Source organism: Lolium rigidum, unplaced genomic scaffold (assembly GCF_022539505.1).
Source record: "Lolium rigidum isolate FL_2022 unplaced genomic scaffold, APGP_CSIRO_Lrig_0.1 contig_43958_1, whole genome shotgun sequence".
NCBI classification, from domain to species: domain Eukaryota; kingdom Viridiplantae; phylum Streptophyta; class Magnoliopsida; order Poales; family Poaceae; genus Lolium; species Lolium rigidum.
In genome coordinates this window covers 15,437-87,525 of record NW_025900581.1, presented here as the reverse complement: position 1 = coordinate 87,525, position 72,089 = coordinate 15,437, and the positions used below count along the sequence as shown (strand labels likewise).

Below are 72,089 nucleotides of genomic sequence, written 5' to 3'. Positions count from 1 at the left end.
AAAAGCTTTCCGGCTAGGATTTTACTGGTTAATAGCTAAAGAAGATGCTGATAAAACCATGAAAACCTGCCGAGGTTGCCAATACTATGCTACTCAACCAAATGCTCCGGCTCAGGAGCTGAAGACCATCCCTATCACTTGGCCATTCGCGGTCCGGGGGCTCGATATGGTCGGAAAATTAAAGAAATCATCTCCTAGCGGTTTTGAGTACCTCTTGGTCGCTATTGACAAGTTCAGTAAGTGGATCGAGGCAAAGCCAATGAGAAAATCCGATGGTGCTACGGCACTGAAATTTGTTTGCAGCCTCGTGACGAGATTCGGCATCCCACACAGCATAATCACAGATAATGGCACAAACTTTGCACAAGGAGAACTGAAGGATTATTGCAATGACGTAGGGATCCGGCTTGACCTTGCATCTGTGGCTCATCCACAATCCAATGGTCAGGTCGAACGAGCCAATGGCCTCATACTAGCCGGAATCAAACCTCGCCTCGAAGAACCGCTGCGACGCGCAGCTGGAGCTCGGGCTGAGGAGTAAGATTCTGTTCTGTGGAGTTTACGAACTACCCCTAACAGATCAACTGGATTTACTCTGTTTTTCCTGGTATATAAATCCGAAGCTATGCTCCCCTCCGACATCATCCATGATTCACCGCGAGTTTCCGCCTACAGTGAAGAAACTGCTGACGAGGCTCGATAGCTATCTGTGGACCTGATCGAAGAAGCTCGGAACTTAGCCGATCAACGTTCCGCCATTTACCAGCAGAAGCTCCGACGCTATCGTAGTCGTCGAGTTCGGAATCGCTCGTTTATGACTGGAGACTTGGTCCTCCGCCTTCGACAGGTGAAAGACCATAAGTTGCAATCTCCAAGGGAAGGACCTTTCGTTATCAGCAAAGTGCTTCACAACTGATCTTACTACCTCGTCGATTTCCGGGAATTAAAGGATAGATCTGCCAATTGGCACCGGAAACGCAAGCGAGAGGATTCGGATGACATATATGATGAAACAGATCATCCCTGGAATATAGCACAGCTACGTCCTTTCCACACTTAGCAATTTCTGCATTACATATCTTGTAATATCTATGATACATGATCAATGAAATAAAGCATATGGTTCACTCTTTGAGTCTTTTACCTCCTTTAGTTTTATCATTTTTGGATTGTGTATGTTTTCCGACTAAAACCGCAGAGCTGGATGTTTCCGCCTAAGTGTGTATTAAAGTTGTGATTTTTAAAATCGTCCGTTAGGACGTAAGCTTAAGTTTTCTGGTGGATGAGCTTTTTGTTGCGAACTTATGGATTCCTGGTAGCGACTTCCAGCACCTTGGCTGGGGGCTTGTTTCCGCGGTTATTGACGGATCGCCATTGGGCTTCGTCGCCGCAGGCGAGCGTTTCCGGCCAAAGGTCTTCCGGCTCGTGGAAGGTCAAATAAGCAAGCCGGAAAACTTAGAAACTAACACTTGCTTTTCTAACAAACAAAACATGCATATATAAAGTTGAACGGATAGCAGGATAAGTTTTTTCCGCTCATGCAATTGTTTCGTCCTAGCTACTACAGAATATTTAAGTTATTACAAACCCTCAATGGGGCCAAAATGATGCATTGTTTTTCCGCAGGACTAAGTTTTTTACTTCTCCTTGGTCGGAGAAGAGTGCGCTTCACCTTCGGCTTGTGCTTGCTCATCCTCCGCTTCCTTAGCTGGAGAAGAGACAACATCTTCATCATCATCAGCTTCAGTATCTTCTGTCGGAGAAGTGGCGCCACCCTTGGTTGTCCTTAGAACTGGTCCAGGTATATTGGTCCTCGTCGCCGGATCCGGCAGGGTGTGCTTCCGCTTCCCGCTCCTTGTCGTATTCAGCTTCAATAGCTTCGTCAGCTGGAAGCACCACCTTGTCGAAAAATTCGTTGTGGCGAATGTGGCGCGCGATACGGGTGTCATAACCACTGCATGCATCTAGAAGTGTGTCTACATTTGTATTCGGAGGAACTCCGGCAGTGGTAAGGTCCATATCCAAACCCGGAGCACGTGCCAAGCACATGGCTAGAGACATTTGGGCGGAGCCCCTAGCAGACGAGGTTTGAAGATCAACAACCAGCTCCGGGAGAAGATCCATCCTTTTGATCAGGTCGTGGACGTCGCAAGTTCTGCTCTCCTTAATGTTCAGATTGTGGTAGATTTTCCGGCTCACGGAGATCAGATCTTTATAATCGTCTCCGGCAAGCCGGATAAGATCTTCACGAGGGAACTGGTTGCGCCGGTCTTCATCATAACCAAGAGGCTCTGCACATAAATGGTCGAAGCCAAATTTTAGTTTGAGTTTAGCGGATTAGTTTGACTTTTGAGTTCCGGATTCTTACCCATGACATCGCCATTGATAAGGTCCCAGCATTGCTCCGCAGTAGTCATATAATTCCGGAACCCATGGACTTCCTTTTGGAGCTGCTGCAGTGTGTCGCTGTCAACCTTGCGCTTTGTCAAAAAATCCGCCTCTTTCTGAAGAAGCTCAGAGTTTTTCTCCGCCAGTTGCTTCTCTGCATTTTCTCGTTTCTTCTCCGCCTCCACGAATCTGGTCTCTAGATTTTGGTACGAGGAGCGCAGGGTCTCGAGCTCAGAGGAGGCAGTGGCGAGAGAGGAAGTTGCACCTGTCAAAGATAAGTTACAATAAATGCAAAGCCGGAATATGGGATTAAATAGCAAGCTTGGCCGGAAACATATCTTGGGCGTCCGCTAGCTGCTGTTCCAGATCCGCAATTTTTTCTTTATGCCTAGCGATATCTTTCGCCTAGCTCAAGGTGACACGGCGTTGCAGGGAGATGTTCTTGTGCAGTTCATAGTGCAGTGCCTGTTGCTCCTGTAAAAGTCAGAGTTCGGATCAGTTTTCGAAGGCATTCATATTTTGTGTGTAGATTCTTTCGAAGCATCATTGCCGAAAAGTTTCCGCCATGACGCTTGGGGGCTACCACGACACTTTAAAAAAATTCAGTTGATATTACTCTAAGTATCAAAGCGCTAACTATTGCTAGTTTCCGCCTAGATACTTGGGGGCTACTGGGAATATCGGATTACCTTGCGCTTGACGAGAAGCTGGTCGAAGAAATCTCCGATCTCCTTCTTGTGGAGTTGAATCTCGGAGGATTCAACATCAACCTTGCCCCAGGCATTACTCATCATGGAGTTCAGCAGGTCCTGCTCCTACTCCCATTTCTCCGCCTCCGTTAGCTTGTGGAAGAACTTATATGAATAAGCCTTCGGAGTGGAGTACAGGTTTGTTGGGTCACCGAAGTTGGCCGGAAAAGTTATGGCATCATTAGCCGGAGCTTCAGCCTTATCTTGGGAGTTCACTTCTGCCTCCTCCGGGATCTTGTCATGTGGCCCCTCCGGAGCTGCATGTTTAGTAGCAGATGAGCTTCCGCCTCCCTTCTCGCTACTCACATGAATGATTTCCGGTGGAGCTTGGGCAGCAGGGTCAGGGGAGTGATGGGCTTCAGGCGGAGGCGAGTGAGGAGTGGGGTGTGAGGTGTTGGGTGGTGTTGGCGGGATCAGAGGTACGACCGGAGACGCCCTCATATACTTTGTGATTGGATTCTGGGTGTCAACCCATAAAGCCGGAACTTTTTGGCTCCTGCGGCAAGCAAAGGAAAAACATAAGTAACAGATTTACACAGTTAAAAGTAAGATGTGTTCTCGGATACTTACGAGGCGCCGAGGATCAGTGGGCGCGATCCTTTCCCTGCTGTTGCCAGCAGTTTGAGGCGGTCACGCTCCGCCTTCTTCGAGTCGAGCGGAGGTGGCTTGATCTTGGCCTTTTTGGCGGAGGTCTCGCCGCTGGCACCAGCTTCAGAGCCGGAAACCTTAGCTCGGGGACGCTTGGCGATTCGGGGAGCAGCTTTCTTGGGAGCTTGCTCCTCCTCTTCGTCGTCATCCTCTGGATCCTCCTCCGCCCCTTCGGCACTCGAAGGTACTCGGAGCACAGTTCTAAAATCCTCCTCCGCCAAAGAATTGAGCTGGAGAGGAAAATATGAAGAAGTTAAAACACTCCAAAGATGAGAAGTTAAAATGTTGAGGTACGAATACGTACCGGAGGACACTGGTTGTTGGTCTTGATGTCTTTTACAATCTCCGGGACCGGTTGGCCCCGGGTAATCTTCACAAGCGTCTTGATTCTCCTTTTTAGAGAATCCGCAGGCAGATTGTCGCGGGTGACTCGAAGTTGATCTTCCACCCCGGTGTACTCGCAGATCAATCGCGGGTTATACTTCAGTGGTTGGATCCGGTGAGAAAATCAATTGAGAGTAAGGTCAGTTCCGGTTAGCCCATCGTGGACTAGCCAGGAAATCCTCCGCGCTGCTTTGTCCAGATCCGGATATTGAGCGAGGGCAGGGACGAAGCTCCAGCTGGCTAGCTCCTCCGGGGGCTTGTTGATGAACTTGGGTAGCCCCTCGTGGACGTCCGGAACTTGGATGTTCTTCACATAGAACCATCCGGCGTTCCAGTACCGGACGGACTCGTGAGATGAGTGAGGCGGATGCATCCTTCCAGGGCGGAGCATGAAAGTCATACTTCCGCAGTTTACCATCACCTTGTCCTTCGTCTCCTTCTTGACGCGGAAAAATAATTGCCACAGATGGATGTCGGGGCGAATTCCGAGATTCCCTTCGCAGAGCGTCACGAAGTTTGAGAGGAGAAGGTAGGAGTTGGGACATATGTTATGTGGCTGGAGGCCGTATGTGGTGAGGACGGAGAGAAAGAATTCGGCACATGGGAGCGACAGGCCGCGCTCCACCCAGACCTTCGTAAGGACGCGTTCGTCCGAATCCGGCTTGGGGGTGAAGGAGTCTTTCATGAAACTCCATTGCGGAGAAATAAAGCCCTCGTTCTGGAGCTCTCTAAGCTCTTAGTCTTTGACTTCGCATGGGCACCACTGCCCCTTTTCACCTTCACGGTTCCGGGCCTTGGAACCCTTCTTCTGCTCCACTTCCTGCACTTTTGTGGCCATTCTTGCTTGTCCTTCGAGCTCTTCTCGGATTTCTTGGAGAGTTGGGATCCGGCCTAGTGCGTTGCTGGAAGATGCGGAGAAAGGTTGAGCCAACCTGGTGTCGGAAATATGTGGTGGTAGGAAAGCTAATAGTTCTGGAAAATTTGGTTCCGACAAGCTTGGTTCTGGACTATTCGGAGAACTACCAGTACACTTAGGTGAATTAGTGGACATGCTTCCAGCTGCATGCATGTGGTGAAATGGTTTGAGTAGCCGGAACTAAACTAAGCTAAGCTAAGCTAGTTCTTCTTCTACGGGTCCGGTGAACTTACCGTTAATGGTGTGGCGGTTCACCGTCGCTCCGGCGAGGTTGAGGTCGTCGGACTTGGCGTGCGAAGCTCCGGATGACCACGAATCGGCGGTGGGTGAGATTTCCTGTTCAACCGTGCGCAGCTCGGGTCAAAAGCGGCACTAGAGCGGCGGTGGGCGAAGCTTTCTGCGGAGGAGCTTGCCGGAGATGAGATTTACGGGGCGGCGCTATCGTGAGGAAGAAGATGAAGTGGGAATGCGGTGAAAATAATGAAAGTTACCGGACGCGAGGGGTATTTATAGACCCCGCGCGGAGATTCCTGAGCCGGATCCAATGGTGGGAACGGAACGGTCGCGCCGTTGGATGACCGCCACGTGTCTTAGGTCAAAGCGGTATCACGACGCAGTGGTGACCTAACTGTGCACCGCCAAAATTTCTGGCTGAAGATTCGCAGGAAAAGAGGAAGTTGTGCGCAACGTGGGCGAAAAATATGCTAAGTTACCGTTATAAAAGAGCAAATGATTTTCGGTTGAATGAAGTCGGAAACAAAAGAAGTTTTGGAAGCTCTTCAAGATTCTCTTCGGATCCGAGTTGAATGAAGTCGGAGGAATGATGAATCTCGGAGAACTTTGGTGGCTACTGTTGTGGGTATATCAACGGCATGGCCTGGATCCGGCAAGCCCGTGTGGCCCACAGATGGTGATGTGGCGTGCGGCCCAGGAGCTGTAGATCATAAAGGATGAAGTCCATCCCAGGAGCAAGGAAGCTTCCGTGGACTACCTCACCACCCAGGTCGCTGCACTCAAGGGTAGGCCACATCTGACGGTTTGTTTTTTCTCTTATTATCTTTTGTATTAAACCCACTTATTCCGGATTTCAGCTGCCAAGGAGGAGCTTGCCGCCAAGCACTAGCGCGAGCTCAAGGCCCAGCAGGATGAAACCGCTAAACTGAAGGATCAGCTGATCCAGGCTGGGTTGGAGCATGCCAAGGCGCTTAAGGAGGCCATTAGTGCCGGCAACGCCCAGGTGGAGGAGGCCAAGAAGCAGTTCACTGAGGCTGAAGAGCAGCTGCGCCGGGAGTTGGAGGACGAGCGGAAGCGGCAGCAGGAGCAGAAGGAGCAGAGCGAGGCGGTCGAGGTGTACTTGGCCGGTATCGAGGACATGGTCAAAGATACCGATGACAAGGCGTTGAGTAAGTTTTCCCTCCCTTTGCTTTGCTTATAAGCTTTTCTATTTTCACCAGCTTATTCCTATAGCGGCTTGTTCTTATAACTACTTCTTTCAATCTTTGTACAAAGCTCTTCCCGGACTCCCAGATCCGCGCCGAGGATGCTGTTGCCAAAAGCCGGGTCGAGGAAGTGGTTGATAAGGGGTGTCCCGATCTTCTTAGTAAGCAACGGAGGTGATGATGATCACGAGGTGAACACATCGGAGATAACTTAATGCAGAGTGGATGATAAATTGTATGACGCAACTAGATCTCTCGATTAGTCCCTGTCGCCAATGCAACAGCTCTCAACCCTGCAAGATATTCGCAACTCCACACACTTGCGCACGTAGCCGCCGACCACGAAGCGGTAAGTTACAACGTCTAATTCCCAATGGAACAGCAGATCACACAAGATTTTTCAGGGTATACACCAATATCAATGCAATATGGTGTAGGGATTCAATAGAGTTGCAAAGCAATCAACTATGAACTAGGGTTTATCTTAAACATGGTCTAAACCTAATTTGGGGGCGTCTGATACGTCTCCGACGTATCGATAATTTCTTATGTTCCATGCCACATTATTGATGATATCTACATGTTTTATGCATACTTTATGTCATATTTATGCATTTTCCGGCACTAACCTATTAACGAGATGCCGAAGAGCCACTTGTCGTTTTCTGCTGTTTTTGGTTTCGTAAATCCTAGTAAGGAAATATTCTCGAATTGGACGAAATCAACGCCCGTGGGCCTATTTTTACACGAAGCTTCCAGAAGACCGGAGGGGAGACGAAGTGGGGCCACGGGGCGCCGCCACACTAGGGCGGCGCGGCCTAGAGGGGGCCCGCGCGGCCCTAACGTGTGGGGCCCCCGTGACTCTCCCGACTCCGCCCTTCCGCCTACTTAAAGCCTCCGTCGCGAAACCCCCAGTACCGAGAGGCACGATACGGAAAACCTTCCAAAGACGCCGCCGCCAATCCCATCTCGGGGGATTCAGGAGATCGCCTCCGGCACCCTGCCGGAGAGGGGAATCATCTCCCGGAGGACTCTTCACCGCCATGGTCGCCTCCGGAGTGATGAGTGAGTAGTTCACCCCTGGACTATGGGTCCATAGCAGTAGCTAGATGGTCGTCTTCTCCTTATGTGCTTCATTGTCGGATCTTGTGAGCTGCCTAACATGATCAAGATCATCTATCTGTAATGCTATATGTTGTGTTTGTCGGGATCCGATGGATAGAGAATACTATGTTATGTTGATTATCAATCTATTACCTATGTGTTGTTTATGATATTGCATGCTCTCCGTTATTAGTAGAGGCTCTGGCCAAGTTTTTACTCTTAACTCCAAGAGGGAGTATTTATGCTCGATAGTGGGTTCATGCCTCCATTAAACTGCAGGACAGTGATGTAAAGTTCTAAGGTTGTGGATGTGCTCGTTGCCACTAGGGATAAAACATTGATGCTATGTCCGAGGATGTAGTTATTGATTACATTACGCACCATACTTAATGCAATTGTCTGTTGTTTACAACTTAATACCGGAAGGGGTTCGGATGATAACCTCGAAGGTGGACTTTTTAGGCATAGATGCATGCTGGATAGCGGTCTATGTACTTTGTCGTAATGCCCAACTAAATCTCACTATACTTATCATATCATGTATGTGCATGGTCATGCCCTCTCTATTTGTCAATTGCCCAACTGTTATCACCAGAATTTGACCGGATCAGAGGTGGGCCGCGATTGGAGATGGGCTTGGAGAATATACATAGAAGAAATACATGAATCGGCCTTACATACCAAGTTTGGGCTAGTTTGCCCGTGTATCTGTAACATACTAGGATACGTGTCGTTTAGAAGTTAGAGTTTAACCCGTGCACGGTTAGGTGCACGCCTGGATTAGAAAGTCCCCCGGACTATAAATATGTATCTAGGATTTATGAAATAGACAACAATCACGTTCACCACAAACCAATATCGGCGCATCGCCAACTCCCCCGTCTCGAGGGTTTCTTCCGGATAAGCACCATGCTGCCTAGATCGCATCTTGCGATCTAGGCAGCACACGTTTATTCGTCTCCCATGCGTTGCTCGTGCTGAAGCCTTTTTGATGGCGAGCAACGTAGTTATCATAGATGTTTTAGGGTTAGCATTGTTCATCATATCATATGCTATCGTCGTGCAACCCTTAGGCATCTAGCCGCCCTTACGCCTATCTTGGGTGTAAGGGCGGCACCCCGCTTGATCATTGTTTAGTAGATCCGATCCGTTATGATTGCTCCTTGTTCTTCAAGGATTAGTTTAATATCTGCATCGTTAGCCTTACAAACGGGTCGAAGGATCCAGTGGCGCGTAGGGTGTAGTTTGCTAGCCCTAGACAGGATGTTCCGAGGATCAACTTCATGTTGGTTTTTAGGCCTTGTCTAGGGTCGGTTTACGATCACCGTGCGTGGCCGCCAGGCTCGATCACGAGTAGGATGTTCCGATTCTGCGGTGAAAACCCCAAATCATAGTAGGTCGCTTTAGCTTTATCTTGATCAAGCAGGACCACCATCTGATCGTACACCTCGTACGTATCATGGGTGGATCGGCTCTTTGAGCCGATTCACGAGATAACCCGAGAGCCGATCGAGGCTCGTATTTAACGTTTACGTGTATGCCATGCAGGAAACTAAGCGAGGCATCATCCAACACCTTCCCGACCAGGTATAGGTCAGGTGGCACGCCCTTGCATCAGCATCGGACATGCGTGCCGAAGGCTTTGCGGGCCGTCGCTCGGAGGGACCAGGGCCAGCCGCAGTCCTGGGAGATTCCCGGCTCTACGGTGTTGCCCGTCGCTGCCCGCCGGTGGGTTTCTGACCGCAACACATTCTGGCACGCCCGATGGGACCATCTTCGACATCAACCGCGTCGCCATCTACATCTGAGATGGTGGAAGGCACTCCGGTCAAGTACGAGGATCTGACTGAGGAGCTCAAGAAGAAGCATGACGAGATCAAAGCAGTCCTCGAAGCCGACCTCATCGGCTCTTTTCACAGAACCCGCTCACATGGCATCAGGTGGAAAGGGTTCTCACCTGAAGGCGCGCTCGATGGAGTGGACCTGTCCACCCCGTCAGAAGAACGCACCAGGTCGCTGCGTCGGGAGATCGACTTCATGGTGGCTCATTCACCGCACCGCCATTCCGAGAGCCCGGTGAACACTTTGGAGCGTGTCGCTCGCGAGTGATCCAGAAATCATGAGCCATCGCATTCTCCGCCAGGACCAGCTCGGGGACTTACCAAGGAGAGATGCCACTCCGGGCCCCGTCCACCGCTGCCGTTCGCGTTGGTAGCACCGTAAGTGCCGAATTCACCGGCATCCGCCGTTAACATGGTGGGGCTCGCTTACCCTGGAGGGTGCCCGCCAAGATTCTCGTTCAACATCAACATGATAGGGCTCGGGCACCGCCCTGGCAAGGACAGTGACGAGGGTAGCTGCTCTCACAGCGAAGACAAGGAGGAAGCTGTTCCACGTGATCGGCCCCGACACCTCCAAAAAATCCTGGTTACAATCAAGATGAAGGCCGATGCCAGCGATCGGCCCGCATTATCCGTACCACATGCTTTCCCTGTATGTGGTGTCGACCTCACAGGTGACGGAAAGCTAGGATATGGGTTTACATCGGCTGACGAACTAGAGGAAGTCGACATCGGTCCTGGGGATAAGCCGCGACCAACCTTTATCAGCAAGAAGCTAGATCCACATCTTAGGGGTCAGATGATAGCTCTGCTAAAAGAATACCCAGATTGCTTCGCGTGGGATTACACAGAGATGCCTGGGTTGGACAGGAGCATCATTGAACATCGGCTTCCCCTTAAAGAAAGGGTTTCGGCCGTTCCAACAACGAGCACGTCAGATGAAGGCCGAAATTCTGGAAGAAGTCAAGAAAGAGATCGAGAAGATGTTGGCCGCCGGGTTCATCAGGCCATGCAGGTACGCTGAATGGATCTCCAGTATCGTTCCTGTAGAAAAGAAAGACGGCCGATGGCGTGTGGCCATCGACTTCCGAGATCTCAACAGAGCCACTCCAAAAGATGAATATCCGATGCCTGTGGCAGAAACGTTGATCAACGCAGCTGCTGGCCATAAGGTGTTGAGCTTCATGGATGGCAACGCCGGCTACAACCAAATTTTCATGGCTCCAGAAGATATACACAAGACCTCATTCAGAGTGCCAGGAGCAGTAGGCTTGTTTGAATATGTAGTCATGACCTTCGGGTTGAAGAATGCTGGTGCAACGTACCAAAGAGCCATGAATTATATATTTCACGATCTGATCGGCAAGTTGGTGGAAATCTACATCGATGACGTGGTGGTCAAGTCTCGTCTCCATGGAGGGACACTTGGATGATTTGCGACGCATCCTAGACCGAACTCGGAAGTTCGGACTGAGAATGAACCCGAAGAAGTGTGCCTTTGGTGTGACGGCCGGTCAGTTCCTAGGTTTTTTGGTTCATGAACGGGTAATTGAGATCGGCCTGAAAAGCCAGGAGGCAGTGCGTACCATGCAGCCGCCCACCACGAAGAAAGAGCTCCAACGTCTTATCGGCAAGATCAACTTCGTCCGACGATTCATCTCTAACCTGTCGGGACGAATCGAGCCGTTCATGGCGCCGGTAAAGATTAAATCTGATGACGAGTTTCACCGGGGGCAGAACAGCGAAGCGGCGTTTGACGAGATTAAGCGGTATCTGACGACGCCGCCTGTGCTAGTTCCACCCCAACAAGACAGGCCGTTCTATATCTACTTGTCATTAGCTGACACGTCCATCGCTTCGGTGGTGGTGCAACTTTATGAGGGTGTTGAAAAGGTCGTTTTCTACCTCAGCAGAAGGATGTTGGACGCAGAGACAAGGTATCCTGAGGTCGAGAAGCTTTGCCTTTGCCTGTTCTTCACCTGCACCAAACTCCATCACATCCTTTTGACGGCAGAGATCATCGTCATCTGCAAGTCGGACGTTGTCAAGCACATGCTGTCGGCCCCTGTTTTGAAAGGCCGGCTTGGTAAGTGGATGTTTGCGCTGACAGAGTTCGACCTTCGATATCAGCCTGCGAAAGCAGTCAAGGGACAAGCGTTGGCCGATCTTATAGCTGAGCGGATTAATACTAATATAGTGGCACTATCCGTACGTGCGTGGGCTATGTTCTTCGATGGATCGGCTCGTGACGATGGTTGTGGCATCGGCATTCTGCTCGTGTCGCCTCGGGGGGCAATGTATTCTTTCGCCATCAGGCTATCTGCCCCTTGCACCAACAATGTTGCTGAGTATGAGGCAGTGCGCAAGGGGATGGAGTTGCTTTTGGAAGCGGGGGCGGAGGCAGTAGAGCTTTTTGGAGACTCGAAGTTGGTGATCTCTCAACTCACGGACGAATACAAGTGCGAGAGTGAATCACTTTTTCCATATTGGGTGGAGTGTCGTGAGCTGATGACACATTTTCGGTACATCAATTTCACTTGGGTCCCAAGGTCTCAGAATACCGACGCCAATGATCTCGCACAAATGGCATCAGGATACAAGGACATACCCGACGGGTCAGAAGTTCAGGTGCAGTTCCTGGAACAGGATGATTGGAGAACCGATATCTTCAATTATTTGAAGGATTCGGCTCGGGGGCACCCAAAAGGATAAGATACAAGGCTATGAAATATGTCCTTATAGGAGATGACATGTTCTACAGGACGTTGGAAGGGTTACTACTTAAATGCCTGGGACCAACTGAGTCTAATCGGGTCTTACATGAGCTGCATGAAGGCGCCTGTGGAACTCACCAATCGGCCCATAAGATGAAGTGGTTAATTAGGCGATCAGGGTTTTATTGGCCTACCATGCTGGAAGACTGCTTCAACTACTACAAGGGATGCCAAGCGTGTCAACTGTTCGGAAAAATCCAGATTGTACCCGCGTCAGTAATGAACCCCATCATCAAACCTTGGCCATTTCGAGGTTGGGGCATGGATATGATCGGCAAGATACATCCTCCGTAAAGCAAAAACCACGAGTGGATTCTGGCCATTACAGATTATTTCACCAAATGGGTGGAGGCCGTTCCCATGAAGAAAGTAAAATCGGAAGATGTTATCCAATTTGTCAAAGAACATGTCATTCATAGGTTCGGGATTCCCCAAACCATCACGACCGATGGAGGTTCGGTTTTTGTCTCTAAAGAATTCAGAAAGTTTTGCGATGACATGGGGATTAAGCTAATCCGATCGTCTCCATACTACGCTCAAGCCAACGGGCAAGCCGAAGCATCCAATCAAAGCCTGATCAAGCTGATTAAGAGGAAGATCGAGGAGAACCCCAGGGTGTGGCATGAGACGTTGTCGAGGCTTTGTGGGCCTATCGCATGTCATGCCATGGAGCTATAAAGACTTCGCCGTACCAGCTTGTCTATGGGCAGGAGGCCGTATTACCTTGGGAAATTACGGCTGGGTCGAGACGTGTCACGTTTCAGGATGATCTGACACCTGAGGAATATGCAACCCTGATGAGTGACACTATTGAGGATGCAACGGAACTTAGACTTTGGTCGTTAGAGAAGATTAAAGAGAACAAAGCCAGGGTAGCTCGGGCGTACAATAAAAAGGTAAGACCAAAGGAGTTTCAAGTTGGTGATCTAGTATGGGAAGCCGTGTTGCCACTAGGAACTAGGGATAAAGCATATGCAAATGGTCTCCTAATTGGCACGGTCCTTACAAAGTCATCCAGGTTCTGAAGGGCAATGCCTACATGCTTGAACAGTTGGATGGTGTGAAGTTCCCAGTGGCCGTCAATGGCCAACATCTCAAGAAGTGTTTCCCAAGCATGTGGGAGGATGGGAAGTGAGATATGGAGGCCGATTTTGAATCGGCCAGTAAAAAAAAATCACAGCCGATGTACAGACATCGACTTCAGTATACAAACATGTGGAGACAACAGTATGCGTGTAGCCGATGCACGGGCATCGACTTCAGAATAATAAAAGCCGATGCATTGCCATCGACTCTAGAGGAGCAAGCTCAATCATAATATTTGGGATAAGTCATCCTAGTGGTTTGTTGAGGAGTTCAATCTGCACGTTTGAGATGGTTTGGACGGAAACTAGACCTGTTGGATCGTGTGGATAGGCAACGGCTTGGCCTCGAATCGCGTTTATAGTGTAAGCCGATGCCCTGTCATCGGCTCTTTGTACAGCGACTTCGTTCGACGATCGGCAAAGTTGACAAGAGAGTAAGACTAATTGGGGAATATTCTCTTCATTAATAGTGGAATTTCTTACAAAGAAAGAGCCGATTGCTCAGGGAAGAAAGAACAAAAGCCGACTACTACTACTAGTCCCTAATCTAAGGGCCGTTGCTGCCCTCGTCGTCGTCGTCGCTGCCGCCGGCGCAGCTGCTGGTGGGCTCCTCATCGCTGCTCCCGTAGCCTTCTACGGGAGCCTCGTCTTCCTCATCGTCGTCATCGCTGTCGTCGTCCCACCAAGCACGGAGGCGCTTCGCCGGTGGGTAACCTTCGAGGGAGTCATCGTCGTCATCCTCCACCTCTTCCTCGGAGGAGGTGAAGTCGTCCCAGGAGAAGCGGTCGTCCTTGCTCTCCGCCTCCTCCTCCCCGTCAACGAGGAATCGAAGGTCGTCCTCTCCGTCGGTCAAGGATTTGTCATCCTCGGACCAGATGGAGGAATCGTGCTCCTCCTTGTCCCACGTCGTTGGGGCGAGGATGTCGTGCGCCGCCAACGAGCCCCACTCTGGCGTCGGCTCACGGAAGGGAGATGATACATCGGAGAGGTTTGAGGAGGCAGAGGAGGAGGAGGAGGAAGAAGACATGGCTACGGAGGGATGGGGGTTTTTTGCCGATGGCTAGTACGGAGCAGGAGGGTGAAAGGGCGAACTGCTCGACACGGTTAAATAGGGGATATAGTGGAGATTCAATGCCACAGCAGTTTCCGAGGAAGTGGTGCCCAACAGAAAAAAAAAATTGTCAGGCCACGCGGAGAAGTGGAGGAGGCAAGGCATCATGGTGAAGGATACTGCGGCGGTTTCTGCTCTGCCACGACATGACCCGATGAAGGAAAAGCGTAATGATTTTGGAAATGTCATTTCCAAAACCAGGGGCATGTGTTATCACCAGAATTTGACCGGATCAGAGGTGGGCCACGATTGGAGATGGGCTTGGAGAATATACATAGAAGAAATACATGAATCGGCCTTACATACCAAGTTTGGGCTAGTTTGCCCGTGTATCTGTAACATACTAGGATACGTGTCGTTTAGAAGTTAGAGTTTAACCCGTGCACGGTTAGGTGCACGCCTGGATTAGAAAGTCCCCCGGACTATAAATATGTATCTAGGGTTTATGAAATAGACAACAATCACGTTCACCACAAACCAATCTCGGCGCATCGCCAACTCCCCCGTCTCGTGGGTTTCTTCCGGGTAAGCACCATGCTGCCTAGATCGCATCTTGCGATCTAGGCAGCACACGTTTATTCGTCTCCCATGCGTTGCTCGTGCTGAAGCCTTTTTGATGGCGAGCAACGTAGTTATCATAGATGTTTTAGGGTTAGCATTGTTCATCATATCATATGCTATCGTCGTGCAACCCTTAGGCATCTTGCCGCCCTTACGCCTATCTTGGGTGTAAGGGCGGCACCCCGCTTGATCATTGTTTAGTAGATCCGATCCGTTATGATTGCTCCTTGTTCTTCAAGGATTAGTTTAATATCTCGCATCGTTAGCCTTACAAACGGGTCGAAGGATCCAAGTGGCGCGTAGGGTGTAGTTTGCTAGCCCTAGACAGGATGTTCCGAGGATCAACTTCATGTTGGTTTTTAGGCCTTGTCTAGGGTCGGTTTACGATCACCGTGCGTGGCTGCCGTGCTCGATCACGAGTAGGATGTTCCGATTCTCGCGGTGAAAACCCCAAATCATAGTAGGTCGCTTTAGCTTTATCTTGATCAAGCAGGACCACCATCCGATCGTACACCTCGTACGTATCATGGGTGGATCGGCTCTTTGAGCCGATTCACGAGATAACCCGAGAGCCGATCGAGGCTCGTATTTAACGTTTACGTGTATGCCATGCAGGAAACTAAGCGAGGCATCATCCAACACCTTCCTGACCAGGTATAGGTCAGGTGGCACGCCCTTGCATCAGCATCGGACGTGCGTGCCGAAGGCTTTGCGGGGCGTCGCTCGGAGGGACCAGGGCCAGCCGCAGTCCTGGGAGATTCCCGGCTCTACGGTGTTGCCCGTCGCTACCCGCCGGTGGGTTTCTGACCGCAACACCAACTGTAATTTGTTCACCCAACATGCTATTTATGTTATGGGAGAGACACCTCTAGTGAACTGTGGACCCCAGTCCTATTCTTTACATCTGAAATACAATCTACTGCAATACTTGTTCTACTGTTTTCTGCAAACAATCATCATCCACACTATACATCTAATCCTTTGTTACAGCAAGCCGGTGAGATTGACAACCTCACCGTTTCATTGGGGCAAAGTACTTTGGTTGTGTTGTGCAGGTTCCACGTTGGCGCCGGAATCCCTGGTGTTGCGCCGCACTACATCCCGCCGCCATCAACCTTCAACGTGCTTCTTGACTCCTACTCGGTTCGATAAACCTTGGTTTCTTATCGAGGGAAAACTTACTGCTGTGCGCATCACACCTTCCTCTTGGGGTTCCCAACGAACGTGTGTATTACACGCCATCAAGCATATTTTCTGGCGCCGTTGCCGGGGAGATCAAGACACGCTGCAAGGGGAGTCTCCGCTTCCAATCTCTTTACTTTGTTTTTGTCTTGCTTTATTTTATTTACTACTTTGTTTGCTGCACTATATCAAAAACACAAAAAAAATTAGTTGCTAGTTTTACTTTATTTACTGTCTTGTTCTCTATATCAAAAACACAAAAAAATTAGTTACTTGCATTTACTTTATTTAGTTTGCTTTATTTACTACTGCTAAAATGAATACTCCTGAGAACACTAAGTTGTGTGATTTCACTAGTTAGGCTTAATGGAAAACAACAAAAATATTAGAGATCTTTATAGTATTTATCTTGAGTTAGGACATGATGTGTTTGAAGAGAAAATTAAAAAACCCATGGAACTTTGTTTGCAAAATAGTTGTAGCAATGTTATTAGCATGAACTCTTTGAACACTATTATTGCTAATGCTATGGAAGAATTTAAGCTTGGGGAAGCTGGTTTTGATGAGCATGATATTTTTAGTCCCCCAAGCAAGGAGGAGAGAATTTACTTTGATGACACTTTTCCTCCCATTTATGATGATAGTGGTATTTTGGTGCCACCTACTATTGAGGATAAAGTTTATTATGATTATACTATGCCTCCTACATTTGATGATTATGGTGATGAGAATAATAATGATAGCTACTTTGTTGAATTTGCTCCCACTACAATTAATAAGAATGACTATGCTTATGTTGGGAGTAGTAATAATTTTATGCATGAGACTCAGAATAAGAATGCTTTATGTGATAGTTATATTGTTGAATTTGTTCATGATGCCACTGAAAGTTATTATGAGAGAGGAAAATATGGTTGTAGAATTTTTCATGTTACTAAAACATCTCTCTATATGCTGAAATTTTTGAAGTTACACTTGTTTTATCTTTCTATGCTTGTTGCATCATGCTTCATGAATTTGTTTATTTACAATATTCCTATGCATAGGAATCATGTTAGGCTTAAATTTGTTTTGAATTTGCTTCTTGATTCTCTCTTTTGCTTCAACTCTTATTTCTTGCGAGTGCATCATTAAAACTGCTGAGCCCATCTTAATGGCTATAAAGAAAGCACTTCTTGGGAGATAACCCATGCTTTTATTTTGCTACTGTTTTGTTGAGTCTTGGAATTTGTTTACTACTGTAGCAACCTCTCCTTATCTTTATTTTATTGCATTGTTGTGCCAAGTAAAGTCTTTGATAGTAAAGCCAATACTAGATTTGGATTACTGCGCAGAAACAGATTTCTTTGCTGTCACGAATTTCGACCTGCCTCTCTGTAGGTAGCTCAGAAAAATATGCCAATTTACGTGCGTGATCCTCAGATATGTACGCAACTTTCATTCAATTTGGGCATTTTCATTTGAGCAAGTCTGGTGCCTCAATAAAATCTGTCTTTACGGACTGTTCTGTTTTGACAGATTCTGCCTTTTATTTCGCATTGCCTGTTTTGCTATGTTGGATGAATTTCTTTGTTCCATTAATGTCCAGTAGCTTTGTGAAATGTCCAGAAGTGTTAAGAATGATTATGTCACCTCTGAACATGTGAATTTTTATTATGCACTAACCCTCTAATGAGTTGTTTCGAGTTTGGTGTGGAGGAAGTTTTCAAGGATCAAGAGTGGGAGATGATACAATATGATCAAGGAGAGTGAAAGCTCTAAGCTTGGGGATGCCCCGGTGGTTCACCCCTGCATATTTTAAGAAGACTCAAGCGTCTAAGCTTGGAGATGCCCAAGGCATCCCCTTCTTCATCGACAACATTATCGGGTTCCTCCCCCGAAACTATATTTTTATTCCATCACATCTTATGTGCTTTGCTTGGAGCGTCGGTTTGTTTTTGTTTTTGTTTTTGTTTGAATAAAATGGATCCTAGCATTCATTGTGTGGGAGAGAGACACGCTCCGCTGTTGCATATGGACAAATATGTCCTTAGGCTTTACTCATAATATTCATGGCGAAGGTTGAATCTTCTTCGTTAAATTGTTATATGGTTGGAATCGGGAAATGCTATATGTAGTAATTCTAAAATGTCTTGAATAATTTTATACTTGGCAATTGTTGTGCTCATGTTTAAGCTCTTGCATCATATACTTTGCACCTATTAATGAAGAAATACATAGAGCTTGCTAAAATTTGGTTTGCATAATTGGTCTCTCTAAAGTCTAGATAATTTCTAGTATTGAGTTTGAACAACAAGGAAGACGGTGTAGAGTCTTATAATGTTTACAATATGTCTTTTATGTGAGTTTTGCTGCACCGGTTCATCCTTGTGTTTGTTTCAAATAACCTTGCTAGCCTAAACCTTGTATCGAGAGGGAATACTTCTCATGCATCCAAAATCCTTGAGTCAACCACTATGCCATTTGTGTCCACCATACCTACCTACTACATGGTATTTCTCCGCCATTCCAAAGTAAATTGCTTGAGTGCTACCTTTAAAATTTCCATTCTTTACCTTTGCAATATATAGCTCATGGGACAAATAGCTTAAAAACTATTGTGGTATTGAATATGTACTTATGCACTTTATCTCTTATTAAGTTGTTTGTTGTGCGATAACCATGTTCCCGGGGACGCCATCAACTACTCTTTGTTGAATATCATGTGAGTTGCTATGCATGTCCGTCTTGTACTGAAGTAAGGGAGATTTACCACTCATTTAATGGTTAGAGCATGCATAATGTTAGAGAAGAACATTGGGCCGCTAACTAAAGCCATGATCCATGGTGGAAGTTTCAGTTTTGGACATATATCCTCAATCTCATATAAGAACATTAATTGTTGCTACATGCTTATGCATTAAAGAGGAGTCCATTATCTGTTGTCTATGTTGTCCCGGTATGGATGTCTAAGTTGAGAATAATCAAAAGCGAGAAATCCAAATGCGAGCTTTCTCCTTAGACCTTTGTACAGGCGGCATAGAGGTACCCCTTTGTGACACTTGGTTAAAACATGTGTATTGTGATGACAATCCCGGTAATCCGAGCTAATTAGGACAAGGTGCGGGCACTATTAGTACACTATGCATGAGGCTTGCAACTTGTAAGATATAATTTACATGATACATATGCTTTATTACTACCGTTGACAAAATTGTTTCTTGTTTTCAAAACCAAAGCTCTAGCACAAATATAGCAATCAATGCTTCCCTCTCGCGAAGGGCCTTTCTTTTACTTTTATGTTGAGTCAGTTCACCTATCTCTCTCCACCTCAATAAGCAAACACTTGTGTGAACTGTGCATTGATTCCTACATACTTGCATATTGCACTTGTTATACTACTTTACATTGGCAATATCCATGAGATATACATGTTATAAGTTGAAAGCAACCGCTGAAACTCAATCTTCCTTTGTGTTGCTTCAATACCTTTACTTTGATTTATTACTTTATGAGTTAACTCTTATGCAAGACTTATTGATGCTTGTCTTGAAAGTACTATTCATGAAAAGTCTTTACTTTATGATTCATTTGTTTACTCATGTCATTACCATTGTTTTGATCGCTGCATTCATTACATATGCTTACAATAGTATGATCAAGGTTATGATGGCATGTCACTCCGGAAATTATCTTTGTTATCGTTTACCTGCTCGGGACGAGCAGGAACTAAGCTTGGGGATGTTGATACGTCTCCGACGTATCGATAATTTCTTATGTTCCATGCCACATTATTGATGATATCTACATGTTTTATGCATACTTTATGTCATATATATGCATTTTCCGGCACTAACCTATTAACGAGATGCCGAAGAGCCAGTTGCTGTTTTCTGCTGTTTTTGGTTTCAGAAATCCTAGTAAGGAAATTGTAATATCCCAGGTATTGGGGTTACAAAATAGAGGAACACAGATGTGTGCATTGCATTCATGCATCGAAAATCTGGGAAAATTTCGCGCTTTCATTTAAAACACAAAGAGATCGAGGTTTCTCTTACGTCGGTGGAATTGAATTAGGTCATCGATGTGAGTGCGAGAAATTTCGACATGACCTCTGTGAAGGCATGTGATTTGGGGGGAATGATTTGAATTCAAATTCAAATATGAAAGATAGAAACTCAAATAAGAATTTCAATTGGAATTTGAATTCTAAACCTTTATGCCACATAATATAATCAAAACAAAATTATAAACCCTAAAATAGATACTTAACACTTGAATACATTTATAGTCATGCAATATTTACAAGACAAGCAACTCAGTAATAAAGTTATCATACGAGAAAGCAAAACAGTTCTTTATTGATATTAACACAATTATACAATGTCTTTACATGATTGAGGAATTAAAAGAATATTACAAAAGAATGGAAATAAAAACCCTAAAGTAATTCCTAACTATTTCTTCATCTTCTATTTTCTTCTTCTTCTTCTGTTCTTAACTTGTATTCCTGCAAAAATAAAATAACTAAAAAAGGGATTTTGGTTAGTGATTACTCTCAGGTTTTGGCATAGTGTTGCTATGCTGAACTCATCATTGAGTAGTTAATTTAGAGGCCAAATCTGTAGTATTTGTTCTTATCAACAAATCTTGGCCTCAGGCTCATGCATCATGGGCAGGGTCAAGTTAACACTTGGCATTGTCAAAAATAAAGTACATCAAAGGATAATATCAAGCCAACGGAGCTGATCCACAACTAGAAATATCTTCACAGGGAAACTTGAACCAGGAGGGTCCCACATGTAAGCAGCTGCAAGCAGCTCACACACACATGCAACCTGGTGTGTTGTCAACACCGCAACAGCAGCAAAAAGGTAGATGAAATAAGCCAACCAGCCGCAGCTGAGCTGCTAACCAACTCTTCACACGGATCTCCACAACAAACCACACCGTATCCATCCAAGAACATCAATTTCAGTTCAACAGCCAAAACCACAAATCCTTCCCAGGCAACCATCTAGGAAATCAATATCAAGATCATAACCGAAGTTACAGGGAGAACCATGGTGACAATATGAGCCAGGAGGAGCAGGCACAACCCATGGGGGAGGTGGACGCCAAGATCAGCAACAAAGCCAGATCAACATCAAGCAAGATAAAGCAACCCTCCAACAGCAGGTATTAGGCAACAAGTTAAGCATGGCATCTGTTCTTAGATTTGCATAATCACATGAGAGGAAATCTAGAGAAAACACCCAAACCAGCAGATCCATCTACCCTTCAACCAGGTTTTCACCTAGGAGGATTAGAGGGAGCTATTTCTCTCAGTCTTGCATAGTGGTGCTATGCTAAGTCATCACAGAGAATTAAAAATCAAGTCATAGTATCTCGTTCTTCTCCAATATAGGCCTCAGTCTTTGCATCATTGGCAAGACTACAAAACTCAAGCAAGATCTGTCCTTATCAGTTTATATCTAGAAATAGGGGACATCAAGATCCAACTATAAAATCCAACAATTGGAAAAAATCATCTCTTGGCTACTAATCAGCAACCAGATCATATTCAAGAATCTACAACAGCATCACCTTGTGCACTACAACACAATATTGTCCAGAATCATATATGCATATGCTTTAGTCATCATCGTAAGCAAACCAGTAAAGCCATCATTGCTTAATCAACATACTACATGCATCAACTTGGGGTCCAGAAAATAGATTCCAGGCCAACCAAGTACAACTTAAGTAGTAGTAGTATTTAATACATCAAGTAAATCATGCATCTGCAAGAAAGGATAGTTTTATCTTGCAGTGTCCGAGCCCATAATGATAATATACGGAGGGATAACTAGAGTATTTCGGTTGACTGAACTTTCCTGGTTCGATCAGGTAGCCACTGGACCATCGAGGTCATGAATGAGCAAATTATCTGAATGGAGGCATCACCCATAGCACATGGCAGTAACAAAACAATACTAGATCAGGCCACAATTCACAGGGAATAATAATTCTTGCCTCCACTACATGGGCATAATTTATTTAGCCTCACTACACACGCATGTATACCACCAGTAGCACAAATGGATCATTTGTAAGGATGCAGCCAAACACTATAACCATGAACAGAGATGAGATAGGTTTAGCTCACAGTGCCGTGGCGGAGAAGTGTTAATCGACGCCGAGGTTGCGTTTGAAGCGCCGTCCATCGGAGTCGAGCACAACAGCTCACAGCCCCATCACCAACACGCCACCAGTACATCCACCACGTCAAACCCAGCAGTGAAACACCACCAGTTCATCAGCAACACAGGCAGCAGCAGCCGTAAGGCACCACCACAGCACCTGGGGCAGACCATGTCGAGCCAGGAGGGGCGCCAGGGTTGCAGCCACAGCTGCCGTCCAACTTGCGCCAGAAAGGGGAGTAGAAGGAGCTCGTACATGAGGCGCAGGTGGGGGAGCGTCGGAGGACAACCACGGCTCGGCTGCTAGGCGTAGCCGTGGACGAGGGTCGCACGAGAGCGCCGGACGGTGTCGAAGCGGCGGGCACCGGTGGTGGATACCGTGGAGGCGTCACGCCTGTGGGAGACGACGCCAGAATCGGCCGGCGACTGCCGGGATAGGAGGCGGCTAGAGTTGGTCTGAGGGGCGCGAAACTCGGTGTAAGAGGAGTCTCAGCGAGGGGAATTTGGTGGAGGAGAAGGACGAGATGGTGGCGGCACAGCTCCAGCGAGCGGCGGCGTCGGATGCGGCCAACATCGGCCGGAGCGGCGCCGGGCAGCAGCTTGGGTTTATGGTTGGGGGCGAATGGGGGAAACCTCAGGAATCAAATCGGGGAGGTGGAGATGTAGATCACCTCAAGGCGGAGCAAATCCATACCACGCCGGCGCCAGAGGTGGTCAAGAGCGGCCGGGGGCGAGCGGCGCCGCCGCATGGGCGTGGTGGTCGCAAGAGAGGAGAAAGGGAGGACGGTGACCGTGTTCGTATATGTGAGGAGGGTGAGCGTGAGAGTGGGGGTCGGTTTGGGTTAGACCCAACCGACTCGGGCCTTTTGGGCCAGGCCTGGTTGGCCAGGCTATTGGGCCAACCCAATAGATCATTTGATCTATTTTATTTTTTTAATTTTTTTTTAAACATTTAAAGAAAATAAAAAGAAATCAATAAATAGAAATAAGTATCAGAAAATGACATCTATGATATTTTCAAATTAAAAGGACAATAATATAAACTTTCCTCTAAATTTTAGAAGACCAATTTTAATCTTAAGCCATTAAGACCTAAATACTAAAAATAGAATTTTCTTGTTTCTATGTTTCACCTCAAGAAAATAGTAAATATTACTTGTATTAAAATACCACAATTGTTCCATATGGTTATGTTTAATCATATAAGAATCCTAATTGATCATTACTTCAATTATTAATTCAAAACCCTAAACCATAACAGTATTATCATATTTCTATTAAGTCTTTTGGCATAATATAATGTTAAATCTATTATCATTTTATTTCAAAGTAATTAATCACTTTAACTCCGTTACCAATTATTGTTTTAGGCACTATATCACAAATAGGAAAACTTAGTTCCATTATGAAATCACAACTTCATAATTTCATGAGAATCATAAACCCTAAGTCCTATTTAAAACCCTAACTCTATTATCTTATGTGAAACCTAATTTACTTCTAAACCTAAACCCTAGCTTGGAACATGAGATCATGATACTTTCCTTTTCAAACATAAAACCATAATAGAAACTAAATAATTGCCATGATCACATAAAATGTAAGAACCTTAACACTAGTTAATTGCTATGCTATGCTTTCATCTATATAAAACTTGTTGATCTAGTAGGATCAACCAAGTGCAAAACCCTAGTTCCTATTCCCAAGACCACCATCCTTAACTATCCATGATTAGCATCACAACATTGTGATGAATCCTAATAGTAACCATGATTGATGAGTACCTTACATTCCATACTCCACTAAACCCTACTAGTGTGAGATATTTATGAACCATCCTATTTAGGAACCAAACATTCTTTACTTAGTGAATGCAAAGGTAAACCTTAGGCAACCACAACCTTAATTGTAATACTTCTTATTACTTAAGAAGTATGTTCTTCAAAAGTTATTCTTTTAAAGAATATAACAAGTAATCATCAACCCTACACTATAGGACTTAAACTTGACAACTGCTCTTTACTTATTATACAGCTACTATTCCTGGTTGTGTATGATTGTTACTATTCATTTTGTCATCAGCTTATAATTCTAAAACAACACAACCCTGAATAAGAACCTTGTTTGTGAATCACTCTAAAAGTGTAACACACCCTGAACCAATCATTACAACTCACTGATCCTAAATCATTGGGGTTAGATCACGCTTAGAGCGATTGCATCTCATACTTATGCATTATTGCATCCTTGCCAATCTTTTAAACATCGTCCTTACCGGACGATGATGCTATTTCAGAATTTGGAGTTATTACGCATCGAAGACCTTGTCTGCATAATCTTGCAGTCAAGAAAGGCAAGTTCATCACTTGCTCATGTCATTTGAGTATCTTTATCAAATTACTTGCCAAGTACTATGATTATCACTATTGCATAAAAACCAAAACCACTACTTTCATAATTATGAATATGACTATGTGGTGGGCAATGGAACCATGGATTGTGTTGATATGGTGGAGGTTCCATTGCAAGGGTTTATATCCATCTAGGATTAAACAACAAATGTCGCCAATGATTCTTGTGCCGTAATACCCGTGTTAACCATAAGATCCGGAGTGGGACGGAATAGTCAATTGTATTTCCACCTCTTGTACATCAACGGATGCGCTTTACCGTAGACCCTTGATCCAAGAGAGGACAAGTGGTACCCTTGATCCAAGAGAGGACAAGTGGTAGGGTGGGGGTCCCGATGAAGTCCCCACGGTAATTGCGGTCTATGATGGGTTGCAGCTGCCGGCGAAGGAGTTCATGGTAGAGACCTGAACTGTTGTCGTGGTCGGGGGCCGTCCTTAATTGGTATAAGAGCACCGGCGAGGACCCATGGTCGGAGTTTGCATCAACGGGTGGGTGTATGAGGTAGCGGAGGAATATGATTGGCTATGACCTTATACCGGGCCTCACACCAAAGGAAGTGTGGACGAGAACTATAGACTCGGTTGGCACCAAGGTTAAGATCTCTTATGGGTAAAGCAACACACCTCCGCAGAGTGTAATGAATCGTGACCTGTCACTCCCTGTTCCGGGATATGGAACTGCGAACGCGGCCGGAAAGGAGCTCCATGAAGTTCTAGTAAACCGGTGAAGGCTGACGGACATAGTTCTTCTGAATAAAAGCAACCTTTTGAAGAAATGGTTATGAAAACCTGCATGGGTATTAGACTTTCTGGTCTAATGCCGTAGCTAGTGCATTAAACACCTCTTTCCTATAATGAACTTGTTGAGTACGCTCGTACTCATCCCACTCTTAAATCCCCGCTTAGATATGGAGCCATCGAAGGAGGATCTACCGTGCAACTCGAAGACCGAGGAGTCTACAAATACTTCAAGGGGACAGGAACCTGCCGGAAGAGTCAAACACCACAACTACCATGGAGAAAACCTAGATTAAGTAGTAGAAGGGAACTAGCTTCCTAAACCTAGCTCCTATTTAGGTAGAATCTAGTCATAGCCTCTTTAGCTAGTCAAATACTCTATAAATAGAGTCCGTGATAAGATTAGATCACGAGTCGTTCTTCTGGAGTTATTTGCAGTTTTACCTCATTGTAAAGTAGGAGGTCTGTGATGATCTTATGTAACGAGTCGGTGTTGTAATTCTATAGACATGCCTTGGACCCGCATATGTTTCGTTGTACCACTCGAGCGATATAATACCCGTGGAACGGTGTTTCATTGGTGTTATATCAGACTTGCATACTACACCATGCAGTGGTATGCCGGGTCACCACAGTTGGTATCAGAGCAAATGCTTTGACCTAGGATTAAAACCCTTTAAATGAGACCTATAGGATTGGTAGTGTCTATAGGAAGTTGTCTTAGTTGAACCAAATACTTCTTATGACTTGAGATGGATATTCACTTGAGAATAATCCTGACACACTTAAGTCAACCTTTCTTAACTATCTTTACTAAGTAAAGTTAGTTAACTAATCCCAAACATATAGTACACCATTAAGTCCTTAAATCAATAGATGAGTAGATCACAGTTGGTATACAATACATGGTAGTCCAAAGAGAGGATACAACCATAAGGAAGATATCCTATTGGAAGATGTGTACCAACACAAGTTATGATTAAGTAAGAATTATTTAGACATGTAATAGGAGTAAATCAAGTGATGAAGATAATTAAGAAATCCTAATAGAAGGTGTAGACCAAGTTAAGTAATGAGTAAGTCAAAATTATCTAGACATGTGAAACAATTGATAATAAGTGATAACTATGAGTCATATGAGGTAGTATAGACCATGATGAGTCAATCATGGGAGATAAGGAAGAGTGATAGGAATAATATATGTCTACCTACATGGTAGAGTTGCTAATCATATATGATTCACTTGAGAGTCATTATGTGATGAAGTAGAACATCTAAAGTATTTAGGAGGAGTACAATAAGAAGCCAAGTGCTAAACAAATAGTGCAAGAATTGTGTTCCAAAACAATAAGAAGTGTGCCAAGCACATCATGACCATAGTTTTACAATAGAAACACTTGGAAGTATAGGAGCTATAGTCCAATAGTTATGTGTTTAGAATAACTATGCTAGAACCATAGATATCATGTGAAGTAGTCCTCAATAAAATTGAAGCTAAGTCAGAACTTCCCAAGAAAACAAGGTTAACCTTAACTATCCTAGACCACTTTGTTTCAAGGCTATCTCATTGCAATTGTGCAATTAAGGTAAAGGTTGAGACAAATAGCAGAATCCCAGATATTCGTGCTAAGTATCACTATATAAACCTATCTTATGTGGTGTTATATACTACACATCAGAGCCTGATGTTTAGAGATGTCTTACTCAACTATTTTATTCAGGCCTATGATGATGTGTATTATAAGCACAAAGCTGAATCTTCTTGGATTTTTATTGGATTTTCATTGATTGACTAGATTCAGTGCATAAAGTTTGACCTTGGTGTGCAAATGCATGTTGCATCATTGAGTTCTTTCTTGATGTTACAGGTCTAGAGGGTAAATGGGATCGCGTGAGGGAGAGACGAGTTACCAACCAACTGAGGAAATAGTAATGACTCATGAAGAGAGGGAGGCAAAAGAAGGTCAGGAAAGAGAAGCTAAGCGGATGGAAGAGGCATTCTCCGCCACTAGATCGTCAACATCAAACCCTGTCCTGCTTGGGCAAGAATTCTTTGAGCACATGGAAAGGATGGCTGAGGATAGAGCAGCAAACTTAGCCCAACAAAATGAGTTTTTCAGTCGTTTGATACGTGAGAATAATGGAGGTATCAAAAATGGAGGGCCAAAAGGAGTGAGTCTTACGGAATTCCTACAAACCAATCCAATGACTTTTGCTACCGCACCAGAACCTATGGATGCGGATGATTGGTTGAGGGACACTGAGCGGAAATTAAAGACAGTTCGGTGTAATGATGAAGAGAAGGTTAGATATGCCACCTATCTACTATCAGGACTAGCAGCGTCATGGTGGGATAACGTGATTCTAATTCAACCTTCGGAACATGTTTTCACGTGGGACGAGTTTAAGAAGAAGTTCCGAGAAGCCCAGGTTCCTGAAAGTATCATGGAACTAAAGAGAAGAGAGTTCGAGACCTTGAAGCAGAATGACTTGTCGGTATGGGAATATCTAGTAGAGTATGATCGTTTATCACGTTATGCAGCAGAGGATGTGAACACAGAGGAGAAAAGGATAAAAAGGTTCTTAAAAGGGATGAATCCATTCCTGAAAATGCAGTTGAATCTAACCAAATGCACAAGGTTCCACGAGCTAGTGGATACTGCAATTACTTTGGAGAATGATTATGAAGAAGTGCAGAATGAAAGAAAACGGAAGGCGAGGTTGGAACCACAACCAATTCAAATCCAACAAACTCAGTCAGAGATGAATTTCCAAACTAGAGATGAGACAATCACACCGTTTTATAGTCAAGTTCGATGCCATAACTGTGCAAGAAAAGGTCACTATGCCAAGGATTGCACGCAACAGGATATTACCTGTTTTGGATGTGGACAATTAGGTCATATGAAATCAGAATGTCCGGATCCATATTTGGTACGAAGATCTAATGAAGCAATGAACCAATTTTCAAATCACCGGGGGAGCTCATCATCTAAGAAGTTCGAACAAGGAAGTGGATGGAGCACAAGGACGGATGCATAGGACTTTGACCATACTTGTTCTGACTCAATCAGTATGTTGAAACAACTTCTTCATGTAGCACAATATTAGTTGCAGAATAATATCTTTAAATTACTCAAGCTTTCATGGGCAACACACTTGTCCTGTGTAAAGTTGGAATAACCATAGTTGCATAACCAACTAACATATCGTACTTGTATTCACAGCCATGTGGGTACACAATCAATCCAAATAGGATACCCTAGAAAAGTACAATAGAAAGCCAAGGAAAAGACATATAGTCTAACCAAGGAGCTAGATGGTTGGGGAAGATGAACTTAGCAATCATTAGGAAATCCCTAAGGGGGAAAGCGAGGGATCAGTTGGATCCAATATGAATCAATACTTTGAGCAAGATAGTTGATGAAGGTCTGAACTGAGAGAAAGTTCGATCTTATTTTTATAAGATTATCGAACACTACTTTCAGAAGGATGTCAGACCAGAAGCCGAGATTTATACCTCGAGGAAGTAAGAAGTGGACTATAACTTGAGAAAGTGAGTAATATTTACTCAGAAGTATGAAAGCTCAAGTAAGACAAAATTAATGAAGTTGGACGAAGGAAATATCAGAGACAAAACCTAATGGATTCCAGGAAGAATCTGGACAAGGGATATATTTAATTATATCTAGTGAGATCACCACGGAGTTCGAGAGAAGTCGTAGTCTGCATAAGTCAGATCCACACTCCGAAACGTGAGAGAGTTCAAACTTCGAGGACGAAGTTTAGTTTAAGGGGTAGAGACTGTAATATCCCAGGTATTGGGGTTACAAAATAGAGGAACACAGATGTGTGCATTGCATTCATGCATCGAAAATCTGGGAAAATTTCGCGCTTTTATTTAAAACACAAAGAGATCGAGGTTTCTCTTACGTCGGTGGAATTGAATTAGGTCATCGATGTGAGTGCGAGAAATTTTGACATGACCTCTGTGAAGGCATGTGATTTGGGGGGAATGATTTGAATTCAAATTCAAATATGAAAGATAGAAACTCAAATAAGAGTTTCAATTGGAATTTGAATTCTAAACCTTTATGCCACATAATATAATCAAAACAAAATTATAAAACCTAAAATAGATACTTAACACTTGAATACATTTATAGTCATGCAATATTTACAAGACAAGCAACTCAGTAATAAAGTTATCATACAGAAAGCAAAACAGTTCTTTATTGATATTAACACAATTATACAATGTCTTTACATGATTGAGGAATTAAAAGAATATTACAAAAGAATGGAAATAAAAACCCTAAAGTAATTCCTAACTATTTCTTCATCTTCTATTTTCTTCTTCTTCTTCTTCTGTTCTTAACTTGTATTCCTGCAAAAATAAAATAACTAAAAAAGGGATTTTGGTTAGTGATTACTCTCAGGTTTTGGCATAGTGTTGCTATGCTGAACTCATCATTGAGTAGTTAATTTAGAGGCCAAATCTGTAGTATTTGTTCTTATCAACAAATCTTGGCCTCAGGCTCATGCATCATGGGCAGGGTCAAGTTAACACTTGGCATTGTCAAAAATAAAGTACATCAAAGGATAATATCAAGCCAACGGAGCTGATCCACAACTAGAAATATCTTCACAGGGAAACTTGAACCAGGAGGGTCCCACATGTAAGCAGACGCAAGCAGCTCACACACACATGCAACCTGGTGTGTTGTCAACACCGCAACAGACAGCAAAAAGGTAGATGAAATAAGCCAACCAGCGCAAGCTGAGCTGCTAACCAACTCTTCACACGGATCTCCACAACAAACCACACCGTATCCATCCAAGAACATCAATTTCAGTTCAACAGCCAAAACCACAAATCCTTCCCAGGCAACCATCTAGGAAATCAATATCAAGATCATAACCGAAGTTACAGGGAGAACCATGGTGACAATATGAGCCAGGAGGAGCAGGCACAACCCATGGGGAGGTGGACGCCAAGATCAGCAACAAAGCCAGATCAACATCAAGCAAGATAAAGCAACCCTCCAACAGCAGGTATTAGGCAACAAGTTAAGCATGGCATCTGTTCTTAGATTTCACATGAGAGGAAATCTAGAGAAAACACCCAAACCAGCAGATCCATCTACCCTTCAACCAGGTTTTCACCTAGGAGGATTAGAGGGAGCTATTTCTCTCAGTCTTGCATAGTGGTGCTATGCTAAGTCATCACAGAGAATTAAAAATCAAGTCATAGTATCTGTTCTTCTCCAATATAGGCCTCAGTCTTTGCATCATTGGCAAGACTACAAAACTCAAGCAAGATCTGTCCTTATCAGTTTATATCTAGAAATAGGGGACATCAAGATCCAACTATAAAATCCAACAATTGGAAAAATCATCTCTTGGCTACTAATCAGCAACCAGATCATATTCAAGAATCTACAACAGCATCACCTTGTGCACTACAACACAATATTGTCCAGAATCATATATGCATATGCTTTAGTCATCATCGTAAGCAAACCAGTAAAGCCATCAGTGCTTAATCAACATACTACATGCATCAACTTGGGGTCCAGAAAATAGATTCCAGGCCAACCAAGTACAACTTAAGTAGTAGTAGTATTTAATACATCAAGTAAATCATGCATCTGCAAGAAAGGATAGTTGTATCTTGCAGGTCTGAGCCCATAATGATAATATACAGAGGGATAACTAGAGTATTTCAGTTGACTGAACTTTCCTGGTTCAGTCAGGTAGCCACAGACCATCAGGTCATGAATGAGCAAATTATCTCGAATGGAGGCATCACCCATAGCACATGGCAGTGAACAAAACAATACTAGATCAGGCCACAATTCACAGGGAATAATAATTCTTGCCTCCACTACATGGGCATAATTTATTTAGCCTCACTACACACGCATGTATACCACCAGTAGCACAAATGGATCATTTGTAAGGATGCAGCCAAACACTATAACCATGAACAGAGATGAGATAGGTTTAGCTCACAGTGCCGTGGCGGAGAAGTGTTAATCGACGCCGAGGTTGCGTTTGAAGCGCCGTCCATCGGAGTCGAGCACAACAGCTCACAGCCCCATCACCAACACGCCACCAGAATACCACCACGTCAGAGCCGAATTAGAGCACCACGCAGCGTAGCAGGAGCACGAGCGCGCGTGCGGCCGATCAGGCACCACCACAGCACCGCGGCTAGCCACGTCAGCCGTGTGTGAGCACCGGGTGTAGAGGTCCGTGGCGAAGTCCAACTTGACGCAGAAGCGGGCGCAGAGGGGGCCGAACATCGGCGCGGAGCTGTGCTAGGCAGCGGGGCAGCCATGGCTCGAACGCTAGGCGTAGCCGTGCGACAGGGCGCAAGACGGCGCCGGCGGCGAAGGCTGGCATCGTGGTAGAGAGTTCCGTGGAGGCGTCAAGACGTGGCGAGGCGGCGCCGGAATCAACCGGCGATAGCCGGGCTCACCGGAGGCGAAATTAGGGTTTACCGAGAGGCGGTGCTCGTTAGAGGAGCGTAGGCCGAGGCATCTCGGCGGAGAGAGGAGACGGCATGGGGTATCAAGGCATCGCGTCGGCGCGGATCGGTGCGGCCGGCGTCGGTACCGGAGACGGCGCTGGCAACCAATCGGTAGCGGTTTATGGTTGGTGGGCGATTATGGGGAAAGCCTCGGGAGTCAAAGCGCGGGAGAGTGGAGGATGTAGATCAGGCGCAGAGGGCGGAGCAAATCCGTACCACGCCGGCGCCGGAGTTGGCCAGCGCGGCCGGGAGCAGCATCGCCGCCATCATGGGCAAGGTGAGTCGCACGAGAGAGACGGGAGGGTTTGCGTGACATGTGTGCGTGATATGTGAGACGAGGATGAGAGTGGAGGGTTTGGGTCGGTTTGGGTTAGACCCCAACCAGGCTCAGCTGCACTGGGCTTCTGGGCCGATTGGCCCAAGCAGCCTCATGGTGCCACGACCCAAATAGATCATTTTGATCGTAATTTTTTTAGGTTTTTAAACTTTTGAATAAAATAAATACTAGTCAATCAAATAGAAGTAAGTATTATTAAATGACATCAATGATAATCTTCAAATATAAAAGAACCATAATGTGAATTTTCCTCTAAATTTTAGAAAACCAATTTTACTCTTAAGCCATTAAGACCTAAATACTTAAAATATAATTTTATTGTTGCTATGTTTCACCTCAAGAAAATAGTAAATATTACTCTGTATTAAAATACCACAATTGTTCCATATGGTTATGTTTAATCATATGAGAATCTTAATCGATCATTACTTCAACTATTAATTAAAACCCTAAACCCTAATAGTATTTATCTATATTTTATTAAGTCTGTTAAAATAATATAATGTTAGATCCACTATTATTTCTATTTCAAGGTTATTAATAATTCCAACTATATTATCAATCAATACTTTAATAATTGTATCACAACTTAGAAACCTAGTTCTAATATGTGTTAAAACCCTAACCCTATTATTTTATGTGAAAACCCTAAATTGTTTTCAACTCTAAAACCCTAATGCCATTAGGAACTCTAGCTCCATTACTTCATATGAACCCTAAAGGGTTTCCAAACCTGCAACCCCAAGTTAACATGTGATTATGTTACTTCAATAGTAGTTATAGAACCATAGTAGCAACTAAATGGTTACCATGACCACATAAAATGTAGTAACCTATCATTACTAAATTAGCATCCCATGTGTTCATGCTTCAACTGATCAAATAGGACCAACCCTAGTTCCTATCTTCTAAGACACCAACCTTAATCATTCCTATTCAGCATCACACCATTGTGATGAATCTTAATAGCGATCATACCTAATAGGACCTATAAACCCTAACTATCTATCACTAGTAAGATATAACCAACCTTGGTAGCACCCATGTGTAATTAATTGCTTAAGATGCTTAGGCTTAGCTCAACCCTTACAAGTTCTAGCTATTGATGAATCCAACTATGTTGTGATCCATCTAATACTTACTCTAGAACCCAATTAGAACCATAGTAAACCATAAAACCCCACAACCCTAATTATCATACTTGTTCGTTATTAAAGAACATGTACTTCCAAAGTTATTCTTTTAAAGTATATAACAAGTAATCATCAACTATACACCATAGGACTTAAAAATTGACAACTGCTCTTTACTTATTATACAACAACTATTCTTTGGGTGTGTATGATTATTATTATGCATTATACCACTTGTTTATGATTCTTAGACAACAAAACACTAATAAGAACCCTGTTTGTGGAATCACTCTAAAAGTGCAACACACCCTAAACAAATCACCATAACCCACTGATCCTAAATCATCGGGATTAGGTTAAGCTTAGAACGATTGCATCTCATACATATGCACTGTTGCATATTTGCCCATCTTTTAAACATCGTCCTTACCGGACGATGATGCTATTTCAGAATTTGGAGTTATTACGTATCGAAGACCTTGCCTGCATAATCTTGCAGTCAAGAAAGGCAAGTTCATCACTTGCTCATGTCATTTGAGTATTTCTATCAAATTACTTGCAAAGTACTATGGTTATCACTATTGCATAAAAACCAAAACCACTACTTTCATAACTATGAATATGACTATGTGGTGGGCAATGGAACCATGGATTGTGTTGATATGGTGGAGGTTCCATTGCAAGGGTTTATATCCATCTAGGATTAAACAACAAATGTCGCCGATGATTCTTGTGCCGTAATACCCGTGTTAACCATAAGATCCGGAGTGGGACAGTAATAGTCAATTGTATTTCCACCTCTTGTACATCAACGGATGCGCTTTACCGTAGACCCTTGATCCAAGAGAGGACAAGTGGTAGGGTGGGGGTCCCGATGAAGTCCCCACGGTAATTGCGGTCTATGATGGGTTGCAGCTGCCGGCGAAGGAGTTCATGGTAGAGACCTGAACTGTTGTCGTGGTCGGGGGCCGTCCTTAATTGGTATAAGAGCACCGGCGAGGACCCATGGTCGGAGTTTGCATCAACGGGTGGGTGTATGAGGTAGCGGAGGAATATGATTGGCTATGACCTTATACCGGGCCTCACACCAAAGGAAGTGTGGACGAGAACTATAGACTCGGTTGGCACCAAGGTTAAGATCTCTTATGGGTAAAGCAACACCCCTCTGCAGAGTGTAATGAATCGTGATCTGTCACTCCCTGTTCCGGGATATGGAACTGCGAACGCGGCCGGAAAGGAGCTCCATGAAGTTCTAGTAAACCGGTGAAGGCTGACGGACATAGTTCTTCTGAATAAAAGCAACCTTTTGAAGAAATGATTATGAAATCCTGCATTGGTATTAGACTTTCCGGTCTAATGCCGTAGCTAGTGCATTAAACACCTCTTTCCTATAATGAACTTGTTGAGTACGCTCGTACTCATCCCACTCTTAAATCCCCGCTTAGATATGGAGGCATCGAAGGAGGATCTACCGTGCAACTCGAAGACCGAGGAGTCTACAAATACTTCAAGGGGACAGGAACCTGCCGGAAGAGTCAAACACCACAACTACCATGGAGAAAACCTAGATTAAGTAGTAGAAGGGAACTAGCTTCCTAAACCTAGCTCCTATTTAGGTAGAATCTAGTCATAGCCTCTTTAGCTAATCAAATACACTATAAATAGAGTCCGTGATAAGATTAGATCACGAGTCGTTCTTCTGGAGTTATTTGCAGTTTTACCTCATTGTAAAGTAGGAGGCTGTGATGATCTTATGTAACGAGTCGGTGTTGTAATTCTATAGACATGCCTTGGACCCGCATATGTTTCTGTTGTACCACTCTGAGCGATATAATACTCGTGGAACGGTGTTTCATTGGTGTTATATCAGACTTGCATACTACACCATGCAGTGGTATGCCGGGTCACCACACCGTCGCCACCGGAAGGACCGCAGACGCAAGCCTTCGCAAGGGAACGACGCAGCCTGATGACGCTGGCGGAGAGGAACTTGTCGGACAACGCGGTCGACAGCCCGGCCTGGCAGCGGCGTTTCGAAGATGAGCGCGCCGTCGAGCTCGCGCGGGTGGCCGACCGCTCCCGCGACCGCTTCAACACCGTCGGCCGCCGTGCCTGGTGGTACGGCCGCGACGTCGACACCACGCTGCGCCAGTACAGCTTTCGCCAGCGCGTCCGCGGCGACAGGCCACGCAACTCGTTGTACTTCCCGCATGCGGCGTGCATGGCGCCGGCGGCGCCGACTCTGCAGAGGGCGTCGGAACGGACCGCGGCGTCCGGAAGCTCACGCACCGGCTCATCGTCAGTCGTCGCTCGCACGCGCTCGACCCCGCCCGCGCCTCCTTCCGGAGGCGTCGTCATCCGCGACGGGGCGAGGCGCGTGTCCTCTGCTCCGGCCCGTCGGACGACGGGGTCGGGCCACCGCCACCGCCTCAAGGAGGAGGAGGACGCCGCGGCCTTGCCACCATTTCCGCCGGCGAAGAAGAAGCAATGGTGGGAGATGGAGGCGGAGGCGCAGGCGGCCGTCCATGGCGGTGACGACCCGGAGGAATTCCCCGCCCAGAACTTCATCATCAGCCGCTCCATCGACGAGGACTGCCGGAAGATTGCAATGGACCCGCGGTAGGCGGCGGTGTGGTCCGCCAGGGACCACGGCGCCAACTTCGTCGACCTCGCCGGACCATCGGAGTTGTCGGCGCCAAAGGAGGAGACGGCCGACAAGGACGACAGCTGGTCCTTCGGGCCATCCAGCGACGATGGCGACGACCTGGACTTCTGCGCATTCGGCTCATGGCACCGCTAGATTTTTTAGTTTTTTAGTTTAAATTTTCGAATTTCGTATGAATATCATTTAAAAAATGTGATTTTAACTTTCAAATCCTATCGCGGCTAGCGTATGGGGGGCGCCGGTGTGGAAGCAGCATCCCTAAATAGAGGAGATGCTCTAGTTGGGGGCCGCCGCCAAATACGGTAGTGTCGGCGCCCCTATCGACGCCTATTTAGGGGCCGGCGATGGAGATGCTCTAAAGGTGATCTAGATTTTCTCGTACCCCTCACCGTGCGGTGGGTTTTCATTCTTTTTTTTTGGTAGTTCTAGTGTCTTCTTCGAGATGGTAAGGTGATGGTAACATTATAAAGGCAAAATAAGGTCCTCCCTGCCGTATCATCGCTCCGGTGCTAAGCCTAGCGCCGGCGAAGGGCACACGGAATTGTGTGTCTAGGGAATCTCCTGGGATCCAGTCCGTTGTGTGTCCGTTGATGTGGTTACAGATTTGGCTCTTTCGATCTAGGCTAGCACACAACCTCCCGCCCGTCTAAGCTCTACTTCAACAAGATTTACCCGTTTGCGGTGATGCAGGGCGAGGATGGCGGCATGCGCTATAGTGCTCGTGGTCATCGTTAAGTGGTCCAAGAATCTATTTGCATTTTTATTACTTTTAATGTTATTTGTATAATTGCTGATGACTATTAATAGATGGCAGATAGCGGTTGTAATTGTATACTCATATGCAATGCAATTCTCATGTGTAGGAATCATAATGTAAATCTAACTGTTGTAGAATCCATCTACAGCTAACTTGGTTAATCTAGAACTAGCTGAAGGGTTCTTTCTTTCACTCGTTCTGAGGTTGAAGGAGAAAAATAAGGCGAGGATGATGATGTGATGGGGGCTTTCCTGCCGGCAATGTGCGTCGGGTGCCATGGAGCAGGGACGGCCACGTGAAAAGGCCCCGCGTGTGCCCATGACAAGTCCTTCTCCGGGGTTATGGCACTGCCGCGCCGAATCGGGCGCCGACGTCGACGCTGCTGGCGCATACGTGCGTGCGCAGGCACCTCGTGTCACAAGCATGCACGACACCGCTGCCAATTTTAACACGTTTCTTGGAGCAATTTCTTGTCAGCAAGCCATCGGATTGTTTTAATCAACTGGTCCATTGGGCACATACCCGGCAATGCTCATATAGCGGCGACCTGATAAAAGATCATGGTATGGTGGAAAACAGAACAAAGTAGAGTTTTCAACAAGGTTTTTGAGTATGTTACAGTAGAGTTTACCTATACGACAAACAACGTGATTGCTTACACAATGAACGTCTAGGGTCTGGGAACGAATATAATTAGAAAAACTCGGGTGAGTAAAAGATTCAATACAATACTGGCCAAAATTCCTCCTGAGCTCTCTTCTCACACCTTTTCAGGGCAAGCACATGTTAAACTCAGTTTTTGACTACCCACCTACTTACTGGCTATGTGCTGGACTGGGAACTATCCAAGCTTTCCGATCTCCATCTTCTTCTTTATCGCACGGTGACCATGGTACACGAAAGAATCTAGGATGCCGGCCACAGTGAATATGCCTGTGGGAGTGAACATGAACCATGGGTTAGTCTATGTCAGTCTTGCTACGCAGTGCGGAAAGCACCAACAAATAGGTATAGGTCCAGGTCTGTGACAAACCTCCAATGATAGCACATATGTTCGTCAGGAAGTGAAGAAGCGATGTGTTTTCTTCAGTAAAGTCAACCTGTCAAAGAACAATCAGACAAACTCTGAGTGATTTCAATTTTGAGAATGGACGATATAGCTGTACAAGATGGTGCTCGTTACATATTTTCTAACAGGGATCAATTTAATACCAAGAAAGTGGACTTCAAATACTATATGCAGTCTGTTTTGCGTTTTCGAGCATAGCCAAGATATATTGCATATCAGTAGATGAATTGTGCAGTAGTATTGCTAAAGCTTCAAGAATGACAACATGAAATACAATGGATCACTTCTTAACCTGAATTGGTGAAAATTCATAGAAGAAATATACACCAGGTGGGGGCCTTGGAAGGCCAATTGCTTCTCTAAAGTGCTCCGTCACAGAGAACTGCAAAAGGAAGACAAGAATTAACCACAAACTTTGGCTTATAACAATAAAGTAAACATTTAAACCATGATATTTACCTGATTTGAGTGAATCTTTCTCCCCCTAATATCTGTATAGATAGTAGGGACAACCTGTATATAAAATAAGTGATTAGCAAACTGAAGCACACAAGCCTCTTTTCTTATACCCAACATCCAACACTGACGTGAACAGCGACGCTAAGGATTGTATATGCGGTTATTACCATCTTACCTTAACAAAATACTGGTACATCCCTGTTAACCCAGTTGTCTGCTCCTGTTTCCATTCTACACTGAAATAGTCAGGGGGGTCAGGGACATTGAAAACTGCGGACCAAAGAGGGGTACAATTTTTTTTCTGCTTCTGAACTTAGAAGTTGATTACTAAGTATCAAAAAAAAAACCATACCCATCAAGAGGATTGATGACACCAGGGAAATCTTTGCCAAAAGACAGTTTGTTTATCTTGTGACTTATCTGTTCCAGCGAAAGGGGTAATGCACCATTAAAGGTCCATCTTTATGAACAATAATATAATTGGTTCAGAGCTATGGATAAAAAATGTATTCTACTTGCATTGTAATTTTCTGGCTGGAAGTTTAACATGTCTTGAAGGAAGTTGAATGCATGGTCCAAGCCTTTTCCAGGGGCGAAGTGAAAATTTCCAGCTACTTTATTCACATCTACAAATCCATGAATGTTGCATCCTTCGCCGTGTTCATCCTTTAACCTTTGAACAAATCCCTCTCTCTTGCACTGTAGAGCATGCAAAGTAAGGAAACATAACAACAAATGTACAAAAAGATGCCTGCATGGAATATAAGGAAAAATAACAATACGTACCAAAAGAACAAAATAAAACTGCATGCATCAGTTGCAGGCAGTAGCAACACTAAGCTAAGTTCATTAAATATAGAGCAAATTCCGTTTTTTACCCCATAGTTCTGTATTTGTGCAATTAAACCAGTTAAATTTAACAAGAATACTTCCCAGTTACACCATTTAGTGAAACTCGTGTAAGATTTAACCCTTTTCAAGTTTTGAGATCGCTCCGTCAGGTGGATCGCATATTGAAAGAATATAACTCCTAGAGAGTTCCTTAATCTGCATCTTCATGGAGGGGTGCATGGAGGCAGAGTTGGCGGCTTGCATGGAGGGGTGCGCCCTAGCCCTTCAATGAAGTGCAGCGCCTTTCGTTGTTGAGATGGATTTCACAGAAGCCATGGCTATGATCAGAAGCAACTAGGAGGAGAGATCATATGTTACTTATCTGCTAAAGGAAATGAAACGGCTGCTGGCTGGTAGGGTAGAGTCTAAGGTAGAGGTTATTTGGCGTCAGCAAAACTTGGTGAGCCACGCTCTCACTAATGATGGTCTCATTTTAGTAAATTCAATCGATGCAAAGTTTGGCCAAGTTTATTGAGAAAATTATCTATATCTACAATATCAAATTTATACCATATGAAAATATGCGTCATTATGAATCAATGGTATTAATTTGGTATTCTAGATGTTGATGTTTTTATCTAGATACTTGGTCAAATTTTACATCGTTTGGCTTTTGAAAAACTTATATGCACTATATTTTGGCAAGGAGGGAGTATAAAACCCATTCGCAAAAAAAAACCTGCATCTTCATAGATAACGATATTTTCCTGTGCATTCACGTGCTGGTCAGACGAAGAACTTGTATTTCAGCAGAGCTCTAGGTTTCCACAGGTTATGACCTTTAGACCAATCACGGCCTTAATGGCCGGTCGGCCAGTTGTACGAAACCAAGCAAGAGGAACACCTAATGTGGGCATGCACATCAAAGAAATCAGGAGATGGGATGTTTAGGTAGTTAAGGGTCGTATTAGTAGGAACTAACAGATGAGAGACAGAGAAAAGAGTTTGAGTCAGTTAGCTTATATTCCAAAGGCATCCAACTGAGTTCAGTTTTGGTTAGTCAAGGAGTAAGGGTCAAGGCTGTGCTACATAAGCAAGGAAGGATTGTAACATTTGGATCAAATCAACAAAATAGCGAAAGTTCTTAAGCCTCTCTTCCCTAGCAGGAACGAGCCCTGCCACCAGTACCATATCTGTGGTCTTCGGACCTTCACCCAGGTCCACATTACTAGCATATGACAACATCATGATGAATCTTATGTGATAAAAATATAGGATTTCTTATATAGTATGTATACCGTACACATAAGTAGGCTCGTGCACTGCCACATGTGGTTTGCTGAATATATAATTCACTGTCGCAGGTTATTGCTTTAATAAATAATACTAACTCGCTTTTATAGCATATATAAGACAAAGGACCCAAGTGATACATCAAACATCACTATGGGGAACTACATGGATAGTTTCTGCTAAGAACCATGTACATGAACAAGATCACATAATCAAGTAGAAGAGGAGAAAACGATTCTTCAATACCTGGTCAATTGATTCTACGTTAGTGAGTGCCCATCCTTTCTTCCGATAGGCATCACGAACTTCATCACAGGTGTTACAACACTGATTATCTGACTGGTAGAATTGCAAGTGCGATATTAGTATGACTTATTTATTTTTAATAAAACTTGAATAAGAAAGAAGTTAGAATGGTGTAATGGTGGGGTACAACAGGCATAAACAGGTAAATCATTGCACTAGAGACACATACCTCTTCGGAACCATAACAAGACCCACAGTAAGCCTCATTGTGGTCAAGCCTTCCACCATGATTCTGCAGTGGTCTTTCGATCTAGAAGAGGATGCAGAAGTTAGTCAAGTTGAAGGAAGAATAATACTCTACTAGCATGCATATATATGGTGTTCACATATTACTGTTGTCATTTATTTAACAAAAAATAAAATATTGCATCTATTCCACATGCCACCACCGTGTGTGAATATGCAAATAATGTAATTATTTTCTTTACTGTGGTTTTGAATATATAAATGAGTTACTTTCTCTCTTTTCACTCAATTATCTTCCCTCTCTATACAAGATATATAGGTAAACGACCATACTAACTGATATTTCTCTTATTCCCCGGAAATTAACACTAGGCATAGCATGATCCCTACATCTTGGTTGTGTAGACTATGTGGTCCCTTTACTTGACCAAAATATGCCTTATAAGCACAAATGAAGGGAGTAATACTTGTTAATTGGTATTTCAGCCTAGGTGGTTCTGGAAAAGCATAAAATGAATGGTCGCTTTCAACTGCTAGGAAGCTTAAAAAATGACTATGCAAATTTTATGAACAAGCATTAACTATCTTTCAGACTGAAGACAAAGAGCCAGAGTATGAAATTCAAGATCCCATTATATTGTGGATCAATGGGTGTCATGGATCTTAACTTAGGTACGCTCAAAAGTATAAGCAGGTCCAATTATGATAAGTGATGAGATAAAACCAGAATGGTTTCATGTATACACTAGTTCAATTAAAATTTGAAAAATATACCTTATGGGAACCAACTCCATCTTTTCTTGATTCAATTACATTACCAAGCTGATCGATTCTTTTCTTTATTATATCATGCCTCTGCAAGTAGGTAGGTATTCAGATGCCAGACAAGAAAACATACATATGAATTAGGGCTTGGCAAACACTTCACATGATATAAAATAAAACGGGAAAGAAGGATAATGTTGAACACTGTCTGTACATACTATATCATAATGTTGCTCTCCACTGACATCCATCGTATCAATAGCAACAAGAGAGCAAGGAAGAGCCGGGAATGTAACATCAAACTGCAAAAGTGATCATGTCTGTTAACAATGTGGAACAATAGTGTCTCACAACAAATGGCATAGATGATTTGGGCTTCCACAACATGATAAATATTCTCAGCTAGCAGGCTATCACTTATTAATTCAGATTTCGATGGCACATCACTGTACAACATTTAAGAACATTATGTGCATCATTTCTCAAGTTCTTTGGTCCAAAATAGAAAATGAAGACACTCTGAGTCTATCAAGTAAATCATTCCAGAAATTTGCGGAACTAGAGGTAAACTTATGGACTAAACTGAAATGGAGCTTAAATGATAAAGAACATGCAGTTTAGCATAAATAGATTGTGATTACATGCTTTCTAAACAGCTAACAAGAAATTAGACAAGATTGTATGGAAAGTTTGGAATGACGGAATGAGCATTTGCACTAACATTGATATGTAACCTTTCTCCTCTTGAGGTGTCAACTGTGAGCTTACTCTCTGTAGCAGAATATAGATACAGCCCTGCATACAAGTTAACACAGCAGAGCAAGTTAAAGCATAATGCAACCGAAAGGTAAGCCCCATCAGAAAGGTGTCAGATAGCCACATTATAGGAAAGTGTAGTTGCAACATGTAATAAGTTAGGCCATCCCTTTTTTTCAATTTTAGCATGCAAAAGTAATCTATGATGATAGCACTATGACAGCTGACAAGATAGTAAAGCATTGCAGCTTATATTGATCTAAGAAACCCGCAATAAGAAAAAGAAAATTATGGGTACTTCCAAATATAATCGAACATTAGTTGGATCATAACTTCCAACATTATGGTAGCACCGTAGCAGCATATCCAATGCAAAATTAACCACATCCACGCAATAATGTGCACGCAAAGGCCAACCTCGGCCTCCGAGGTCATTAACTCACATATAACATCCAAACTGGAAAAAAAAAACAGCATCTCTAAATCATAAGTGCTGCTGCAAATCAGTTCAGGCGCATCCGGCCTTCAGTAAACTCCTCGCTGAAACTTCTCTAATCGATACCGGGATTCAAATGCATGTGGCATGCTAACAGAATTGCGACTTTTTCACCCACAATTTTCAATTCAATCACATGGCTAGCGAGCATACGTTCCAATCTTAACACATAATAATTGACAAACCGCGCGCAAGGTCACCGAGACCGGACGGCGAGATCGAGCTATGTCGCAGCTAGAGAAACGAAATTAAAATGGGATCTGAGACGGCGGTGCGGGGGGGTGGAGAGGGGACGGTACGTACGGATCTCCGAGAAGAAGAGGAGGAGGATGGCGATGGAGGAGAAGATGGTGATGAGGCCGCCGGAGAGGGTGCGGCTGTAGAAGTCCTCGTTCACCTTCGGGTAGGCGTCGAGGCTCCGCAGCTTGTTCCAAAGCTCCATCTCCCCAGCGAGATCGCCGGAGCCCTAGGACGAGGGGAGATCTGCGGTGTCGCCGTCGCCGTCGCCGCCGTCGCAGCGACAAATGGGGAGGGTGTTTCTGCAATTTGTGCGGGCGCAGAGGGGTCAATTTCGCTTTGCCAGGCCTTGTCTCGGCTCGTGTACAGCTGCTGCCAGTTGGGGCCTCAGGTGTGAATATATCATTAGTTCTTTTTTTGTAAAATACTCCGTACAAGAAAGTTCACTAAACTGAACCTCTTTGAATGTCATGATCACCGTACACAGGCTGTAGACTCATCAATACAAAAACCACTTAAAAGGAACATGAACTTACAAATATATATGTACTACCTTTTTCTGCTGCACTTACTTTCAATTTGGCAATTGTTTTCGATAATTCATATTCGCTCTCTCTAGTCGTTATATCTGATCTTTTCAAACAAATTAATTGAATCAACATGTGTCTGGATTGGAGTCGGTTCAACCTATAGGAGGGTCGATACCTTTGATCCGGATTACTGATGTAACATAGTAGCATTTCTCTAAGAGATCCTAGGTTTATATCAATGCATGTAATATGTGCTTGGAAAGGTCATTCTATCAAGACTTCTAAAGTGCGTAGAATTGTTGTATACAACCAAATTTTTATCCTTTTTATATCAATGGATGAAAATAGACTAGCGTCAAGGTTTCACCTGCAGATATACACACACAATAAGATATAAAAGATAAAATGCAGCATTGTTAGTAAGAAAATATAACTACATATTCATAGATATATGTGGATGATGTGTCCTTATGACACCATAGCCTACGATCGTAGTTCTATGGATTCAGTTATCCAATCTGTACCCTACTCGTATTGTGAGGATACCTAGTTATTAAGATAAATAGATCAACACATTAGATTTGTGATGTCACGGTTTCTCTTGAGAGAATCGTATTCAACTACCTCACCCTTTTACTCACACCAGGCTTTCACGAGTAGCCGACCAATATCCCTACAAATACATTTATCTTTATAGATTCTTTCCTGGTATTGGGTACCAAGCAAGTCCTACGATCAAGGCAAAGATAAGAGACAGTATGCATACGACATAAAGCAATATATTACAACAACAACCAGTATCAAAGTGCATGTGTGCTGCGACTACACATGATTTGACCAAGTATCATAAAAATTGTATATTAAAAAATTCTTACAGATGAATAGAAGATAGTCTTATACAATATCGTCAGTCGCCAAGGAGTCAATAGTATAAGTATGCATGGCAATCAAGAAGACTTGGATAATAGCTATGGAGATGGTTGTGATGGCAGCTACAGAGCTTTAACGTCGAGGAATGGGTGTGGTGCTCTCTAGCGGCTGCCATTTGATCTCTTCTTCTAGGCACCAGATGAGCAAAATGGTGCCGGGAAAAATGCTAAATTTGGAATTTATCGACTCCTCTTTCAAGTAGAGTAGTGCATCGGTGCGAAGACGAGAAACTTAGAATTTAGAAACTTCTGACTCTACTTTACTCGATGTTCCTAAGAAGGCTACATTCTCTGTTGAGATCTTATCCCACATTGTGGTCTGATTTTGTGACGAGTTAAAACTTTTTTTTCAGTGTTGGCTCAGATGGGACACCTATGAACATGTATATGTTTGATCTGTGTTTCATTTTTGGAATTTTGGTTTTCGCTGCACACGTGCAAAATATGGACTCAATATCTCCCGAAAGAATCTACATAAGGCTACGTGCAACATGCGCCTTTGGCAAACAATCTCTAGTTCTTCGTTGCTACCGACCGACCACGTCGCATTGAGTTGGGCTCCAACAGGCTCATCCATGTTCCTAGGAAGCATGTTGAGGTTGTTGTTCCCGACCTCCCTATGTTCCACAGGTTTCTTCTTCTTGCAACGCATGCCAATGTATGACAATAAGCATCAAGTTCCGTCCACGAGAACAACCTGTTGCAATGCGTCATCAGAACTGAAGTTCACATGTGGTTTACATCCTCTGCTCGAAGGACGACGAACACTAATTGGTGAGACTGATGAATGGGAGTTGGGCAGTACATAATCTCGGTACCTCCCAGTCCTACGAATCTGCTATATAGTATATGACCCCGACCACGCTGCAAAATTTGTTTACCTAGCACTGTATACGTAATGGATATCATCATCTGCCTACAGTCTTGGGTGACTACTAGCAAGCCCAGGTTCTGTTCTCACGGTTTTATATATGGTTAGAAGACCATATCTTCAGCTGAAACACTTATTGCTAGCACCATATCTTGGGGATGGCAGTAATGCTTCCGTCAGCTCGAACATGGGTTTCCCACCTCATTATATTACTCAGCACTAGGCAAGCCTCAGTCAAAATTCATATCAACTGTGTGTACTTCGAAAGTACATCACGACGTGCTATACCACCTCTAGAATTGTTAATTTACTCTCATTCTCGGAGATGGGCACCTGGATTCAAGTTGTTCATACTAAATCCAAAAAATAAATTAAACAGCTAACGCAACACTATTGCAATTTGTCCATACTGCTTTAATCTTTCTTTTATCATAATCAAGGCTAAACTGAACTGGCCGTCATCTAGTAACAAATGTAATCACATAGCATTAGATCCACCACCGTTTAACATGATTTTTTTTCTTGAAGAGGAAAATACAAAAAAGTTTTGAAGTGGCCCTATGGCATGATTAAACACTCTCGGTCAATCGTGGAAACGCCCTAGCCCACTGCTACAAACACCTTTGTGCATGTCTACTTTAGAAAAACAGTTGGATCAAGAATAACCACCGGTTTGAAACATAAGCCGTCCCTTGCCTTCCACAAGGCCCATATTATTGCTGTCACTCAGACCACAATTGTAAAACCCAGTCAGTCACAAACAGTCAGTTACCAAGCAAGTCAATACAGTTCTCGTTTCAAAAGTAAGTCGTTATAGTTTCATTGACCATTCCATGCTTAATTAGCCAATGTATACGCGACAAATTATCAATATTAAATCCAGCATTACAATAGTCATTCTGTTCCTTCTGGGCACTTCCTAACAAGATCATCACCAAGCATTCATAGATAACTCCGTACTGTATGGAAGGCTGAAAGTTATATACGGATGATAACATGGACAGGTAACTTCATATATTGATATACCCCCGATAAATATACATTTTATATATCCCTCATCTTACAGTTTAATCTACACCTTACATTTACATCCCCCATTAAGGCGGCATGACACTAGCCAGAAGCCCAGAAATCTACATATTTATCACCCTCTCCCACCTAGACTTATCTCCCGACTGACAAAAATGATGGTAGTGATTTTGTGCCTATTATTTCCACCAACAAATATACACACTGACGATTTACTTTTCCAGCTCTAGTGAGTTATGATGTTTCGTTTCAGAAATTAGTACCACTGATTTGCCTCCGCATAAGTTACTAATTATATTTCTCATAATCCTCCTTTGCCTTGTCAACGTTCACCTTGAGTTCCATATACTTCTGCAGTGAAGCATCCGAGAAATCAGCAAGTGTCCCTAGGAATGTCTCCAAGCTTGACTGTAAATCCGTAGGAGGAACATTTCTATGGTTTGCCCCCATTTCATCGTTCCACCCTCCATTGTGGGGTACTGAGAAGGTGGACCTTGAAGCACCGCGCCTCTTCTCTTGGCGAGGCACACAATGGTTTATATCTGCAACCAGACCTTTAATTGCTTTTTCCAAGTCATCGGTTGGCAAATTTTCCAATAACTTAATCCACTGGTCACAGATTGTAAATATGGGGGCAACAGCATAATCTGTTATCTGAAAATCGGTATCCTTCTTCTTTCTGGATTTCTTCTTCTTTCTTAGTGATTTCACACACTTGAGTAACCATGAATGTAGGCTGTTCAAGTAAGATCTGTGTGATCCTATCCACCTCTGGAAGTTTGAACATAGAGTGTTCAGTTCAACCTGAAGGAGAAGAGTTGCTTGGAACTGTGATTCTGTCCGAACTAAGATTTTCATATTGCCACTGTTGGATACTAGCTTAATAATGTCGTGTTGATGCCGGTGACACTCGAGCATTGTTGCCCACATGCGAGTTAAGCTGCAAAGAATGTGAATATTTCATCCAACAGCAAATACTAAAACTAAGCTCATTCCACAAAGTGTCTAATGAGTTGCAGCATGTATGTATTGTACAAACTGAATGGAGAACCAATACCTTCCAATTAATTCTTCAAGCTGCGGTTGAAGCTCTTTGTCCCTTAGATCCTCTATGTTTTTAGAAACCATGTCAATTCTCTGAATGGCCACCAAAATTCTGGAGTACAAATCCTTCACAGCAGCACGGGTTTTATCAATACTCAATTGATTTTCTCCTCTTGATTCCTGGTGTCTCAGGTGCCTACATTTCTCATCATACTGCCTGCAAATTGTACCACTAGCCTGCAAGCGACATGAAGGTTAGCATATAAAGAAAAATTCATATTGCAGAAATACAAGGAGAGCTATCATTTACAGAATTAAGGCAAAAGACATTGAGGCGTCAACCAATTGACATACTTAAGGTAAAAAGACAGAGAGGTGTAATTTATTCAGAGATATTAGTACAAATAGTTCAAGCCCGGAAAACAGGAACATCACAAACTTCTTAATGAAAATTTATATACTGCAGAGTTTGTTAACAGTATAATACTTTACTAATTTAAGTAGATCACTATAGCTGATAAGCAGGAATGGACACTGCGCCACGGATATTATAGCTGTGGTGCTGTAGAGGACTAAAGGGGCACTAAGGCCTGCTACAGGATTCAGCATGCAGATGGACACAGACGTCCGCGAGTCTGTTTATCTGCGTCCATGAAAATTGTATAATCAACGTTGCGGACAGGCTACATAAGTTGTACAGACTTGATGGACACGGCCCGGTCAGCCTGCTATGCATGTTTATCCTGCGAAGGAAAAAAAAAGGTAGCTCCTAGCAAAGAAACAGAGAACCTCCAGTGGATAGGGCACGCTGCCCGCCGTTCGCCACGGCTGGGCTGGCGTCCTGTTCGCCTGTCACCTCCACCCGGCCTGCGCCCAGATCGTCGCTGCCCTCCATCCAGCTGACCCGCTCATCCCAGTGCCTCCCTCTACGCCTGCATCATCCCAGCTGTCTCGCCGTCGCCGCGTGCGGATTAATGGTGGTGGAGGAGAAGCATCCGGCAGACAAGGAGGACAAGAACTCGGCAGGGGAGGAGTACAAAATCCAGCAGGACAGGTCTGATTTCTTTGATCCTTCTCTTCCGGTCTTCCCCATCGATCGATGGAGGAGGACAAGAACTGGTTAGCACCAGACAGCCTTCTGTCTTCTGAGTCAATCATGATGGAGGATTCCATCCATCCATGTATCACATCCTGAGCAGCTCCTGATCAAAGAGACTTCAGCTAGCTGCTCCTGATAGCATGTTGCTTAAGTGGAACATGATTAGACGAATCTGTATTGGTCCATTACGTTAGTTGTACTTACAGACATGAGTAGCACAGAGAAGTGACTGGGATGTGTGAATGTCTCCCTGTAGGCTGTAGCTCTTATTTTAGATCATGAGTCATGACATTCCTCTGTGGTTCCATCAATGCTATGCCTATACTTCGGAATAAAACCGACACGATGCTCTTAACACAGCTTAACTTAGATATGGTATTCTTCTTCCATCCTCTGCATGGTTATCATTTCTATTTGATATGTGTAAAACTTGTGTGTTGTTTGGGCATGAATCTGCAAAGTTTGGTGCATTTTTTAGATCCTCTGATTCGGTTGTATGGGTGGACAAGTTCCTCAGTTTATTTTTGTAGACATGCGGAGAACATCAATTACACAACTGACTTGTTTCACTCGAACCTGTAGTTGTTTATTGCATTGAGCGCAGTTTCTAAGATGGTGTTCTTGTTCTCATGTCTGAATCTTGACATCTTTCTCCCTTCCATCACAGTTTCTGAGCGAGGGAGGCGACATCCACAAGTAGTAGCCATGTCCTTCCTCGTTGGAGCTGAAGTTTTTTTAGATAAAAGGCACGCAAGTGCCCAACTTTGAATTAACAAAGCCACCAACGGCGAAAACGATACAAAACTAGAGATGACACTGTTTGCAAGCCAAAACTAGAGATGGCTGCTACTGCTGGTGGTGCTTGATTTTTGAAGGGGGAAACCTTCATGAGAAACTAATGTGCGCTTTGGTAAGCACAAGTTAAGTTCTGGGATGTGTGCAAACGTGCAACTACAGCTACTTATATTTGAACCTTAATTTAATGTGTGCGAATTCAGTGCTGGAAATGTCAGGCCACCTTGGCTACTTAATATTTGAACTATGCAGTATCTTTTTGTTTTAAAATAAAATCTGGCCTCTTTAAAACAATTATGTGCCATATAAATCAAGACCGTCTAAGTATCTGCTCATGTGTGCCCATGTATCTGACTTATGTATCTGAAAAATCAGGGGAGAAGAGCAAGAATCAGGTGGTGAAGATATGTGCAGATCTGATCCTTCTCTTCCCTCCACCGCTGCGATGTTGTAACCTGAATACTTGATTCAGTGTTGATAGGACGAAAAATCCGGAAACCGGCAGGCGAGGGTGGTGATGCCCAAATTAGGAAGAATTGGTCCGATGAAGCTGGCGGCGGATGATCGCAGGCTGATCGGAAGAATCGATAGGATGGAGACCACTAGGATCACCATCTAACTCCTTTATTCGAGTCCCATGAACGGCGGGAGTCGTGCACGAAGCACATTGATCCCCGCCACCGCTGCAGTTCACTGGCACCTACCCAGCGCTGCCGACACAGCTGGCACCAGCACCAGCGCCTCGAACGGCCGGCGTCTTCAGACGGCAGCGGAAGAGACTAGGGAGAAGGTCGCAGGGCAGCGGCTAGTGGTCTATGTTAGTTCTCTCTGCTCATCTATTTTTAGAAGTTGGTCGAATTGCTACTGCTCTGCTCATTTACCAATTCATATTTTGTAGCTGGATCAAAGAAGAAGAATCTTGGTGACCAACGAAGTTGATGATTAGTGTAGCTTGATGAAAGAAGCTGTGTTTAAAGAAGCTGATTAATGATTATTAGTGTAGGTTGCATGTAGGCAGTAGCTACAGTACAATGAATTATGTTATGATTAGTACAATTATGTATTTGAACAACTGTACCAAGTAAAATTAAGCTACTCCCTACTGGAGTACTAGTTTGTATTTGATATGAAGATAATCGGAAGAGTTTGTTTAATTTCGTTATAGTCTGTGCCAGTGTATGTACACACTGAAGTATAAATTCTTCTCGGAATCATTTTGTGTATATAAGATAGACAGTACTAATGTATAGACGCTGTTGATCAAAGAAGCTGCACATACAAGCTACGAAGCTATGCTAGTGTGCATCGGCATAAACGGCTTAGTCAGCAGACACAATGGACTCCGCTGACATGTCCGCCTACATCCTGATACAGGATGCTATAGCTACTATAGCATATCATGTGTACCAACGTTCAATACAAATATATTTCACGATACTTTATGATCAACATGTTGCATATTTTGTTCATCTTCCTTGTGAATCAATACTCCACGGCTTGAGATAACATCATTGAATAGTTCCGATGCAATATGCACTATATTATTTCACAATTGTCTAATTAACTTCCTACTTCTTCAACTATATGGCTGCTATCTTCTATCCACTATATAAGTACCTCATGCTAAACTCCTGCTACATGATATTTAAAACATTGGCTAGAACAGATCACGAAACTCGTAAAAAGGACTGTCCAAAATAAGTTTTTACCTTAACTTCATCATAGAGCTTTCTCTCCCATGCATACAATCTATCTAGTGTGGAAGCGTGACTGCCGGAATTCATGTATACACCACTGAAGATATTTCCAGTGAGACCATCAACATCAACTTTTGATGCTGGCCCAAGAGGATTTCTAGATGATGAAGAGTGTGAGGACACTGATCTATGCCAGGTAAGATACTTCACTTCAGCCTCAGGAGGAGCTGCATAAAACACAAGACATTTGTCTGTCATGATTAGAGGAAATGGTAGGGCTACCATTTACAAAACAAGATACCATGTGAAATAATGAAGACTCTTTTTAGAGGAATTTCAAAAATTTGCTCATTTTCTCATCAAGAATAAAAAACCCTGGTCACATAAAATGTAGACGATGCCCATTTATTTGAACTTTTTTCACTTCCACCAATCATACATACCAAAGTATATATGGCATTTTTATAGTTATACTGACATGTAAGGAACAACGGAATCAATATTCAAACTCTATATAGGAGATTGAAAAGTAAACAATATGCAAATGATATCATATGAGTATATGACGCAAAAAATGATTCACAATAACTTGAATTGTGTATTGGAGAATGGAAGAAAGCTGTCAATAAGTGTTAAAAATCGTACGCTGAGGAACAGGAACTTCTTCCCTGCAGCAAGCAAAGAGTGTTGCAAAAAAGCCTGATGCCTTCAATCCATATGCTGCATCATAATTACTTTAAGTTAACACAAGATATACGTCATAACTAAACAAGAAAACGAAGGAATGAGAAACAATAATGGTCACAAACACAAGTAGTTTTGATGTAACCACAACATGATTTCTGAATATTTATTTTGCAGGGAACATGATTTCTGCATGATTGCATCCAAAACTTTCTAAAAAAAATTAACCAAAGCTACAACCAAATATTACAGAGAAGTAATCTGAACTCATTGAGTTCTAACCTTTTTCTTCGGGCAGCAAAGGGCGGAAATTGACTTTATCGGCTTCAAGCATCCTTGGGACTTCTTTTCCACAATCAGATGCCTTGATAAATAAGATTTCAACCTCTTTCATGGATGTATACAAGTCTTTCACCCCATTTCTAACATCACGAAAAGGTTCCTTGGTTTTCCCGTTCATAGGAAAAGCAGCAACTGAAGATGACGCTTCTTTCACAGGGCTTGTCACGGGGCTTTCATCAGTTTCATACATGCTAATGTCAAGTACCCTGTTGTCAATTTTTGGCTCCTCCGTTTTAGAATCAATATTTTCCAGCGCAACCTTTTCTGAAGCAAGATGCGCAGGTGACTGATTTGTTACAGTATTTTCAACAGGTGTATGAAGCGCAACCTTTTCCGAAGAAAGATGTGCAGGTGACTGATTTGTTACAGTATTTTCAACAGGTGTATGGAGTAAAACCTTTTCTGAAGCACGATGTGCAGGTGACTGATTTGTTACAGTATTTTCAACAGGTGTATGCAGCGCAACCTTTTCTGAAGCACGATGTGCAGGTGACTGATTTGTAACAGTATTTTCAACAGGTGTATCATTGCGATTCGCGAACATCCGCACTAGAGGTTCAGATGATGGGTTCTCAAAATCATCTTCTGACTCTTCAAAATCATCCTCCCTTCCACTGGTAGTAGATTTGTCTCCGTCTTTGACATCTGGAGTTTTCTCCTGTTGTGAGCGCTTAATATCACCATCATGAGCATGAAACTTCTCCAATTCCTCCTCAAGCTCTGGAATTCCTTCCTTCTCGCGAAGCAGCCTAATATCATCAGCATTTTCAAAATCATGACCAGATTCCTTCTCATCATGAAATGATAACTGGCTATCAACAGGTTGAAAAAGGCCAAAGTAGTCCCATGGTGGTGTCCCTGGAGGAGCTTCAAATGTGGAACTATCATCCAGATCCTGTACAGATTGTATGGGAATCGAAGATGAGGTCTGCAGAGTTGCCATCACAGGAACAGGCACCTTCTCCTCGACAGTCCTCACTTGGTTCCTCCCAGCTTTCATGCGATTGATATGAAAACGTCCTGAAGATAAAGGGGAAGGAGCTGGGGAGAAAGAGTCACTAGCCTGATGTGACACAGATGGTGATAGGTTCACCGATCTATGTCTAACAGCAGGAGGCTCTGGTGTTGCAGATGTTGATGTGTAGAGCGAAGAATCTGTTGGCACATCAGGTTCCACAAATTTCCTCAGAGCAAATCCTGTGTGCCTCAGTGATTGAATATAAGCAAAGTGAGCAGCTGCAAGTGCACATCTTCCATCAAGTGCTTCTCTCACATAACGTTTCCTTTCCTGGCACAAGACAAGGGCCTTGTCATCTTCATTCTTTGCTCGTGTAGACGCCATCTTAATGTGTACCACTCTCAGTACCGAACGAAATTTACAACGACATGCAAAGTCGCGGCCATGAACTGCAGGCCAAAGCTAGCAGTGAAGCGAGAACAGTTTAAAAAATCCCAGACAGTGTAACTCTGAACCTGCATTTCCATATATCGAAGAAATTGCGATTAGATATAATAACATCCTAAAGTTACTTAACTGGCAAGGAAGAAAGACAGCCTGATGTTCCATGAGCAATTCTGCATACCATTAGAATTCTATTGAGAAGATAACAGAAACTGGGATCATCACTGTATATACACAACTTGTAAAAAGAACTCGACTCGGTATGGGTAGCAGTTTGGGTAACACCAGACAAATTCAATTCCGCTAAAACTAGCGTTCTCAAATCAGTCCCAAAGTTTTAGCTCTCTCAGCAAGCACTAAGGAGGGTGAAAAAGAAATAAGGAAACTGAAAGTCACAAGCTGGAAACAAAACCAGCAACAGGATCTTGAATTACAGAGAAAACTGCCTCCCTAGTCCATAAAGATATACGATGAAAGGTCCTACATAAGCATTTAGAAGGAACACACAACTGAAGATGACCAACTCCATTAAACCGACCAAGCAGGTTGCCTATGTGATTTTCCTCAATAGAACAAATACAAAAATACCTCGATTGTCTCACAGAAAGCATATAAAAAAAACAGTAATCCATCACATAAATCCGTTGAACAAAGTATCCCCGCTCGATTTTGGAGAAGCCACCATGTGGGGCAGCAAACTGGGCCTTGGGGGATTCTCAGACAGCACGAGACCGATCTCAATGACTAGTTTAATTCCAGGAACGTCCAAGTTATTATCTAGTGGAATGAGCAGGTATAACCAACCTACCGCTGAAACCAACTCTCTTGGACCAACTAAACGAGCTCCAACTGGACCACGGAGCAATAAAGAACCCGCACTGGAGAAAGAAAAGCTTGAGCTACAGTGTACCAATCAGGCCAGGAAAAAGAAGTAAAATTTAACTCAGTTGGCCCATTGCCACCAGGCAATTCACAGACGAATCACCACGGCAGAACCATCCATCCACAGTATTCCATCAACACCTAGCTAAGCTAGTACACCCTGACTCGGAAGAGGTGGAAGAAGTGATCTTCTCGCGCGTACTAAAAACGCAAACAGAAGAGAATTACAGAACCCCCTACGGGAACAGTAAATATCCAAGTTTTGGCCTCGCGGCGACCATGGAGAGCACGGGCAGCACCCAATTCGCCCACCCCGCGCCGGCGGCACCGCAATTGGACTAATAATCAACGCGGAGCAACCGCCAAGAGGAATCCTAGCTAGGAGGAGTGCTGGAGATGATCACCTTGGGTGGGCCGGGAAGAGGCGGCGGTCGGCGCGGGATCTCGGCCGCGTTGGCGCAGGGCTCCGGCGGAGGAGCTCGGCGTCCAGTGGGGAGGAGGAGGAGAGAAGGCTGGAAGATGATGAGCAGGAGGTGGGAGGGGCGGTGGCAGCAGATGGGCGAGATGCGTCTGTCTGTATGCGCGTGTATGCCGGCGCGCTCTACAGGTATGTATCCGTGTCGCTGCGCGTGGGGTCACTGGCGGGCTGGGTAGCATGAGGCGTGTGCCCGTAGCCTGGCGGGGTTGTGAAGAGGGATGGAGCCGAAAGGCGGAAGGAAGGGGCTGGCACTTGTCTTGTTTTCCACGGAGGATTTTGGTCGTTTCCAAGAAGGTATTGGATTGGTGGGCATTTCCATTACCACCGCATTAGCGCGCGATCTGTCCCACCGTGTTTACGTCCAGGCCGTACTCGTGCGCATACCGCCGTCACATGCATGCTCCCTTGCTTGTGTGAGTACCACGTACTTTCACCTTTTTTGGGGGTTAGAAACCTACTTAGAGCATCATTAGTAATACCACTAAACCTTCAAATCCTAAAAAATAACCGTGTTTTTACAGTTTTCGACCGAAAAAAGACGTAAACAGAACCCATTAATCCTCGAACCCTCAAAATTTTTAAGGGCCGAATCCCTACTCCTCCTCCCAACCTGTACATGTGAGGGTTGGAGAGACCCAATCCCTTCAACCTCTATTCCTCCTCCCAACATATACACTCATCCACGCAGGCACATCCTTTCTTTGCAAGAACATCTTAGAGAGACAGAGTTTAAAAAATTGAACCGGCGGATTTTAAGATTTACGAATTACCACCACAAGCATCTCACTATCGATGGGAGCGTCATCTCCTACTAAAAGAAAAGTACTTTACATTTATGAGACACCAAAGTGTCAAACCTAGGGTTGAAACTCTTATGGTCTATGAGCTAGGACGTCAGTGCCCTCCTAACCATTCAATTACGTGCTAGTTCTTCACCTAGCTAGTGTCACCTTAGTAGGAGTACTGTAAACGAGAGAGGCTAAATGGAGATGGAACTACGTACATGTAGCTCGGTATCCATTCTGAGCGTCCGTACTATAAACATGTTATCGTATACTACCTTCGTTCCAATGAATAAAGCTTATTTATTTTAAAATATCAAACCATGTAGAGTTTGACCAAGTTCTTACAAAAGAATCATCAACATGCAAGATATTAAATTAATATCATTAAATATATCATGAAATATATTTTCGTATATAGAGAGAATATCATATTTGTTGATAGATTTTTCTAAAACTTTGATCAAATTTTACTTGTCTTGACTTTAAAACAAAATATAAGCCTTATTCGTTGAAACGGATGGAGTGATACTATATTACAAGTACCATAGTGCATCTAACAACAAAAGGTTAGTAATAAGTACTCCTATTTTTATAAATTATGTTGGTTAAATTGACGATCTAGGCCTACTAACACGCCCTATACAACTGAACTGAGGGAGTACTTATCTCTGATTTATTACAACACTATATTGGTTGTCGTTGATCTAGTTTTACCAAATCAGTGACAACTAATATGAAACGGAGAAAGTAAATCATAATAACAACTTGGTGTTGCGATTCAACAAATAAATAACTCAGGTGGCACTATGATATTGGCGTACGATGTCGTGCAATGTGAAAGTAGTAGTAACCAAATGCACTCGCTAATGCCATGTGAGATGCCTAAGATAGGTTGCAATGTGTACTATCATATACTGGTATTATGCATATAATACTATTATATGATATTATCTCTAAAATGCACGAAGTGTCATATTCTCATTACATTTATTAACTTGTAGAATATCAATGCAAAACAGTTACAATATCTATTCGATATTAAAAAAAATTACTTCTACGTGCTATGATATGGTATCTACCTATGATACTATTATCCTCTCTCTCATATTTAATTACACTTCCACATTAACTTTTCTGCATTTATGAAATAAACGATACTACCTATGATAATTTCATTGTGGTAGTCTAACTAAAGAAGGCATGTGTGGCGCAGGAAGCCGATGTGATGTTTAATCGACTGGATTCAATGAAGAGGTTTTGATGTCTCGAACAGTGATTCTTGCTTTTCTACGGAGAGTGAGCATGTCATATAAGAATGGGTAGGACTTCAAGCGGCCGTTTTGTGACGCTTGATCACTGTGGTGAATTCTTGAAGAAAAAAACATGTTTTGGTATGAAAAATGTGACTTATCCTCTAGTGAGTGTACCTAGTAACATGACGCGCATACACCGTATCCTTTTCTAAATACGTTGGTACGGGGTCAACCGTCTAGCATTCATTGGTTGAGCCCATTTGTGTTTGTATGCATTTTTTATCATGGTGTCACTTGGCATTTCTAGCCTTTTCATGTGGTCCATTGTTCCATAATTTTTGTATTTCAGAATTAAACTAAAACCACGATAAAAGTTATGGAATGGAAGAAATACTCTACTCTTATTAACATGCGAAAATGTCTTTCATGATTGCTACAATCATCCCACTCGTGAGTAGGTTTATCCATGGTCCAACCAATCAAAATTATACCATCTCCTTTTCTAGATAAGTTGTTCTGGAATCAATTGTCTTGCATTTATTGGTTGAACCCAACCCTCTAAAATGCCATGATCCGGTTAGGGCTATATAATGCAATATATGTGCACGTGAATTCCCTTCTTAAAGGTAATTCCCTTCTTAAAGGCCTTTCATAAAAGGGTTAATTATTGGTTTGCCACTACAGCCCGCGCATGACTCAGTTTTGCCACTAGAGCAGAATGGTGCTCAGTTTTGCCACCGCTTCTGGCGCAGCTGCTCTGTCGAGGCCAAACGGCCAGGCTTCAAACGTTTCCATCTCTTGCCGTTGCCGAAAGTGGGGCCGGATCTTACGGGTAGGACCGCGCAATGACAAATAGGTGAAGACCGAACTACCCCTGCTCCCGCCACACGCAACACACCGATCTGCTGCACCCACCACCATCCGCGCCCCTGCCGGCACCACCTGCGCCGCCACGACTCGCGACGCCACCACCCGCGCCGCCGCGCGGCCGTCCCGCGTGGACACCTTCTCCACCGCCTCCGGGAGCACCCGCTGCGCCCCCACCCCCTTGCGACGTAGTCGCTCGTTCCGCTCACTGCGCCCTCCACCTGCTCGACGCAATGGCTAGTGGCGGCGACGACCTTGGCGAGGCAGGCGTGGGGCCGGAGACCCGCCGCGTCCACGACCCGGGTTCCCGAGGGGTAAGCCTTGTTCCTATTGAGCTTTCTTGTGTAGTGCAATAGTCGATTTGACATGGAGTGCTCATTGCGTTTGATTTTGCTTTTGGTGTGCTCATTGCCTCTCTGTTTTTGGTTGATTAGGATGGAATTGCGGTTTGCTTTCTTGGTGAACATTAGAAGGGAGCGATTCATTGTGGATGCAAAGGATCAAAAGAAATTCCAAGGAGGGTTTGATTATCGGTTGCCAATGGATTGTAATTGGAGTTTTAGACAATTTGGCGAGGTAATTTGCGGCCCATATCCTTGGGGTATACATGATGAAGTGGAATTCAAATACTACGATGGGGGAATTGATTGGGTGAAAGTTAGTAATGATGAAGAGCTCGCTACCATGTTTGCTAAGCATAAGGAGAAAGAGCAATTTCATGTGAGGCTGCGAAATGATGTGGTTGTGCCGGCAGTTGGAACTTCTCGGACGATTCATGTCGTCGTAATGGCAGCTCTAGCCGGAACGGTTCGGTTAGGGGAGCTTCGGTTAGTGCACGGCGACGTGGTGGCTCGTCAAAGATGGGCACCGGCAAGTAGGGTCCCAAGAGAAGTGGAGCCTCGTATACATCGATGATGAAGAGAGGCTATATTCGATGTTGTGCAGAATTTACGACGGCCATGTCGGGCTGAAAACCGAGATGAGTGTGACAATGAGGCTTTTGTGATTGATGATGAGGAGGTTGAGGACGAAGACCTTCCAGCTATTGAATGGGACCCTGCAAACTCTCAGATGTAAGAAGGTACCATCTTTGCATCCATGAGTGAGTGTAGAAATGCACTTGTGACATACTGCATCAGGGCAGAGCGTACATTTGAAGTTGACAAGAGCGACAGAGTACGTTACAGAGTGCACTGTCCGACTAAAGATTGTCCATGGAGGATGCACGCGTCTAAAATACGAAATAGCATGAATGTTCAAGTCAAAGTGAACCCTTTTAGGCACACATGCCTGGAATCAACCCTGAGGAAGGAAACAATCAGTAGAGCCAAGTCAAGATGGGTGGCTGAAGAAGTAAAACGGTGGGTGACAGAAGACCATCAAGTGGGTACAAAGGAGTTGCGAAGAAGCTCAAAGAAAAGTTCAAGATAGAGGTACCATACATGAGGGTTTTCAATGGAAAACAACATGCTATGGATTCTATTTATGGTAATTGGCAGGAAAGTTTTAAACTCGTTGTATTCATTTAAGGGTGAAGTGGAGAAGACCAGCCCAGGTAGTATTGTAGATATTGATCACCACACCGTGGAGTACACGTTGAGGGGAATGACAATGACCAAAGAGTGCTTTAGAAGGGTTTTTGTTTGCTTTGAGGCTTGTGATACGTCTCCGACGTATCGATAATTTCTTATGTTCTATGCCATATTATTGATGATACCTACATGTTTTATGCACACTTTATGTCATATTCGTGCATTTTCTGGAACTAACCTATTAACAAGATGCCGAAGTGCCGGTTCTCGTTTTCTGCTTGTTTTTGGTTTCAGAAATCCTAGTAACGAAATATTCTCGGAATTGGACGAAACGAAGACCCAGGGGCCTATTTTTCCACGGAGCTTCCAGAAGACCGAAGAACATACGAAGTGGGGCCACGAGGTGGCGACACCACATGGCGGCGCGGCCTAAGGGGGGCCCGCGCCGCCCTATGATGTGGGCCCCTCGTCAGGCCCCCGACTCTGCCCTTCCGCCTACTTAAAGCCTCCGTCGCGAAACCCCTGATGCGAAAAACCACGATACGGAAAACCTTACTGAGACGCCGCCGCCGCCGATCCCATCTCGGGGGATCCTCGGAGATCTCCTCCGGCACCCTGCCGGAGAGGGATTCATCTCCCGGAGGACTCTACACCGCCATGGTCGCCTCCGGAGGGATGAGTGAGTAGTTCACCCCTGGACTATGGGTCCATAGCGGTAGCTAGATGGGTGTCTTCTCCTCATTGTGCTTCATTGTTGGATCTTGTGAGCTGCCTAACATGATCAAGATCATCTATCCGTAATACTCTATGTTGTGTTTGTCGGGATCCGATGGATAGAGAATACCATGTCATGTTAATTATCAAGTTATTACATATGTGTTGTTTATGATCTTGCATGCTCTCCGTTACTAGTAGAGGCTGCGGCCAAGTTTTTGCTTTTAACTCCAAGAGGGAGTATTTATGCTCGATAGTGGGTTCATGCTCGCATTGACACCGGGACAGTGACAGAAAGTTCTAAGGTTGTGTTGTGTTGTTGCCACTAGGGATAAAACATTGGCGCTATGTCCGAGGATGTAGTTGTTGATTACATTACGCACCATACTTAATGCAATTGTCTATTGTTAGCAACTTAATACTGGAGGGGGTCGGATGATAACTCGAAGGTGGACTTTTTAGGCATAGATGCGGTTGGATGGCGGTCTATGTACTTTGTCGTAATGCCCAATTAAATCTCACTATACTTATCATGTCATGTATGTGCATTGTTATGCCCTCTCTATTTGTCAATTGCCCGACCGTAATTTGTTCACCCAACATGCTTTTATCTTATGGGAGAGACACCTCTAGTGAGCTGTGGACCCCGGTCCATTCTTTAATACTGAAATACAAATCTGTCTGCAATACTTGTTTTTACTATTTTCTCTCGCAAACAATCATCTTCCACACAATACGGTTAATCCTTTGTTACAGCAAGCCGGTGAGATTGACAACCTCACCTGTTTCGTTGGGGCTAAGTACTTTGGTTGTGTTGTGCGGGTTCCACGTTGGCGCCGGAATCTACGGTGTTGCGCCGCACTACATCCCGCCGCCATCAACCTTCAACGTGCTTCTTGGCTCCTCCTGGTTCGATAAACCTTGGTTTCTTTACGAGGGAAAACTTGCTGCTGTGCGCATCATACCTTCCTCTTGGGGTTGCCCAACGAACGTGTGAAATACACGCCATCAAGCTCTTTTTACGGCGCCGTTGCCGGGGAGATCAAGACACGCTGCAAGGGAGTCTCCACTTCTCAATCTCTTTACTTTGTTTTTGTCTTGCTTTATTTTATTTACTACTTTGTTTGCTGCATTATATCAAAACACAAAAAAAAATTAGTTGCTAGCTTTACCTTATTTACTGTCTTGTTTGCTATATCAAAAACACAAAAAAATTAGTTTACTTGCATTTACTTTATTTAGTTTGCTTTATTTATTGTCTTGCACTCCATATTAAAAATACAAAAAAAAATATTTAGTTACTTTTGTTACCATGTCTAGCTACGAACCTGTTACTTCTTCGCTCGAAGAATTAGTCTTCACTTTTAAACAAGGGGATGAGGAGAGTTTTAAGGATGCTTGGTCTAGAATTTTTACTTCTTATCGTAAAACTGAACCTCAAATGACTCTAAGTTTGCTCCTTAGTAATTTTTATCTTGGTCTTATGGTTTGCTATAGATATGCTTTGGATACTTTAGTGGGAGGAGATTTCCTCCATTGCAATGGGGATCAAGCTTTTAATGCCATAAAGAAGTTGGTTGCATCACATGATTCAGCTAATAACTTTGATTCAGACCCTCACTAGCATATATAGTAGATTAAACAATCTCGAGATAAGTACATCTCGCACTGGATGATAACTATTGCCACGTTCGTAATCGTCTTGAACAAGTTTTAGTGAACTCTAAACTTTCATTGTGGGATCCTACTGTTAAAATTGTTATCGGTGATCGAACTCTTCATGCCTACTTGTGATATTATGTATGAATTTTGCCTTATGCTCGAAAGCATTTATAAATCTTTGAAACTTTGGGGAGTCGATGAAGGAGGAGAAGAAATAACTCTCATTGATAACTCTATTATAATTCCTAAGGGAATAGCCGCAGGTGTGCATACAACCATTCTTGGAAGAACAATATCCATTGATTATCTTGTTATTGAAACAGGAAAAATCATACTCGGGAGATCCACTGTTGAAACTATTGGGAGCGAGTCATTGATGTGGGAGAAGGCACTCTGAAATTCACCTCTATACCGGGGGAAATCATATATTTCCTAAACCAAAGGGAAAGAAAGACAATAAGAAAGGTAAGGGTAAAGCCCAAGGTAAGGTTGACACACCGTCCCTTGATAATACTTGAGATACACTTTCTGCGCCTAGCTGAAAGGCGTTAAAGAAAAGCGCTTATGGGAGACAACCCATGTTTTTACTACAGTATTTTTGTTTTATATTTGTGTCTTGGAAGTTGTTTACTACTGTAGCAACCTTTCCTTATCTTAGTTTTATGTTTTGTTGTGCCAAGTAAAGTCTTTGATAGAAAAGTAAGTACTAGATTTGGATTACTGCGCAGTTCCAGATTTCTTTGCTTGTCACGAATCTGGGTCTATCTCCCTGTAGGTAGCTCAGAAAATTAAGCCAATTTACGAGCATGATCCTCAGATATGTACGCAACTTTCATTCAATTTGAGCATTTTCGTTTGAGCAAGTCTGGTGGCCTAATAAAATCTATCTTTACGGATTGTTCTGTTTTGACAGATTCTGTCTTTTATTTCGCATTGCCTCTTTTGCTATGTTGGATGAATTTCTTTGATCCATTAATGTCCAGTAGCTTTATGCAATGTCCAGAAGTGTTAAGAATGATTGTGTCACCTCCGAACATGTGAATTTTTATTATGCACTAACCCTCTAATGAGTTGTTTCGAGTTTGGTGTGGAGGAAGTTTTCAAGGATCAAGAGAGGAGTATGATGCAATATGATCAAGGAGAGTGAAAGCTCTAAGCTTGGGGATGCCCGGTGGTTCACCCCTGCATATTCTAAGAAGACTCAAGCGTCTAAGCTTGGTGATGCCCAAGGCATCCCCTTCTTCATCGACAACATTATCGAGTTCCTCCACTGAAACTATATTTTTATTCCGTCACATCTTATGTACTTTGCTTGGAGCGTCGGTTTATTTTTGTTTTTTGTTTTGTTTGAATAAAATGGATCCTAGCATTCACTTTATGGGAGAGAGACACGCTCCGCTGTAGCATATGGACAAATATGTCCTTAGGCTCTACTCATAGTATTCATGGCGAAGTTTCATCTTCGTTAAATTGTTATATGGTTGGAATTGGAAAATGATACATGTAGTAACTCTAAAATGTCTTGGATAATTTGATACTTGGCAATTGTTGTGCTCATGTTTAAGCTCTTGCATCATATACTTTGCACCCATTAATGAAGAAATACTTAGAGCTTGCTAATTTGGTTTGCATATTTGGTTTCTCTAGAGTCTAGATAACATCTAGTATTGAGTTTTGAACAACAAGGAAGACGGTATGGAGTCTTATAATGTTTACCATATGTCTTTTATGTGAGTTTTGCTGTACCGTTCATCCTTGTGTTTGTTTCAAATAACCTTGCTAGCCTAAACCTTGTATCGAGAGGGAATACTTCTCATGCATCCCAAATACTTGAGCCAACCACTATGCCATTTGTGTCCACCATACCTACCTACTACATGGTATTTATCCGCCATTCCAAAGTAAATTGCTTGAGTGCTACCTTTAAAATTCCATCATTCACCTTTGCGGTATATAGCTCATGGGACAAATAGCTTAAAAACTATTGTGGTATTGAATATGTACTTATGCACTTTATCTCTTATTAAGTTGCTTGTTGAGCGATAACCATGTTTACGGGGACGCCATCAACTATTCTTTGTTGGATATCATGTGAGTTGCTATGCATGTCCAGTCTTGTCCGAAGCAAGAGAGATCTACCACCTTCATGGTTGGAGCATGCATATTGTTAGAGAAGAACTTTGGGCCGCTAACTAAAGCCATGATTCATGGTGGAAGTTTCGGTTTGGACATATATCCTCAATCTCATATGAGAATAATAATTGTTGCCACATGCTTATGCATTAAAGAGGAGTCCATTATCTCGTTGTCCATGTTGTCCCGGTATGGATGTCTAAGTTGAGAATAATCAAAAGCGATAAATCCAAAATGCGAGCTTTCTCCTTAGACCTTTGTACAGGCGGCATGGAGGTACCCCATTGTGACACTTGGTCAGAACATGTGCATTGCAAAGATCCGGTAGTCCAAGTTAATTAGGACAAGGTGCGGGCACTATTAGTATACTATGCATGAGACTTGCAACTTGTAAGATATAATGTACATAACTCATATGCTTTATTACTACCGTTGACAAAATTGTTTCATGTTTTCAAAATAAAAGCTCTAGCACAAATATAGCAATCGATGCTTTCCTCTTTGAAGGACCATTCTTTTTACTTTTATGTTGAGTCAGTTCACCTATCTCTCTCCACCTCAAGAAGCAAACACTTGTGTGAATCTGTGCATTGATTCTTACATATTTGCATATTGTACTTGTTATATTACTCTATGTTGACAATTATCCATGAGATATACATGTTACAAGTTGAAAGCAACCGCTGAAACTTAATCTTCCTTTGTGTTGCTTCAATACCTTTACTTTGATTTATTGCTTTATGAGTTAACTCTTATGCAAGACTTATTAATACTTGTCTTGAAGTACTATTCATGAAAAGTCTTTGCTTTATGATTCACTTGTTTACTCATGTCATTACCATTGTTTTGATCACTTGCATCCACTACATATGTTTACAAATAGTATGATCAAGGTTATGATGGCATATCACTTCAGAAATTATCTTTGTTATCGTTTTACCTGCTCGGGACGAGCGAGAACTAAGCTTGGGGATGCTTGATACGTCTCCGACGTATCGATAATTTCTTATGTTCTATGCCATATTATTGATGATACCTACATGTTTTATGCACACTTTATGTCATATTCGTGCATTTTACGGAACTAACCTATTAACAAGATGCCGAAGTGCCGGTTCTCGTTTTACTGCTGTTTTTGGTTTCGAAATCCTAGTAACGAAATATTCTCGGAATTGGACGAAACGAAGACCCAGGGGCCTATTTTTCCACGGAGCTTCCAGAAGACCGAAGAACATACGAAGTGGGGCCACGAGGTGGCGACACCACATGGCGGCGCGGCCTAAGGGGGGCCCGCGCCGCCCTATGGTGTGTGATACGTCTCCAACGTATCGATAATTTCTTGTGTTCCATGCCACATTATTGATGTTATCTACATGTTTTATGCACACTTTATGTCATATTCGTGCATTTTCTGGAACTAACCTATTAACAAGATGCCGAAGTGCCAATTCTTTGTTTTCTGCTGTTTTTGGTTTCAGAAATCCTAGTAAAGAAATATTCTCGGAATTGGACGAAATAAAAGCCCAGAGGCCTATTTTCTCACGAAGCTTCCAGAAGACCGAAGACGAAAGGAAGTGCGGCCACAGGGGAGCCAAACCCTAGGGCGGCGCGGCCCCCCCTTGGCCGCGCCGCCTCGTCATCTGGGGCCCTGTGCCCCCTCTCGACTTTCCCTTCCGCCTATTTAAAGCCTCCGTGACGAAACTTCCCGGTACCGAGAGCCACGATACGGAAAACATTGCGAGACGTCGTCACCGCCGATCCCATCTCGGGGGATCACTGGAGATCGCCTCGGCACCCTGCCGGAGAGGGGAATCATCTCCCGGAGGACTCTACACCGCCATGGTCGCCTCCGGAGTGATGAGTGAGTAGTCTACCCCTGGACTATGGATCCATAGCAGTAGCTAGATGGTTGTCTTCTCCCCATTGTGCTATCATTGTCGGATCTTGTGAGCTGCCTAACATGATCAAGATCATCTATATGTAATTCTATATGTTGCGTTTGTTGGGATCCGATGAATAGAGAATACTTGTTATGTTGATTATCAAAGTTATGCTTATGTGTTGTTTATGATCTTGCATGCTCTCCGTTTCTAGTAGAGGCTACGGCCAAGTTTTTACTTTTAACTCCAAGAGGGAGTACTTATGCTCGATAGTGGGTTCATGCCGCATTGACACACAGGACGATGACGAGAAAGTTCTAAGGTTGTGTTGTCTTTGTTGCCACTAGGGATAAAACATTGATGCTATGTCTAAGGATGTAGTTGTTGATTACATTACGCACCATACTTAATGCAATTGTACTGTTGCTTGCAACTTAATGCTGGAGGGGTTCGGATGATAACTTCGAAGGTGGACTTTTTAGGCATAGATGCGGTTGGATGGCGGTCTATGTACTTTGTCGTAATGCCCAATTAAATCTCACTATACTCATCATGATATGTATATGCATTGTCATGCTCTCTTTATTTGTCAATTGCCCAACCGTAATTTGTTCACCCAACATGCTGTTCGTCTTATGGGAGAGACACCTCTAGTGAGCTGTGGACCCCGGTCCAATTCTCTTTCTTGAAATACAATCTACTGCAATACTTGTTTTCTTGTTTTCTCTGCAAACAACCATCTTCCACACAATACGGTTAATCCTTTGTTACAGCAAGCCGGTGAGATTGACAACCTCATCTGTTTCGTTGGGGCAAAGTACTTTGGTTGTGTTGTGCGGGTTCCACGTTGGCGCCGGAATCTGCGGTGTTGCGCCGCACTACATCCCGCCGCCATCAACCTTCAACGTGCTTCTTGGCTCCTCCTGGTTCGATAAACCTTGGTTTCTTTACGAGGGAAAACTTGCTGCTTGTGCTCATCATACCTTCCTCTTGGGGTTGCCCAACGAACGTGTGAAATACACGCCATCAAGCATATTTTCACGGCGCCGTTGCCGGGGAGATCAAGACACGCTGCAAGGGGAATCTCCACTTCTCAATCTCTTTACTTTGTTTTTGTCTTGCTTTATTTTATTTACTACTTTGTTTGCTGCATTATATCAAAATACAAAAAAATTAGTTGCTAGTTTTACTTTATTTGCTATCTTGTTTGCTATATCGAAAACACAAAAAAATTAGTTACTAGCATTTACTTTACTTATTTCATCATGTTTCCTTTTAATTTTACTACAAAGAACATACCGGTAGGACGTGGGTCTATAGTTGGGAGAAATAACATAGAAGAATTCTTCAACCATGTTAGTACAATTGAAAATTTTGAAGATAGACACTTGGTAGACCTTGCGCCTACTTATGAAATTGCTTCGCTGCGCATTTAGTTCGCTTGTTGGAAACCAAATTTGTTAATCTCAATCCTATAATCCAACATATGTTTTTCACACTTGGTGATATGGAAGAAGGGGAAAAGAAAGATTTTGTTTTAGAAACCCTTCTTAGAGAATTTGGTGGTCTAGCAAGAGAAGCTAGAAAGGTCTTTGCTAAATTTAATATGCTTGGTTCTCCTACTAATTTTGTTAGTCTCCTTGAAAAGATGGATATGGATAGAATAAGATACACTAATAATATTGATGATGGAGGGAGATCAAAGCACCAATACCATGCAAGCTCCTAGCTATGAATGATGCACTAGAAAATAATTATGCTTGGCTTGTTCCTGAAAATTTGTTTGATGAGAGTAGCACGCCTAAGACTAATGAAAAGGGAGATGCTAAAACTTATGTATCTAATATAATATGCCTGGTTGAGAAGAGCCCACACCCCGCTGTAGAAGTACCACCCTTTGATAATACTTGATACACACTTTTGCGCCTAGGCTGAAAGGCGTTAAAGAAAAGCGCTTATGGGAGACAACCCATGTTTTTACCTACAGTACTTTGTTTTTATTTTGTGTCTTGGAAGTTGTTTACTACTGTAGCAACCTCTCCTTATCTTAGTTTTGAGTTTTGTTGTGCCAAGTTAAGCCGTTGATAGAAAAGTAAGTACTAGATTTGGATTACTGCGCAGTTCCAGATTTCTTTGCTGTCACGAATCTGAGCCCACTGCCCTGCAGGAAGCTCATAAAATTATGCCAATTTACGTGCATGATCCTCAGATATGTACGCAACTTTCATTCAATTTGAGCATTTTCATTTGAGCAAGTCTGGTGCCATTTTAAAATTCGTCAATACGAACTGTTCTGTTTTGACAGATTCTGCATTGCCTCTTTCGCTATGTTGGATGAATTTCTTTGATCCACTAATGTCCAGTAGCATTATGCAATGTCCAGAAGTGTTAAGAATGATTGTTTCACCTCTGAATATGTCAATTTATATTGTGCACTAACCCTCTAATGAGTTGTTTCGAGTTTGGTGTGGAGGAAGTTTTCAAGGATCAAGAGAGGAGTATGATGCAATATGATCAAGGAGAGTGAAAGCTCTAAGCTTGGGGATGCCCCGGTGGTTCACCCCTGCATATATCAAGAAGACTCAAGCGTCTAAGCTTGGGGATGCCCAAGGCATCCCCTTCTTCATCGACAAATTATCGGGTTCCTCCCACGAAACTATATTTTTATTCGGCCACATCTTATGTGCTTTTTCTTGGAGCGTCGGTTTGTTTTTGTTTTTGTTTTGTTTGAATAAAATGGATCCTAACATTCACTTTATGGGAGAGATACACGCTCCGTTGTAGCATATGGACAAATATGTCCTTGGTTTCTACTCATAGTATTCATGGCGAAGTTTCTCCTTCGTTAAATTGTTATATGGTTGGAATTGGAAAATGATACTTGTAGTAATTGCTATAAATGTCTTGGGTAATGTGATACTTGGCAATTGTTGTGCTCATGTTTAAGCTCTTGCATCATATGCTTTGCACCTATTAATGAAGAAATACATAGAGCATGCTAAAATTTGGTTTGCATATTTGGTTTCTCTAAGGTCTAGATAATTTCTAGTATTGAGTTTGAACAACAAGGAAGACGGTGTAGAGTCTTATAATGTTTACAATATGTCTTTTATGTGAGTTTTGCTGCACCGGTTCATCCTTGTGTTTGTTTCAAATAAGCCTTGCTAGCCTAAACCTTGTATCGAGAGGGAATACTTCTCATGCATCCAAAATACTTGAGCCAACCACTATGCCATTTGTGTCCACCATATCTACCTATACTACATGGTATTTTCCCGCCATTCCAAAGTAAATTGCTTGAGTGCTACCTTTAAAAATCCATCATTCACCTTTGCAATATATAGCTCATGGGACAAAATAGCCTTAAAAACTATTGTGGTATTGAATATGTAATTATGCACTTTATCTCTTATTAAGTTGCTTGTTGTGCGATAACCATGTTTACTTGGGAACGCCATCAACTCATTGTTGAATTTCATGTGAGTTGCTATGCATGTTCGTCTTGTACGAAGTAAGGGCGATCTACACCGAGTTGAATGGTTTGAGCATGCATATCGTGAGAGAAGAACATTGGGCCGCTAACCAAAGCCATGATTCATGGTGGAAGTTTCGGTTTTGGACAAATATCCTCAAATCTCTAATGAGAAAAGAATTAATTGTTGTCAAATGCTTAAAGCATTAAAAGAGGAGTCCATTATCTGTTGTCTATGTTGTCCCGGTATGGATGTCTAAGTTGAGAATAATCAAAAGCGAGAAATCCAAATGCGAGCTTTCTCCTTAGACCTTTGTACAGGCGGCATAGAGGTACCCCTTTGTGAAACTTGGTTAAAGCATATGTATTGCGGTGATAATCCGGGTAGTCCAAGCTAATTAGGACAAGGTGCGGGCACTATTAGTACACTATGCATGAGGCTTGCAACTTATAAGATATAATTTACATGATGCATATGCTTTATTACTACCGTTGACAAAATTGTTTCATGTTTTCAAAATCAAAGCTCTAGCACAAATATAGCAATCGATGCTTTTCCTCTATGGAGGACCATTCTTTTACTTTCATTGTTGAGTCAGTTCACCTATTTCTCTCCATCTCAAGAAGCAAACACTTGTGTGAAGCTGTGCATTGATTCTTACATATTTGCATATTGCACTTATTATATTACTCTATGTTGACAATATCCATGAGATATACATGTTACAAGTTGAAAGCAACCGCTGAAACTTAATCTTCTTTTGTGTTGCTTCAATACCTTTACTTTGAATTATTGCTTTATGAGTTAACTCTTATGCAAGACTTATTGATGCTTGTCTTGAAGTGCTATTCATGAAAAGTCTTTGCTTTATGATTCACTTGTTTACTCATGTCATACACATTGTTTTGATCGCTGCATTCACTACATATGCTTTACAAATAGTATGACCAAGTTTATGATGGCATGTCACTCCATAAATTATCTTTGTTATCGTTTTACCTGCTCGGGACGAGAAGAACTAAGCTTGGGGATGCTGATACGTCTCCAACGTATCGATAATTTCTTGTGTTCCATGCCACATTATTGATGTTATCTACATGTTTTATGCACACTTTATGTCATATTCGTGCATTTTCTGGAACTAACCTATTAACAAGATGCCGAAGTGCCGATTCTTTGTTTTCTGCTGTTTTTGGTTTCGAAATCCTAGTAAAGAAATATTCTCGGAATTGGACGAAATAAAAGCCCGGAGGCCTATTTTCTCACGAAGCTTCCGGAAGACCGAAGACGAAAGGAAGTGGGGCCACGGGGAGCCAAACCCTAGGGCGGCGCGGCCCCCCCTTGGCCGCGCCGCCCCGTCATCTGGGGCCCCTGTGCCCCCTCTCGACTTGCCCTTCCGCCTACTTAAAGCCTCCGTGACGAAACTTCCGGTACCGAGAGCCACGATACGGAAAACATTGCCGAGACGCCGTCGCCGTCGATCCCATCTCGGGGGATCCCGGAGATCGCCTCCGGCACCTCGCTCGGAGAGGGGAATCATCTCCCGGAGGACTCTACACCGCCATGGTCGCCTCCGGAGTGATGAGTGAGTAGTCTACCCCTGGACTATGGGTCCATAGCAGTAGCTAGATGGTTGTCTTCTCCCCATTGTGCTATCATTGTCGGATCTTGTGAGCTGCCTAACATGATCAAGATCATCTATATGTAATTCTATATGTTGCGTTTGTTGGGATCCGATGAATAGAGAATACTTGTTATGTTGATTATCAAAGTTATGCTTATGTGTTGTTTATGATCTTGCATGCTCTCCGTTTCTAGTAGAGGCTACGGCCAAGTTTTTACTTTTAACTCCAAGAGGGAGTACTTATGCTCGATAGTGGGTTCATGCCACATTGACACACGGACGATGATGAGAAAGTTCTAAGGTTGTGTTGTCTTTGTTGCCACTAGGGATAAAACATTGATGCTATGTCTAAGGATGTAGTTGTTGATTACATTACGCACCATACTTAATGCAATTGTACGTTGCTTGCAACTTAATACTTGGAGGGGGTTCGGATGATAACCTGAAGGTGGACTTTTTAGGCATAGATGCAGTTGGATGGCGGTCTATGTACTTTGTCGTAATGCCCAATTAAATCTCACTATACTCATCATGATATGTATATGCATTGTCATGCTCTCTTTATTTGTCAATTGCCCAACTGTAATTTGTTCACCCAACATGCTTGTTCGTCTTATGGGAGAGACACCTCTAGTGAGCTGTGGACCCCGGTCCAATTCTCTTTCTTGAAATACAATCTCTCGCAATACTTGTTTTTACTTGTTTTCTCTACAAACAACCATCTTCCACACAATACGGTTAATCCTTTGTTACAGCAAGCCGGTGAGATTGACAACCTCACTTGTTTCGTTGGGGCAAAGTACTTTGGTTGTGTTGTGCGGGTTCCACGTTGGCGCGGAATCTCTGGTGTTGCGCCGCACTACATCCGCCGCCATCAACCTTCAACGTGCTTCTTGGCTCCTCCTGGTTCGATAAACCTTGGTTTCTTTACGAGGAAAAACTTGCTGCTTGTGCTCATCATACCTTCCTCTTGGGGTTGCCCAACGAACGTGTGAAATACACGCCATCGGTGTGGGCCCCTCGTCGGGCCCCGACTCTGCCCTTCCGCCTACTTAAAGCCTCCGTCG

At 43.5% G+C, this 72,089-nt stretch overlaps 2 protein-coding genes across 2 annotated transcripts; both read right to left on the bottom strand.

Annotated features, from left to right (window-relative positions):
- Nucleotides 1-37,485: 37,485 nt before the first annotated feature.
- LOC124681473 (endoplasmic reticulum-Golgi intermediate compartment protein 3-like) lies at nt 37,486-43,623 on the bottom strand. Its single transcript, XM_047216387.1, has 13 exons — nt 43,384-43,623; nt 42,550-42,623; nt 42,047-42,130; nt 41,838-41,918; nt 41,047-41,127; nt 40,818-40,910; nt 38,967-39,146; nt 38,800-38,867; nt 38,623-38,683; nt 38,448-38,501; nt 38,281-38,370; nt 37,953-38,019; nt 37,486-37,852 (listed from the first exon to the last, which is right to left on the bottom strand). The coding sequence occupies exons 1-13, from the start codon at nt 43,520-43,522 to the stop codon at nt 37,761-37,763; spliced, it is 1,164 nt and encodes a 387-aa protein (XP_047072343.1). The 5' UTR covers nt 43,523-43,623; the 3' UTR covers nt 37,486-37,760.
- A 3,021-nt stretch (nt 43,624-46,644) lies between these two features.
- On the bottom strand, nt 46,645-55,094 carry LOC124681471 (protein ROLLING AND ERECT LEAF 2-like). The gene is made up of 6 exons (XM_047216386.1): nt 55,026-55,094; nt 52,278-53,810; nt 51,957-52,031; nt 51,324-51,538; nt 47,734-47,957; nt 46,645-47,616 (listed from the first exon to the last, which is right to left on the bottom strand). The coding sequence occupies exons 2-6, from the start codon at nt 53,677-53,679 to the stop codon at nt 46,965-46,967; spliced, it is 2,568 nt and encodes an 855-aa protein (XP_047072342.1). The 5' UTR covers nt 53,680-53,810; nt 55,026-55,094; the 3' UTR covers nt 46,645-46,964.
- Between the last annotated feature and the right edge of the window lie 16,995 nt (nt 55,095-72,089).

Coding starts and splice junctions, on each gene's coding strand:
- LOC124681473 (XM_047216387.1), bottom strand. CDS start 43,522: ATGGAGCTTTGGAACAAGCTGCGGAGCCTCGACGCCTACCCGAAGGTG. Junction 38,684..38,799: donor GTCATCAATCCTCTTGATGG/GTATGGTTTTTT, acceptor TGACTATTTCAG/TGTAGAATGGAAACAGGAGC. Junction 38,502..38,622: donor TGTACCAGTATTTTGTTAAG/GTAAGATGGTAA, acceptor TTTTATATACAG/GTTGTCCCTACTATCTATAC.
- LOC124681471 (XM_047216386.1), bottom strand. CDS start 53,679: ATGGCGTCTACACGAGCAAAGAATGAAGATGACAAGGCCCTTGTCTTG. Junction 47,958..51,323: donor AGCTCTATGATGAAGTTAAG/GTAAAAACTTAT, acceptor TGTCGCTTGCAG/GCTAGTGGTACAATTTGCAG. Junction 47,617..47,733: donor CTTGAAGAATTAATTGGAAG/GTATTGGTTCTC, acceptor CATTCTTTGCAG/CTTAACTCGCATGTGGGCAA.